We start from the raw sequence: 72,089 nt of genomic DNA, 5'->3' as shown, positions 1-72,089 counted from the left end.
TTTTTTACAGTGTGTATATGGGTTACAGCTTCGTCTAAAACAGAAACAAAAAGGACCAAGTGCATCAAAGTGCCTGAAAGTTAAAATAAAAAAAAGAAAATTCTTATTTTATTGAAATTACGCTTGTGACAAAAACAGAACCTTTTCCCCTGGGGTTATCTGTGCCCCCCTTGGCATCACCGAACGAGGAATTAGCTCTGTTTATTTATTTGTCAAAGTCTATTCATTTGTTTCCACTGCGGTGTTCATTTTGTCTCAGCAAGACAGCAGTTTATTTCAGCTCACCCAAACACATGAAAGCTCATTGGAAAAGCCAGGATGTCCTCAATTGGGAACACTAGGATTTAGTAGGGTAGCTCCACAAGCACATATATATATATATATATATATATATATATATATATATATATATATATATATATATATATATATATATATATATATATATATATATATATATATATGTCCTAATATAGTATTTCTAACGCTTTAGTATGTCAAAAGGCTGACTCCGTCAGAAAACACAATAGGTGGGATTTTGCAAGAGTTGTGCATCTGCAGCTGTCGGGAAAAGCACATTGATAACAATTGCGTCTCTGGCCCAGGTAAACAATCAGAGTCAATACATGAAAAAATGAGCTCATCGCTGTGAAGGTTCTACTTGTCCTCACAACTGCCAATACTTGTCTAAGATTGAATTATTATAGACCCCCAGGCAACAATGGCTGTAATAACAGAAGATAGATCTTTTTTAATTTTATAAATGAATACAGCACTATAAAGTGTTGTCTCGGCAACAGAGTGTTGTGGTATTTGGAGATGTGGCATGGGCATATTTTTCTGCATCATAAGCACAAGCAAAATGACCTTTCCTTTAACAAGAACTGAATGTAGAAAAATCTCAGTGTCGTATATTTTTGTTTTTATCCTTTGTGATGGATCTGCTACTTCTTTGCCCTATTCCCGCCAAAATTGACATTGTGGCTCATTCAGCACCATTGACGGCTTTTGATGTGGTAACTATGTTTTTTTGTTTTTGTTTTTGGTTGTTCTTTTACTATAAAAAAATAAGTCAACTCTTAAGTCAAGTTGACTTATTTTTACACATATTTATACACACTGGACCCCCGGGGTACCACATCAGTGCCTAACGTTTTTATCACTTTACAACGTGAACTGCGACATTTTTTCCTCCCCTCTTTACAATCTTTTTCGCGTTTTACGACCAAAAAAAAAAACTGTCGACCACAGGGATTGGCTGTATTTGCGTTGATTTGACTCCATCTTCAGGCGTTTTTAGGTTATTGCTCTTATTTTCTGTTTCCGTCAAAGTGCCTGCGCTGCAACGCGTCACTCAAATGCTGGTCTGCTATTGGTCTGTGTCACAACTCCCTAAGATACTGGTCTGCTATTGGTCGGCGTCACTGTAAAAATGGCGGCATGCTACAGACTGGATTGCGTCTGAGTGCTTAAAATAACTATTTGTTGTGCAATTTATTGCTTAATTCAAACTTAAATAGGAGCCATGGGTCCCATGATTGCAAGTGATGTTAAAGAGAGAAGTAAGAAGATGATTTACATGGAAACTGTCACGGCCGAGATGCAGACAAGCAGGATGTGAACCCAGCGACACACAGGAGATAGTGAGGTGTAGATAAAAAGGTTTATTAACAAAAAAGCACGCACCGCGTGGAAAATAAACAAAACTTCTTCAAAGTACAACACAAGGGTTAAAATGATCTGCAAAGTACAACTGAAATAGGCTTTGCGAAAAAATCATTGGCTTTTATCATAACTATCAAAAACTATTCTAATATATGACTATAATAAAAGACAATTTCATTTATATATATATATATATATATATATATATATATATATATATATATATATATATATATATATATATATATATATAAAACTCTACACTACTCTGCATTCTACAACTTTGCACTTATAGGAGTGAAACCACATAAACCTATAATGTGACACGAAAAGAACAGAATATGGAGAGGAATTTAATTAAAAAAAAATATTTAAAAAAATAAATAAATATATATATATATATATATATATATATATATGTATATATATATATATATGTATATATATATATATGTATACATCCCAGTACCAGGGATTGAATATGGAACTCTGAATTAAAAAGAAACTGCATCTTAAGATGTTTGTCTTTCGCAGTTGAAGTTTACTTTAAATTGTTAAAGAAACGACACGTTATTTTTCTGACCATGTGACACTTACCTGATATTAATAGATGTTCCCGCATTTGTATAACCAATCTGGTCGCAGGCAAGGCAAAAAAAAAAAAAAAATGGCAGCATTATTAGTGCTAACTAGTGTGATGAAGTGGGCACAGTACGTTAATAGGCACACGTGCGTTCGTACTGTACATTGTGCTACTTTGGCAAAATGAGTCAGAGCTGTGAGTAATACTCATTTTCTAAACGCTTGATCCACAACTTATTCATGCATGTGTGACATATCAATGACTGTGTAAAAAAGTCATACAGTGCCAGATTGACAATGTCAGATAAGTATTAATTACGGGCATACACAGCATAATTACGGGGAACAGGTTTTGTACTCTCGTAGTTTGTATAGTCATATTGAGCATTGTTTTCTTCCATTTCGCTTTAGCACAAAAAAAAAAATTAAAATGTCTCTTCATTGTACAGCACTGCCAAAAAACATGCTGGCTTACATACGAGCTCATGTCCTCAACCAATTTTTGCCTCTCAACATGCTCCTTTGCCACAGGTTTTCATGCAGGGGAAAGCTGCTCCGAGTATTAAGTGCTGCAAAATTCGTGCCGGCACGTCAAGCATAAACCAAGCTAGACTGTTGCTGCAGGCTTGTTTTCGCTATAATGAATTTCAGTGCAAGCAAATAAAAACATTTCATATTATGCAACAGGGGGATCTTTCCTGAGGAAGAAAGAGGGAAAGGCTTCAATGCATGGAGTTGTTTTTTTCTCTTCGGGGTGTATTTTTGCACATGCAGGTTTCATCGTAGAGGAGTTTGACTGTAATTGTAACTGTAATTGCCAAAAGACTAAATTCATTAGAAATTGATGCCATGAGACTCACTCTAGGGCATCTGAGCCTTTAATGCAAAGTTACCCAAAGATGATTCAATCTTGCAACAGCAACGCAATGCTCAGCAGCAGTCCAAGTCCAACATGGTCCTTATCCGATGTCATCAGGCTAATGATGATTTTTCCGCGAAGGTCCAGTGTCAGTCCTTCCGCATTCATGATGAAGTTTCTTTATCATTCATTCACGCTATAACCAATAAGCCTTTGATGAGCCCATGCTTGATGAGGCTCTGAAGATGAATGGCGATGCGGTTGGGTTGACGACACCGTGTTTCATCAGCCTCATTAGGAGAGCTACAGTTCTGATATTTATAGCTTGTAACGTGTCTGTACATGCACTTCGTTTTCACTTTACGCTTCAACATGTGAAGTCAAATATGTACTTTCAAGGGATTTTTAGTGGAAGATGCCAGTTATCTTGATAATATTGCAACGCTTGATACAGTATGAAAACTTCCATCATTCACTTTAGCAATAATTCTTAAAGTTCATTCATTTCCCTGTGGCAATACAAAATAGAATGTATGCCCATGTATAAAACTTCTAATTTATTTCCATCAAATATTTAATAAGTATTTTAAAAATGGCAGATTACTCGAATCATTAGTTCTATAGTAGAGAGAGAGAGAGAGAGAGCGAGAGCGAGAGAGAGAGATGACAAAAGTAATGATTGAATTCATGTGTTCTTAATTGTTGTTTTAATAATTTAATAGTTATTTTTAAAATAATATTTGATGGAAATGTATTAGAAGTTAAACACAACTCAACTATACATTTATACATACAATTCTACAATTACATGCAATTATATAATTACATGTATACAATCATAAAGTATTATTGCTCCACAAACAGGTGGCCCAATGCATCTGTGACACGTTTTCTTATTTGATACCTAATTTGTTGGTTATTTTTTTTCCTACAATCCAATGAGAGTTCATAAAAAAAAAAAATCTTAGAGAAATGCTGTGAAATTTATTATTAGATTCTATTAAATCTATTAAATCTATCTTTACTATTTATTATTTATGGTTCGACATGAAAATGAGGTGATTTACATTTTCAAGTTGCATTTGAGTGATCCATTTGCATATTACCTCATTATTATGCCGTAGGTGGCTGGTGATGCTCCACAGGGCAACTTGTTGTTCCTGATAAGAATGATGCATGTAAAAGCAGTTAAACAGTTTGACGTTTTTTTTTTGTTGTTTGTTTGTTTTTTAACTACCAAAGGATTATCACACTTTGCCAATTTAATGTCAGAGCAAAAGTTTGCACTGAGCACAAAAGTTATTCTCTTGGTCTGAAACCATCAAGAGCTTTGGCAGTCAAACACCTCAGCACGTTCGAGGCGGCCATCTCTTTGTCGAGCTTTAAAAATGTTAATTGGAATTTTTAAAAAGGAAAAGGAAAATATCGCATTACCGTCCCACCTCCTCTACTCACAGGCTGTCAAAACGCAATATTCCAAATTAGATTGTATTTGGATAATCTTTTGAACTGTAATGGGTTTCCAGCCAGGAGGCATATTACTATTGGCACATCATTATTAAACAAAAGTGACAGAGAACCATCACTTTGCAGGCGGCGCCAGATAAACGTTCGACACCGTGCAAATAATATTAGTTCTGCTTCCAGAGTCACCCGCTTATCTCTGTATGCTATATTGGGTTCATATTCCTGTCTGCTGGCGAGGGCCTTCTGACAGAAGTGTCTAAATTTATGAGTAGCCCGTATGGGCTAGTATGAATAGGCTGCCGGGTGTGTGTACCATGTAACTTGTGTGTCACACATTAACGCTTTTATATGTAAATGCCGTGTTTGTGTGCACACGTGGGCGGCATAGAGAAATGGGCATGCGCAGGGATAAAAAAGTCCACATTCATATGTAAATGAGCGTGTGTATCCGAGCCTGTATATGCAGACGCGACCCATATCAAGGCATAATGAGATCCGCCACTGTTGGTTACCCTCAGACAGAGGTAATTATGGTTGCAGTCAAGGCGGCAACGGACACTCTCGCATTCACACAGGCCTCAATCCCACTGACAGGCCTGTCCATTTGGCAACGGGATGGGAATGGGAGGCGGCAAATGGGATGTGATAAATTGGAGCGGCGTCCGCTTTCTAATCAGCGTCGCCAAACCTGTTATATGATTCAACGGCCGGCAATTTTACAGAATGTGCTGAATGTTGTCAATGCAACAAAAAAAGTGATTAATGATGTTGACTAAAAGACAGACCAAAAAGTGGCTTTTTCATTGAAATGGGACAAAACCTGCTTGAGGTGGATTGATTATTTTTTTAGTTCAGTCAATCTATATTACACGATCTCTTCTATTCATTTGGCAATCAAAAATAAGGCACGAGAGGGCCTGAACTGCAAACACAAGAAAGCGATTAATTTTATTTTTACTTTACAATCAATCCTCATTGTTTGTGTTAGATTCAAGCAACCGAGAACATTCAATAAACAACAGAAGAAAGACAAGGGTCTTTTACTCGCGAGGAGAGCGGAGAGGAACCTTCACCTTTTGAGAGCTCCTTCCATTCTGGTTACAGATCCTTTCAGCTCCTCATTTCTTCATTTAGGTTGGACGTAGGTGCCAAAGTCATTGCTGCCCTGAAGGGTTGGGGGAGACATTTGGCAACAATGTAAAAAATTATTCTGTGATCGTTAGGAATGCCGTTTACGAGTCCATGCTGCTATCTTCTTCCTCAGGATCATCAAGAGCGACCCCATTCTGCTTTTGCCCTTTGGTCGGGTCACAAAGCCGCGACCCCGTTTCTTTCTTGCAGCTGCTTGAACTGCGTCAATTCCTATTCTTCAGAGCCAACAGTAGGAAGGAAACATTCATACATACTAATCTACCAATATGGTTATTAGGTTAAAAAAATATGGGATAACTTATATGCAATTGTTTTAACAGTTTGCATGGAACAGGAATGGACTCCTCACCTCCATTATAATCACACAATTGTGTGAAAATTCAATACAGACTGTCCTTCACATACAAACATTCTGAGATACTAGCAGAGTTGCCTGTAAGTCAGATTTTATATTTAGCGCATTTTCTGTTAAACCAATTGCAGTGCTGCCATCGTAAAGACACTTTCCACCCAAGACGTGTTTACTCCTCTGATATTGCTGTGTAGGGGTGCCCTTTTGCACTGATATCACTTAATTAACACAGATGGGCCAGAAGTGCTATGAAATACAGTGCAAGGGGAGAATGCACTGCTTGCTACTCTTCTCCATTATAGTTTAGCAGGAAATGATCCGAGAGGCCAGTCATTGCCTCAAAATAAAAAGTACCATAGCAAGAGGAATATGACGCAAACGGCCTTGATATGCTTTTATTTTGAAGTTCAGCCACCATTTAGCAAGGAAGCGATGGAGATGGCATCAAAAATCCTTCTGTATGCATAAGAATCACCAGACATCAGTGATGAGCAACGGGACAATTCCTTGCAATTAGCAACGCAACTGTATGATACACATGCAAACATTTTCATAAAGCAAAAAATGAAGCCAACCTACCAACTCAAAGTAGACTCATTTTTCTCCCAAGACGAACAAAACTCAACATTAAAAATACAGTAGAGTATATAATATTGTAGTTAAGCGCAGTACAGTATTGTACTGTATTATTGTTATTTTATAAACAGCACAGTATTTGGACCATGTTTTTGCATTTTCTAGTATTATGTTCATATACCGGATATGTTCTGAATACTACAGATTTTGTTTAAAGAACAGGTTTTGGACATTATATTTTTGGAGTATATTGCTTGTGTTGTTACACATGTACTGTATGTTGTTCACATACTCGCACGTTCACACAAGACATGTATCATTTTCCACATAAGGAAATCCTATTATAAGGAAAGATTGGACAACACAAATGTGATTCTCTACTAGAGAATACTTACGTACTGATAACATTCAATGTGATAATCATTTCCTTCCAGAGCAGTTCATGATGTAAACAACTCAGTATTTTTTGTTTGTTTTTTTCCTAACTGACGTTTTTTTTTCCCAGCTGACTTTTTTTCTTTTTTACTAACAACTTATGAATGACGGTCCGAAACGTAATCCGTTCATATGTAGAGTAATGTCTTTATTTTGGTTTCATTGAAACTTCTCAAATTACTTTAACTCTGAGTTCCTTGACACCAAGATGCACAAAAATTAACATGGTAATATCAGCTTTGATTCACGAGTGATCCTGTGTTTCAATTTAGTGTACAAAAAAGTCTAAATTAACCCTAAATTTCATCATACTGTATTCACTATGCATGATCTATCTTGTTATCCAGCAAAATATGTATACATTCTTCCGGTATAACATTCCTTCTCAAATTGTTGGGCACACTATTATGGAGCTCTCGGGGAACAGGTTTTGCTTTTGCCAAGGTATTTGTAATTGCACATCCAAAGCACCAGGTGATGCAGTGGCGCGCTTGTTGTCAAAGTCTCTTCAGTCTCTTTTAAAATGTATGTCAACAATATCATTTTTTTCACATTAACGATTAATGTAACTTAGAAAAAAAAACATTGTTTTATCTATAGCTCTTTAGAAAATCTACAAGTGTTTTTTTTTTTATTTTTGGCATCTGTTGGTCAAAGTGGTGCTAGTTTAAATAAAGATTGACATGTTTTTCTTTTATTTCAGGTACTTTGATGCACTTCAAGTTTTTTTCTGTTTCAAACTAGATTGTAACTTGGCTGAACTGTGTAAAAATAAAAAGTTAACATTTCTTCAAAGCTGATTTATATTGCTTTTTCCTTTTGTTGGCACAAAATGTTTTCACTTTCCTGGGGCAGATGAGATTAAATTAATGGGTTCTGTCTGACCTTTTCCTCTAATGAAAGTATGCGCTGCATTTTCATTGAACAAATATCTGCTCTTAATAAAATACTAGAAATTTTTACAAACTTTATCTGTGATGCTATTACTAGACACCAAAAATTAGACTACACAATCTCTATTTGCCAGTGGTGGTCCGTGCGTTTCACACTTAGGCCTTCAGTGATTCCGCCCTCTCAGAAGCACACGTACGCATTACTGGCCTATCACAGGCTATTTTCCGGAGCATTTAAACATCAATAAACCCGCATCAGCAATTGAAAGTTATGTTACTGATACTGCCAGAACTTAAAATAACTAAAAATAATTTTAAATTATTTGTCCACAAAGTTTTATGTCAATCAAGTGTCATGTCAGTGCGGCATGTTGGCAACGGATATGGGAGTGTGGATTCAAAATGCAGGGAGGCAGGATGAGATGGGCTCAATAAAACTATTTATCACTCGCAGAAGCTGGGCGAAACACAAGAGCTCCACGAGAGCTGGAACACGCTCATGACAGGTGACACAAATTACACTAATGACAGACGCTGGGGAAAAATAACACAAACGCAAAAGCAAAATAAGTCAAACTCCACAAAATAGGCACAACTGGAAAAACCCAGACAGAACGTGACACCAAAAGCAGGCATGCTTTAATTAACAAGATTGTACGCGAAATAACAAAACACACTTTAATATAAGAGCATCATTTTATTTCTTTACCTCTAATTGAATGTGAACAAAATAAACTTACGAAAACCATATTGAAAATGAAAAAAAATCAATCAAATGCTCGACTCACCAAAACGCGTGTCTCCCACTTCTTTCAATACAAAATGCATTCTTCTTTCTTTCCTCAGACAGACTTCAATGACTTGCTTGTAGAGTTTCTGCATTTCATTTCCACTATTAAATCTTTTTGTATCGACATGGACGCCAATGTTGAAAGCCGCATCGGTCCAATTTCAATTTTGTTCTTCTTCAGCCATTGTGGGTTAAAAAAAAAGGAAAAAAAAACGAGTAGAATTTAATTTTCTGCTAAATGTCTGCGGGTCTGGCTTCTATGTACGCTATGCTTCATGGTTGCCGTTAGCTTATGGTTGAGAATCATGTTTTTTTTTGTTTTTTTTTAATAACTTTACTACTTTTAACATTAAATATGGTGGATCAATATCGCACCACCTTCGTGCAGTGAGCAGTCACTTTCACGTCACGTTCAACGTGAGGCCTCTAGATGGCGAACCATCTAGAATCATATTGTCATAATCATGAATCATATTGTCATACTGTCGTATTGTCGTGTCTCTCCTGTCGTCAGTCAGCCCCGTGTTTTCCTGCTAGCCTGCCCATAGTGTTTGTGTTCTGTTTTGCCAGCCTGCCTGCGCCCTTAGTTCGAGTTTTTGCCGTCCTGTTTTTTCCCGCTTTTGTTCCCGTTCTTTGAGTTAATAAATATGGATTACATCAAGCCCCTATCTCGACGCCCTCGTGCTTTTGGGTCCTCCTCCTCCGCAAGCACGCCGGCCTTCACACCCGCCGCGCACCCCCATGACATTACAGCTGTCTATTAAACATTAAGGCAACTGACATCGGCCTGTGCCTGCGCAGAACTCCGGGGCCATGTTGATGCGAATACCCTGGCTTCTGGTGAAGGCAGATTTCACACAGCATAGCGACACAAGTTAGCTGAATTCTAATTGGCTAAAAACTCTAACATAAAACTACAGCACTGCATGGAGCATAACCAAATGGATATAAAATGACACGAAAAGAGCAGACTATAGAGAATAATTTTATACATAAAAATTATATAATTAGCAAAAATAAATGTAAAAGGAAATTTACTTTTTTTCTAGTTATTATAATTATTGTAGTTTCTTATAGTTATTATAATATCTGCTTATTTCAAGCTAGCAGAGAAGGCCTTGCTGGCCCACCACTTTGCATACCACTTAACCACCAACTCCAGAATCCATTTGAGTATTTTTGCTGAAAAACATATCAAAGCCCAACAAATAAAAACATTATCATAATGGTCAATAATAGATTTGATATACCTGATAAGTTATAGGAACCATTTTACCGAGATGTAATTTTTACTTTTTGGAAAAGTTATAGTGTACCAATATTGAACAGCCATTGTGCTAACATAGCCAAATCATTCCATGGAACTATTTTAAATTTTTATTTAAAAACACATCTTTTACCCTCTAGGCGCTATCACTGTAGAATGGCCAATTGCAATTGCATTATGTTTTTTTTGCCTTTATTAAACTTTTACATCCACAATAAGTTCGTTGCCCTAGCTAGCGTAATACTAAGCTAACAAATGAGTGTTTATCGTCATTTTTTCTATTCTGAAGTCTAGCTTTGAATCATTCCCATGCTTGCATATTTTAATTAAGCCTGGATTTTACTTATGCCTTTAGCCAGCCAGCTAAGCATTCCCAGGCATGCCAAAAGACTTCCTTTCTGGAGGAAATAAGCTACAACGCATTTGAGACGAATAAGAAAATTCATTTTCAACAGTCATTTTTTTTTTTACTCAATTCAAGTCAGGACTGGTTTGTGTCATTCTTTAGAATATACTCTTTACAGTAACGTGGGTTCTGTCTTTTAGCCATGTTGTGGATTCAGGTTTTTTTTTTCTTTTAGAAATTGTAGCCTCTGCATGACCTTTGCGTGATTGAACAAGTTACAAATGTCTTTAAAAAAAGAAAAGAGAGAGAGGATGGTGGACAAATGACACCAACATCCAGTATTTGTATCCAAGGTTGTGGTATCTCATCTCCGTATTGTCAATTTTTCATAACCATCTTTTTCCTCACGTTACTCTTTCTGTCCCACAGGAAAGCCATCAGCGAACCGCCTTTCCAAAGATTCCTTTCTCATGACAAGCTCTCCATCGTCTTTGCACACTCATAATCCCTTCATCCAAGTTAAGGTGTGATTTATTTCCTTGCTACTTGCCTTGAACCTTTCCGGCACAATCCTAGCCCGTTTACATCGCCCCATGTGCTAGCTTGTTTCCAAGGGCTAATGGGCTTTGTTCGACCCAACAATGTCACTTTAATGTCGTGAGTTTTTTGATGAAGAGCATGAGCAACATACTCACGCTCAACAAAACAAAACATGAATAATCCTTATTTGACGGTATTCTTAAGGGTTACACCATCAATCATCAGCACACGCCAGTGAGCAGGGAGTCACAAATAAATTTTTGTCAACTACCATATTTCCCAAAATATAAGACACACTTTTTTCCCAAAAATGAAGGTCAACATTATGGGTGCATCTTATTTACGGTAACTTATTATTATTATTATTTTTTTTTTTTGACACCATTTGAGGAAGACTAATCCATGAGCCACATGAGCCAGCTTTAGGCTTACAGATATGTATTTTTATATTGGCCGTATTCCGACTGACAATTATTACTGGAAATACTATGAATGTTTTATTCTTTTCCATGCCGACCATAAATAAGACTATTATCTTTGAAAATTGTACACCTAACATGGTATCATTTTTTTCACATTGACACAAGAAAAAAGCAATATTAAAAAAAAAAAAAAAAAAAAAAAGATCAACAACTGTTAACTACTTTTTTTTCCATTCATACAGGTTAAAGGTTTGGCCAAGTCAGAGGTGTCAAACATATGGCCCGCAGGACAATTCTGACCTGTAAATGGATTTATTCCAACTTGTGAGATGATTTTGTAAAGTATAAAAATGGGCTGAATTTTTTAAATAAATTAATAACTTGAAATGGTTTATGGTTAACGTTTTGTGATTAATTGTGATTTTGAGCTTTTACTATTTAGAATGGTCTAAGCAGAAAAAAACCCAAGCACATCAGAGTGCCTGAAAAAAAAAAAGATGTCAATCCTAATTTTATCACGATTACACTTCACATGGCAAAAACAAATCCTTTTCCCTGGTGTCATCTGCACCACTCCTTGCCATCTCCTTGCGCTCAAGGGTGGGGGCGGGCCTGCCCCACTATTTGAGAAACACTGCTCCAAGGAGTTCGTTTCAATAGTCCATTATCTTGCAGCTTTCTCACTAAGTCTAGCAGCATTTGCTGGATTGTTACTGGTTGCTTGTGGAAACGTATAACATATATACTTGTTTCTTTCCACTGCTGTTTAGTATCATGCCAAAGTTGGTGTTATGGAACAACATATTGAGGGCATAGAGATGGAGAAGGAATGCATGAACTGGTTGCACCATGAAAATATGTAAAGTGACTCAGGATAAGAAGGGGAAAGGCATCACTACTCCCGACACTAACATTGCTTCATTTTTGGAAGCTGGCAGCTTACAAAAGCCTGGAAGGATGGATAGGAATGTTTTCTGTGGTGTGAGGCCAAAAGGCCAAAGAAGAGTGCAAAAGCTCCACATGCGTTGCATAGATTCTACTCGGAACTGGGATGATGGAGTTACTACCAAAACAACATAAAAGTAGAAGTTGACTTTTGACTTTGGCTAAAGGCACGAATACCATGCTGTAGTAAAAGTTATCCTAAAATGCCTCACAGGTTTTATGAAGTCCTACAAAACTTGTAATTGCAATGTGGCTGTTCCATTGGCTCAGCTGTACTTAAAGTCTTTAGGACCTTAAAGGGATAGTGTGTAAGATTTAGACCATTTTTCATTACGGACAGCAGGAGTTGCTGCATTTAGCATTGCCCGTACCTATAACAAACATGGATAAGTGCCACCCCCCATGTAAAATAATTTAATGATAACTAGGCCGACGATTACATTTAAAAGAACACATTCATTTGCAAGTTTTTGAAATTTAATTTATTCCTTTTTAATGAAAAACGGTCTACGGCAAATCTTACACACTGTCCCTATCAGGGATGAGGGTTGTGAGTTTGAAACTGAAATGATGGTGCTTTCAGATATTTTTACTCAGTCGAAATGGGTGAGAAAAACAGTATTCTAAATGACATGATTGAAGTGTACCTATTTTTGCTGCATTTTTTTTTTTTTTTTTTTACAAGTTACAGGACATTAGACTGTTCCTTCTGGTATGGGAATTGGTCACAAGAAGGCAGACTTATGCATACACATGTACGTAGATGATCAAGATAAACTAGAATGCAGTGGAAGCTTTACATACGAATTTAATCTGATCTGGAGTGCAGTTTATATTCTGAATAATTATTATAGTGAATTACATTTTACATGTAAATTGCCTAATTTGTTCCAGGCTTGAAATAAACGTCATATTAAATGTTACCTTACCTTTCAAAAAAGGTGGTCTTTGGTAGATGTCAGAAAAAATGACAGAAAAAAAAAAGTCTGTCAACAATAATTTTACCTCCACTTGAACTTTATTTTATTAAAAAAAACAAACAACTGAGAACATTGAAACTTTAATTTTTATCAGATTAAAAAATGGCTGTAAGCACTAGCTGTATTTCCACTTGAACTTTAATTTAAAAAAAAGAAAACGTTGAAACTTTGATTTTCATCAGATTTATCTTTGAAAAAATTGGGCTGTAAACAGTAGCTTTAATTCCACTTGAACTTTAATTAAAAAACACTGAAAACTTTGAAACGTTAATTTTCATCATATTCTTCTTTCAATTCCACTATAATTAAAACACACAAACACACACACAAAACATTGAAAATCTTTTTTTTTTTTTTATCAGATTTGACTAATGCCACAATGGATGCGAATGGACCAAACGTGAGGTTAACCCGCGCTACACATAAACCGCCTCGTTACCCTTGCTTTTGCATCCACATCACCGGAAAGCTCTCTTTTAGCGCTTTATGGGAAGTGTTGAGCATCACGTTAGCGCATGGCAGCTTTCCCATGTCGTAGCACGGAATGAATGCAAGACCTCCTCTTGAATGTATCCAAGCACCCGGGTGAAGCCTAGAAATCTCGAGTTCGGCCTACTTGCAGCCATTCCCTTCCCCTGCGTTGTCTTCCCGCACTCACAAGATCGCCAATAATGACAACGTTGACCTAAATTGTTCTACAATAGCGAGCTGTACATAACAGCTAATTGAGGGAGCAGGACAATGAATGTGAGGGATTCTGACCAATGGGAGAGCAGGATACTGGTGAAGTGGTATAGTGCGTTTACATAATAGCTAATTGAGGGAGCAGGACAATGAATGTGAGGGATTCTGACCAATGGGAGAGCAGGATACTGGTGCAGGGGTATGGCGCGTTATTTTGTGCGGGAATTTGTGTGCGAGTTTTGGCTTCTATATTGAATTTTTTCTCGTGTTAAAAGGCAGCAATGTGGTTGAATTTTTACTCGTAAAGTGAATATTTCGTTTACAGAAGTGTTCTTATGCCGATGTTTCACTGTACCTCTATTGTATTTTTTCTTAATTTTTAGTCCTTTTAGGTGCAAATTGAATACTACAGGGGTTTTGAAACTATTTGTGGAGTCAGGGAGCTCTTAAACATCCTATAGAAAGGCAAATCTTCCAAGGACCCCATGGCAATTTTTTGCGGAAACAAAACAAAAAAATGGAAGCCATTTTAGTTGTCCATTACCTTTTTCAATAAATCAAAATTTGATGTACACAGTCTGATTTTATTTTCTTTGTTTGGACAGCTTTTCTTTTGTCTTTTCCTCACTCGATGAAGTGGACTGTCCTACAAACGCAGCCACGGCTAAGAAGATTGCAAGACAAGTCAAATTTGAATCATAAAGCACATCTAAAAAGACCAAGGTCAACCAAAGTGGTATACAATGAATTAAACGTGCAAAAAGAAACATAAAAACACATAAAATAAGAGGTTCTACAGGCACTAGGGTCAAGCTCTTTGATGATAATGTGGATTTTGTGGGTCTTTATTACTTTTTTTTTAAAATATATTAAACAGGCTGACTTGATTGCTTTATCGACGAGTCATGAATGCATTCACAATTTTATCTAAAATAAAATAAAATCAACACAAATATATTTTTATTAATAACCCAAATTATTTCATGGACCCCCTGCGGTCAGGCCAAGCACACCCTGGGGATCTGTGGAACCCAATTTGAGAATCACTGGAATATGCAACTCATTTATCAATGTGGCATTTACTTATTTTTTTAAATACCGATACAACTTATTTACATTTCCATCCAAAAATTATACTCTTTGTTACATTTTTTGAAGTGTATTGAGATCTTTCTTTGTGAAATCTTGGTTCAATAAGGTTATAAAACACTTGTTTTTGTGTGACCACTATAACCATTGAGTGTGGTTGCGCACACAACCAAATTTTGGGTTGCAAAACTGACACACTGACCACAGACTCAGCCTTGTTGCCATGGTAGCAGCATCACCCACATAACTGTAATGACAACAGGCCTCCTCACAGCCACTGTATAAACACGCATAATTATCATGTTTCATTTTCTCTTTAAAACCACATGGCATTAATTCATGAAACAATTCTCAAGCGTTGATTGACTGAACAAGTTCATGTGCATAAACTCATTAAAATACAGCAACTGTGTGACCTTTGACCTTGCAATTACCACAAGCTCATCAGGAGGATTGCAATCAGGTTCCTGTTTACCGCTCGGCCAAGTTGCCGGTTGGAGGGCGGCAGCTCCCCCAAATACTGTGAACGCCATCCAGCCTTCCTATGCGTTGGTCTTCAGGCGGCGTCTTTTATTGCGGATTCCTTTGAGGCAGGAGTATCTGAGGGAAGACTCCAGAGAGGCGCTTGCTCACTGAGCAATTTATATGTTCTCATCAAAGCGTCTTCTTTAGACCCTCAAGGCAGGTCTTAATTGTTAGACGTGATATCTGCACCCCACCCGCCACTGCCTTCCCCCCCTCTAGTTTCCCACTCGCTTGCCTTACTTTAGACTGTTTTCGTCTCCCTCCCGCCTATCCCTCCCACCCACCCTCCCTGCAGCTATTAGGAATTGGATTTGGAGCAGAACGATCCATTTAGTTTCTCTCCCCCTATTTCTAGCCCTCTCGCTCGCTCTCACCAGATTCCACACCTCCTCTCTAGGCTTCTCTCATCAAAGCCAAGACTTAATCTGTCTATTTTTACCTGGAGGAATGAACGGAAGGGGATGAGGTAATGCTTTTCCTGTCCGTCAGGTGGGCAGTCGTGCATCCCGTCGTGAGTTGTTATGATTTAGGGAGCTAGCACCACCATGTGGACTCAAATGGAAGACGATTGCGATGCAAAGGACTGAAGTGAATAGACTGTAAATGGTTGTTTCTCAAAAACTCGAAAACAAAGACGCTCAAAAATATCTTCTTTTTTTTTGACTTTTTAATGTTTCTGTGAAATATGAAATGTGGACTTTTAAAAGGGAAGCCCACCCAAAATTTTCAATTCAGTACCACATATCATTCATAGATTTTTTTTTTTTTTTTAATTTTGCTGTTGGGCTTGAGCAGGGTCTAAAATACGCTTGTACTAAATGAGGAATATGCCACAGCAAAAATGTAATAAGAATGCCATGTTTAGATGGTGGTGGCTCTTAATAACAGACATTTAAAAAAAGAAAATCAGTAAGCCAGTTTTTATCATTCTGACTGAACATAACTTCATATATGTTTTTTTTAATACAAAGTTGACATCATGGGAACTCTTCAATATGGTTTACATTGACACTTTTCACATCAGCTGCACATACAGTGTTGATTATTCAAACACTGACTATTTTAAAATCAAGACAAACACCAAAGCCCCCAAATTTATAACCAAGCGCAGTTCTCGGAAGCTCAATGAAAGCTTTAATTTTATACCATATCAACATAGTCAAATATCCAGCAAAACATCAAATAAAATAATCCATAAGAGTAATAAAAACTCATTTTACAAGGAAGTGACTAGGCCTTCTTTTACATTTCCCCACTGAAATATAAAATCCACATTAAAAACTAGCAATGATGAACATTACCACCAACCCTTGTACCCTGAGATAATTTATTATTCTTAAGAAGAAAAGGCGCACAGGAGTAAAAATAAATAAACGGTTGTAGACTTGTAAAACAAATCTCATAGAGAGAGAAAATTATGCACAGTGCTTCCATTAGATTCAGAAAGCCTTCTGGGCCACTTGTTTGTATTTCTATTCAGTGTTTATTATCCCTCCTTCCCTTTCTGTAAAGGCACTTAAGTGGCAGAGGTGTGCCGCACCTCATAACAAGGAAGAGAAGATAAATATTTGTCTCAAACCCTTCTTTTCAGTTGTCTTTGTTGTGGTTGTGACCATTGCAAGAGTAGGGTCGGCGGATACAGAATTTTCGTGGGTGGTCTTTAAAGTCAAGGTAGTCGTGGACAAAGCGTGGATGCTGCTCTATGAAATGATGAAGTTCGTCTAGATAACAAAAGAGGTGAAGAGGAAGTCTTAAACATTGCCCTTGTACAGTAATAAAACCAATAGAAAATGTATTTTTTCATTTTAAGTATGCTAAGAAGCGTACTTACCATATGTGATTTTACCGGTGTCTGGACCATCAAGCTCCATAAAAAGCATTGATAATTCAACTTCTTTCACTCCCAACATTATTTCTAATATGGTGGCCAGCTCGTCTTCGTGGACCTCGGCGCTGTCTTCATTCTCATAAATCTGTGCATTAAAGAGAGCTCTTAGTTTAATGCAGTGTGCATTAAAAAAAATCTATATAACCTCCCGGAAGCCAGTCTATTCATGTCCGTCCATTTTATCTCATGTGTGTCCATTTTATCTCAAGACAGCAAACACATGAGACATAATTGGAAAGGCCAGCATGTCCTCCATACTGGGACTCAGTAGAATAGGTCAAATGAGGCAAAAGATAACAGACCAGAAACAACAATCCACTATAGTGAACACAAATGGATATGCGGAATCCATACAGCCATATATGTAAACCATACATACAGTAAATCAGATATTAAGACAAATGTGCTTTTTACCTTAAAGGCCAACTTGAGGGTCTCCATTGACCTTGATGGTCGGTAAATAGTGGACAGGGCAATAACAAAATGTCTGATGTCTATGTGTCCCGCCTCATCCTGGACAAAATAAAACATCTCACATAAGAAAGTATTGGGAAAACACTCGAGATCCTAACATTAACATATTTGGATGAGTTTTCATTGCTAGGCCATTTGTAGCCAGTGGTGAATTAGTGCAAGGTAAGCAGAGCTGCATCGAGTGTCATTGGCGGCACAGCTTAGTGTTAGCTTCTGATCAAATGCATTCACAGTGTATGGTTGTTGCTTGAGTAGCTGCAGGTGGTAAGATTATTTTTGTTTGGCGCATCTCCATATGCAATATTCACAAAAAAATGTAATTTTCCCATAAATGTGAATGTTTTCATTGTCTGATCTGTAGGAACTGATTTACATCTTCAAAAGAAGTACCGTATGAAATATTGTTTTGTATACACACACACTATATATATATATATATATATATATATATATATATATATATATATATATATATATATATATATATATATATATATATATATATATATATATATATATAAAAACATGGTTCTTAAATCCTCAAATCCATAAACTTGTAGAATTCTTGCAACCTACAGAATCTCCACTAGAGGAAGCTGTAGCTACCTCATTGCATCTCACTGTGTTGGAAGTACAGCATTTAATGTGTAACAGCTCTTTATGTATCTCTTTTTGTTTTTTTTTAAACCAGTTACAGATTGTGTCTTATGTATTCTAAAGAATGTAAGTATGTATCAATAGCAAATCATTTACTGCGACAAAGAGTCCGAAAACTTCTTGGAGTGTATTTGTAACGGGCAGGTGAAGGAAGCATGCCAAGCCTTCTAAACTCAGCTGATGTCTTGGCAACCTTCTGGCTCTGCTGGCCTGCTCCTTCAGCAGGCTGTCTGTGATCTTTATCCTGTTGTGAAAATGGAAGTGAAAGTTACAATATAATAGTATACAAGTACACAATAGTATTACAGACAGGTCTCAAACAAATCCCCCATTTTCACAGTAGACTCAACTAATAAAGCAAAATAAGGCACCTAAAGTTCACGGTTTTATTTTGGTGTTTCCCTTGTGCCACCAGGAGATGTCAGTGTTATCTTGCCTCCAACCTGCCTTATACTCACCCCAAGCGGTGCATCAACAGATTGAACTCCAGCAGGCTGCTGGGGTTGTGGATGCGCAAAGGCCCCTTTGAAAAAGTGATCTCTCGATCCTCATAGGACAAATCCGTGAGCGGCACCTCCAACGCTCTGTCAAGAAAAGTCAATGAAAGGTATTTAAATGGACTCATTTGCCCTTTAAAAATCATGTAAATACGCACTCACTTGGCCATAATTTTTCGGACATTGCTGGCAAACAGAGATGGGTTTTCCTTCTCCTCATCAGATGGAGTGTAAACTGGTAAATACTGAGGTAAGGAGAATGTCAGCTGAGTAACCGTGTCATGATTCAACGTGTTCTCATCAAAAATTCTCACCTCTATCTCAATGGCGTTGTGAGGCTGACACAGAGTGAGCCATAGGATTTTGAACCTGAGTGACAGTGAATGAAACAAACATAAAAACATCAGCAGAAAGCCAGTTGGTCACCATGATACAAATGGCACATTCCTTATGAGCTGGGTACAAAATAACCTCAGGAAGTGTGTGTGTACTGTGGCACTGTTTGTGTTGGTGTGTTCCACTCACGCTCCGGGCCCTCGCCACGTCCATGAAATTGTATCCTGCGGAAGGGAAGCGGAGAAAGGAAATGACAAACATGGACACACTTTTTGATGAAGGCCGGAGCTGAAAACAGTGCTGCTTTTCATGGTGTGAGAGTAGGTTAGGGTGGAGAGCACTTCTCCGATTACAGAGGGGCCCACCTCCAACTCAGGCTGCTTAAAATGAACATGCTTGCTCAGACAGGAAGTAGTTTGAATGCCCTCAAACTAAACTTAAGTAAAATCACATGCTCAAAAGTATCCAAATATAAATATTATAGGCTCCTGCAGACATGGAAAGTAATACCTAGATCACTGGAAATGTACTGTAAACAAAAAAACGACAAATAAATGACCTAATCAAAGTTCTTTGCACGTATCCCCAACACACCGGCGCTATCTCAAGGCAAACAAAGGAAATAATTCATATTATTAACTGCCACAATTAATATTTTTAATTTAAAGCAGGGGTGTCAAACTTGTTTTAGCTTGCAGGGAACATAGTGGACCAGACTAATAAAATCATGGTACAGTATATAATTATATAACTTTGAAAACAACATCACATTTATTTTTCTTTTTTATCCCATCCAAAATAATACAAGCACAATATCACTATTAATACAAGCACAATATCACTATTAATGATAAAACATTGAAATTACTATTTATCATAAAACATTGAAAGTTTTTTATTTATTTAATGAGATAATCATCTTGACCAGAACCGGCCCGCGGGCTGTATGTTTGATAGCCCCGATTTAAAGGGTTGAGGAGCTTTATTGGGAGGCTAGAAATAGATTTGGCTATTTACACGTAAAAAGTAACTACAGTATTTACAAAAAAATCACGTTAAAAAATTACTTCTGGAACTAATTGATTTCTTAAGTTGAGGTCCCACTGTAGTGCATTTTCTTTTACATATAAGGGCAAACTAATTAGAACATGAAGCGTCATATGCTCAACTATTGTATGTCTATATCAGTCCTTTTTGTGGAGTGACTTCAGTTCACGTTCACCATATAGTACTTTTGTTTTTGTTCTCAAAGCATCTAAAAATATATACTCAAGGAAAATATGGTGTATATATATATATATATATATATATATATATATATATACACATATATATATATATATATACACATATATATATATATATATATATATATATATATATATATATATATATATATATACACATATATATATATATATATATATATACATACAAAGTCGACCTCCGGTTTACGAACACCCTCTTTTACGAACATTTCGACTTACGAGCGTGGACCGCGGAATTTTTTGTCCCCCACTTAGCCACAAACCTCCCGTCTTATGAACAATATGACATGTCAGCCATTGTGTCCGAACATTTATTTTCGCTTTGCTACGTCAACTAATTTGGAAGTTGACGCTTATCACGGCAACGTCGGACGCTGTTGCTCTTATAATGTCACAGTCACTATCTCAGTCACGGTGTCAGTCACAGAGTCAGTCACGGAGATGCTATTGGCCGGCGTCACGTCAATCACAGAAATGCTGATATGCTATTGGCCGAACGCCTTTATCTAGCTTGATGGCACAGCTGGTCGGGACGGAAGGAAGGAGAGAAAATCAGTCAAAAATGGAAGGAAGGAATGTTGTGAAGACTTTGCAAACTTTATCTGTTAGACATGGCTTCTAAAATTGCAAGTGGCGGTAAAGGAAGAAGTAAGAGGATGATGATAAGAGAAACCAAGCAGGAGATAATAAAAAAAATACGAAGGAGGCACACGCATAGTTAACCTTGCTCGTGAATATGGACGTAAGCGCTCAGCAATCTTCTAAGGGCAAGACTTTCCTTGCCGGGGGACGGACTTGTTCGACAACAAAATGGAGAGGCTTCTTCTATTATGGATTAAAGAGAAGGAAATCGCCGGTGATATGTTTTAGTTTGAGAAAAGTTCTTGTTTAAGAAAATAAATAAATAAATTCTGCGGGTTGGTCTCTGCTCACCTCCGTCTCCACTCGGCTCAAGTCACGTCGCCCCAGAGGAAAATGTCATTTATCCTTTGTGTATCCATGTAAATTTAATTAACTGCAAAGTAGATTATGGCAATAATTTTATATATGTGTGTATATTCGTGATAGTTATAACTATGATTTCACCACGCTTTGCCAGTCAGTCAATGTGTAAGTACAATTGACTTCCCTTTGCTACATCAACAAAATCATCTGCTCACGCACAACACGTTAACGCTGATATGCTATTGCTCTTACAATGTCACAGTCACTGTTTCAGTCACGGTGTCAGTCACGGAAATGCCGATATGCTATTGGTCGAACGCCTTCATCTAGCTTGATGGCACAGCTGGCCGGGACGGAAGGAAGGAGAGAAAATCAGTCAAAAACGGAAGGAAGGAATGTTGTTAAGACTTTGCAAACTTTATCTGTTAGACATGGCTTCTAAAATTGCTAGTGGCGGTGAAGGAAGAAGTAAAAGGATGATGACAATAGAAACGAAGCAGGAGATAATAAAAAAAAAAAAATACGAAGGAGGCGCACGCATGGTTAACCTTGCTCTTGAGTATGGCCGTAACCGCTCGGCAATCTTCTAAGGGCAAGACTTTCCTTGCCGGGGGACGGACTTGCTCGACAACAAAATCGAGAGGCTTCTTCTATTATGGATTAAAGAGAAGGAAATCGCCGGTGATAAGTTCTAGTTTGAGAAAAGTTCCCGTTTAAGAAAATAAATAAATAAAATTCTGCGGGTTGGTCTCTGCTCCCCTCCGCCTCCACCCAGCTCAAGTCACGTCGCCCCAAAGGTAAATGTCATTTTTCCTTTGTATATGTTATTTTATTTAACTGTACAGTTGATTATGTTACTCATTTTTAATATGTGTATAAAGTCGTGATGTTTTTACCTAAGGTTTTTGCGCGCGTTGCACGCATTCACTAATTAACATAGGTTTGGATTGCCCGTCATACGAGCAGTTCAAGTTACGAGCGTAGCCGCTGAACGGATTAAGTTCGTAACACGAGGGCCCACTGTGTGTGTGTGTGTATATATATATATATATATATATATATATATATATATATATATATATATATATATATATATATATATATATATATATATACACCGTATTTTCCACACTATAAGGCACACCTAAAAGCCTTAATTTTCTTTAAAAGCTGGTGGTGCGCCTTATAATCAAGTGCGCTTTATATATGGATCAATATTGAGATTGGGATTCATAGATGGTGAATGAACTGATAAAATTAGCTTTACCTGTTTCTTTTGTGTGTTTACAGTTTAACAAGGTTGGTCATATTGACATTGAGGTATTATGCTATTGAGAGTTAAAGTTATTATTTGAGTTAATATTGTTATTACTTTTGTGTATTACTATATTGTGATTGAAAAAGTTTAAAAATATGTCATTAATTGCGGGTGCGCCTTTTAGTCTAGTGCCCCTTATATATATATGGAGATTTTTTTTTAAATGTTATGAATTGAGGGTGCGCCTTATAATCCGGTGAGCTGTATAGTGCGGAAAATGTGAATATATATATATATATATATATATATATATATATATATATATATATATATATATATATATATATATATATATACATACACACACACATACATGTTTAGCACCCAGCAATAGTCAGTGAGATGAGAAAAATCAAGAAACTTCCATGGATTATTTTGGCCAGTAAGTAATATATATTTAACGAGAAAGAGGTGCATTTAGTGACATGACACCTTTGTGTGTGTGTGTATCTCTGTGTGCGTGTGTGTGCGTGGTTGTTTGCATAGTGGGGGACCAATTCCTAGGTTTTTCAGTCATTGTGTGGACCTCTTGCACTTGTGGGGACCATGATGAGGGACACCACAAGTTCAGACCTCTTTTTGAGGGTCAAGAATTGCTTTTAAAGTTTGCATTAGGATTGGATTTTAGTTGAATGGTTGGTTGTTGAAGTAAGGGGTTAGGCAGTCTTGTGTAGTGTTTAGAGTTAGCGTAAGGAAAAGCATTATGTCAATGGGATCTTCCCACAATGATAGAAAACCCCCCATGCATGTGTGTGTGTGTCAGTGAGATAGTTAAAGAAAGGCCAGGATGAAATATCATCCGACCAGAACATGAAGTCATTCAACAAAAGAGGACCATGTAACGTGAGGAAAACCATTACATTACATGTGTGCGCAAGTTTGTGTTTACCAGTTTGTTTTGGTATCTCAAAACCATGGGTTGCACTGGGAGTCCTGGAATGAAAGCACCTGGGGAAAGACACAGGATAAGAGCGAATGAGTTAGGTTTGCTGTGATCTGTCACCATTCTACCATGTGAGCAGTACACACTGCCAACACTATACACAATAGAATAGACCAATGGAATTACAGACTGGAATAAATGGGGATTAGACCGAGCAGGAGGGGACAGTGGCTAACAACAAAACACAGATGGACACAGGAAGTACGGGGATTACAATATGATTGTAAATAAACTGTGAGCCGCGTTGTTTTTGTTGAGATGACCTTAACTCATTCAATGCTGAGGACATACAGTACTTAATTACGGTATTTTAGGGCACAACCGATTTGTTTCCTCCCAACACATCAGGATACAATTTTATGCAGATTTTCACTGTAGGCTAGCACAGTACCTATTGCCTGCAAATAGCAGTGGTCAATAGTAAGATACATTATGATATATTAAAAATAAAGAAATGCTTTTCGGTTCTCAGAATGCATTGCATGGTGCAATAAATTAATCCAATCCAAAGAAATGTTTTAATGTTTTTTGAGTCAAAACATTCAATCCCTTGTATTTTTGTCTTTTTTTTAAGTGTTTCTCTGAAGGAGAGTTTAAGATGGTTGGTAGTTCATGAATGACTCAATAAAATAATAATTTGCTTAATGTAATTAAGTACTATCTTAATTACCTTTGGGAATTATTTTGGGTAGTTAAGAACAAAAGTAAAAAAAAAAAAAAGATATTTTTCGGATGATAAATATATCTTTGAGACTGTGATCATTAATTACTTAATAATTAAATACCTGAAGTAAATGAATAATTGAGTACTGAATTGTCTAAAGTAATCGATTATTTACTACCTAAAGTAATTGGGTCCTTTTGTACTTAGTTCATTAGTACCAGCCACTTGTATACCCTCTTTCAGCCAAACACTTAAAAAACTATTGAAGAAAAATATGTATAAGTGAAATTGATGGAGCTCAACGACTTCAGGCCGGTCGCCCTGACATCACACGTGATGAAGACCATGGAGCGGTTGCTGCTACACCACCTGAGGCCACAGGTCCGCCATGCCACTGACCCCCTGCAGTTTGCCTACCAGGAGAAGGTAGGAGTGGAGGACGCTATAATCTATATGCTACACCGATCCCTCTCTCACCTGGACAGTGGCAGTGGTGCAGTGAGGATTACTTTTTTGGACTTCTCCAGCGCCTTCAACACCATACAGCCTCTGCTGCTCAGTGGTAAACTGACAGAGATGGGAGTAGGCTCACACCTTGTGGCATGGATTACGGACTACCTGACAGGCAGACCCCAGTACGTGAGACTGGGGGGCTGTACGTCCGACACTGTTGTCAGCAGCACAGGAGCGCCACAGGGGACCGTGCTGTCTCCTGTCCTGTTCACCCTGTATACGTCAGACTTCCAGTACAACTCTGAGTCCTGCCACGTGCAGAAGTTTGCAGACGACACTGCTATCGTGGGATGTATCAGGAGTGGGCAGGAGGGGGAGTACAGGAAACTGATCCAGGACTTTGTCTCATGGAGCGACGCTAACCATCTGCACCTGAACACCACCAAGACCAGGGAGATGGTGGTGGACTTCAGGAGGCCTAAACCCCATCCGGAACCAGTAACCATCAAAGGAGAATGTGTAGAGTTTGTCCAGACCTACAAATACCTGGGTGTGCAGCTGGACAATAAACTGGATTGGACTACCAACACAGAAGCTCTGTGCAGGAAAGGACAGAGCCGACTGTACTTCCTCAGAAGGCTGGCGTCCTTCAACATCTGCAAAAAGCTCCTGCAGATGTTCTACCAGACTGTTGTGGCGAGCGCCCTCCTCTACGCAGTAGTGTGCTGGGGAGGCAGCACCAAGAAGAAGGACGCCTCGCGTCTGGATAAACTGGTGAGGAAGGCGGGCTCGGTTGTGGGCACAGAGCTGGACAGTCTGACAACTGTGGCTGAGCGACGAGCGCTAAACAAGCTGCTATCAATCATGGACAATCCAACGCATCCACTACACAGCATCATCCACAGACAGAGGAGCTGCTTCAGTGACAGATTGCTGTCACTGTCCTGCTCCACGGACAGGCTGAGGAGATCATTCCTCCCCCATGCCATGAGGCTCTTCAACTCCACCCGGGGCAGTAAAAGCTCACATTAAACTCTAAACCTCATACTCTGCACTGCACTATTCACTTTATACAAGCACCTTAATTATACTTGCACTAGACTCCAACGATTCACACTATTCTGTTTACACTGTTAACAAGCACCTTAAGTATACTTCTGTACTGGACTTATGTGTATCTTGTGTACTTTATTTCTCATATTTTATATCTCGACTTGAGGATACTGCTGGTAATGTGAATTTCCCTACGGGGATGAATAAAGTATCTATCTATCTATCTATCTATCTATCTTTAAAAGCACATAATCGTCAGACCCACTTTATTTTTCTTCCAAAGAGGCTAAGAAAGGGTCAGAAAATAGCTGGCACTGAATGGTTTATAGTAAACACATGGGTACCAGGTAAAGTTTAAACAAAAGTGGTACATACCCGCCTTGAATAAAATGAGGCTGGACCTGTTAGTGCATGTCCCCTCCGGAAATATCATGATCTAGATAGAATTAAAAAAAAAATAATAATAATAATAAAAATCTTATTATTTTATTTATATATATATATATATATATATATATATATATATATATATATATATATATATATATATATATATATATATATATATATATATATATATATACAGTGGGCCCCCGTGTGACGAACTTAATCCATTCAGCGGCTAGGCTCGTAACTCGAATTGCTCATATGACCGGCATTCCAAACCTATGTTAATTAGTGAATGCGTGCAACACGTGCAAAAACCTTAGGTAAAAACATCACGACTTTATACACATATTAATAATATATAATAATATATAATTAGTAACTGTACAGTTAAATTAAATAACATAAATATACAAAGGAAAAATGACATTTACCTTTGGGGCGACGTAACTTGAGCTGGTGGTGGGTGGAGGCGGAGGGGAGCAGAGACGAACCCGCAGATTTTATTTTATTTTTTTCTTAAATGAGACTTTTCTTAAACGAGAACATATCACCGGCGATTTCCTTCTCTTTAATCCATAATAGAAGAAGCCTCTCCATTTTGTTGTTGACTGAGGTCCGTCCCCTGACAAGGAAAGTCTTGCCCTTAGAAGATTGCCGAGCGGTTATGGCCATACTCACTAGCAAGGTTAACTATGCGTGCGCTTCCTTCGTATTTTTTTATTATCTCCTGCTTCATTTCTATTGTCATCATCCTCTTACTTCTTCTTTTACCGCCACTTGCAATTTTAGAACCCATGTCTAACAGATAAAGTCTTCACAACACACCAACCAGCTTGTGCCATAAAGCTAGATAAGGGCGTTCGGCCAATAGCATATTGGCATTTCTGTGATTGACGTGACCCAGGCCAATAGCATATCGGCATCTCCGTGACTGAGACCGTGACTGAGACCTTAATCGACCAGTAGCATATCAGCATCTCCGTGACTGAGACCGTGACTGTGACCTTATAAGACCAATAGCATATCAGCGTTTCCGTGACATGCGAGAAAAGTTATTTTTGTTGATGCAGAAAAGCGAAAAAAATAGTAGGGACATATTGACCGGCATGTTGGATTGTTCGTAAGACAAAAGGTTTGTGCGTAAGAGGGGGACAAAAAACCGCCGCGGTCCATGTCATAAGATGAAAAATACGTAAAACGGGGAGTTCGTAAACCGGGGGCCCACTGTATTTTTTTTTTTTTTTCACAAATAGTAAAATTTGATTGTCACCTCTTGGGGGTCAATCGATTGCATTACCTGAGGCCACTCCCCTCCTGAGCGCACTCTTCTCTTGATTTCCTCAACAGTTTGCCTTCTGGAGCCTTGGTCCGAACGGAATACAAACACCGGTCTGATGTACTTGATCAGGGCTAGGTAGACGGAATTAAAACATAATGTCAAGGAAGGGCTTCAGAGTACTGGAAAGCTGTTGCTACTCACTGCCCCAAACGGGAATACTGCCACTCTCCAGTTTGGCGACTATGGAGCACATGGTTTGGGTGACTGGGATGGCGTCAAAGTAGCTGGAGTGCGGTGCCACAGTGATGATGGGAGCCTCGGTGGGCGTCACACGTTGACCTTTGACTTTAATCCAATGGAAACCCCCGCAGAACCACATGGCCCGCATGATGACGCGCAGGGAAAGGTCTGTAAATCTGGAAAGACCACAAAAACATTTTGGATCCAGTCAGCTAGCAAAACCATTTCAAAGTTTTCATCAAAGTCCATAATTAGCTCGTATTATTTATTTTTTTTGTTAAGCATTTTTGTTGCTAATATTTCACGACACATTTACATGCTCTTTTATGACATATATGTTATGGTCATAGCTAAGCCAACACACGCTTGCTAACTATGGTCATTACTCTATGTACTAATGGTCATGGCTAAGCTTATGCTTGCTAACATTGGTCATTAGCCAATGCGCTAATGGTCACGGCTAAGCTAATGCATGCTTGCTAACTTTAGTCATTAGCCAATGTGCTTATTTCATGGTGAAGCTAATGCACACTCACTAACGTTGGTCATTACCAATGCGCTAATTTTTAGATATATCACGGGTGTAATGACTAAAAAATAAAATTAAAATAAATTAAAGCATACTCAAAACTAATCACCTGCTTTTTATCAACTCATTCACTGCCATTGACGTCTAGAGAGGTTACATTTTTACTGGTGAGTAAGTTAATTATTTTACCTGTCAAAATATGTCACTGGCATACGTCAAAGAATAAAAATGCATTATTTGCAGTAAATAAAGAATACTGATATGACTTAATTATTTTGGGTAATTAAGAACAAAAGTAAAAAAATAGATCACTTTAGGATAATAAATACAACTTTTGGACTGTAAGAGTTAATTACTTTAGTAATTAAATACCTAAAGTAAATTGATATTTTTTTAGTACCTAATTGTCTAAAGTTATCCATTACCTTAGTACCTAAAGTAATTGGGTCCTTTTGTACTTAGTTCATTAATACCTGCCATTTTAGATCCTCTTTCAGCCAAACACTTGAAAAACTACTGAAAAAAAAATATATATAAGTGAAATTGTCTGTTGTTTAAAAGCACATAATTTTAATATGCCATTTTGCAGACTATCTTTAAATTCATTTGCAACAACAATAGACATTTTAATACTGTATTAGTTTTTAACTGGCAGTGAATGTTAAATACTCTTACATCCAAATGCCCAATAGTAATTTTAATCAGTATAACGGTAATAATAATTTGAGGAGTAAATTATTTTTCATGTACAATTTCAACCTTTAAAACACTTTGAGACATTCACAAGCTGAGCTGTGATTGATTGTTACCTGACCCCAATTAGTGTCATTTTTAGTCAACAGAAAGTTCCAGGATGTGTTTCTAACCGTACATGAAAAATCCTATAATTACCACACTATAAATAGAACTTTTTAATAGAGCATCGCCTTGAGTATTTATCGTAATTAGATTTAATGATAGAAACTTTAAGACTTACTCAAAATCAACCAAATGTGCCCCAGACAATATGGAATTAAAATAGAATAAAAAGAGTAGTCAAAGATCAATGTACACACCTTCTCCACCGTGACTGTGGCTCGACAACGTATTGCGAGCGTCCCATCGAGGCGGCGAAGGCGAAGGGCCACGCCAGCAGCATGAGGAAGGATACCATGAGTAGTCGAACTGGAAACACCGTCACAGACATAAATCCAATCTACAGAATGGAAAACAGTTTATGTCAGTACAAGTCAAATTACGCTCAGGCGGTCACACAGGACATCCCTTTGTAACACATAGACACACTTTGACATTCTGTAGTCCAAGAAGAATACACACATCCCATTAGTTAATTTAAAAGGGAAACAGGCAACTCCCAATTGAATCTGCACTGACAGTCACGCTTTGTTCCAGGGCCAGTGTATTAATGGGTTAACGCTGACACTTATTAATGCTGGAAACACAGCAACATTACACAAGGGAAATGGGAATTGGATTGGGTTAGATGTACAAATTCATTTAACATGACGCATTAATATGGTTTAGTAGTAATCTATGATGAAACAGTCATTTTAATGCCAATTCGATGTACTGTTTGCTTGACTTGAACTTGAAATGGAAAATGAATCTCAGTTCAAGCTCTCTTGTGTGTTCTTTGCATTTTTGTCTCCTTTCATGCTTGCATGTAATCCAAGCAAAATAATAGAAGCACATACAATGCTATTTTCAAACATTTTCTTCTATAGCTTAATTTCAATTTGCCGTAATTCTTATGTCCAGAGTGGGCAATTATAGATGCAGAAAGCACCAAGTAACAGGTATAAACATTAGAACATAGAATGAAATCAGTTGGTAAAATGTACATATGAACAAGACTGATGGTTAAACGGTAGGGAATTTTAATGCCATTTTTTTCTCAGAACGATACCAGTACTCTTAAATAATCACTGATACTGAGACCACATCCCAATAGTAGGGCTGGGCGATAAACAAGGTATTTCGGTTAATATGTCATTTATAAAATGGAAGATTTGAAAATTAGTTACATTGTGAAATTGACATTTTGAAAAAACGTCAGGATGCTGGACAAGTGATTCCCAAGACATTTTTACAATAGCTTCTAACTAGGTATCTGTCTTATCAGTGGAAACCGGGTCAAAATGGCTCTTTGAATGTTTAAAGGCTGCCGACCCCTGGCCTGGACCAGTGCTTCTCAATTATTTTTGCATCCTCCCCCCATAGATTACAAAACATTTTGAGCCCCTTCCATTTGTCAGTGTCACTGTAAATAAGATTTGTCCAAAAAATAAGTACAGTATAACTAAAATTATTCTTTTAACAATGCAATACGAATAAACTCTCAACAAATGTTAATTGGGGTTATCCTCACCTATCCTAGGGGGGCCCATCCTTCCATTTGAGAAGGACTGGCCTAGATTCATAAAAGATACATAAAAATACATCTTTGGGATCGAATGAATACATTATGAAATGTAAGGAAATTATGCTCAAGCTATGAATGTTGAATTTAAATTGAAACTGATTTAAATCAGTATAGCTTATTATTGTCTGAATGTTTTCCACAGGATTGATTTTTTTCATACAAAAACGAAATGGGGGGGGATAATCAATGTTAAAATTATTTGAGAGCGAGTCCTATCTGAAAATATTAAAAAAACCCTCCAAAGCATGCCTCACTAATCTGGTCACTTTTGAAAATGTCTTATATAAATCTTATATAATGTCAAATGAAAGGGAAATGCATAATATTGTGCAATGATAATAATTTATAATCCAGGAGTCCCATCTGATCACTTGATACAAATCCTTCTGATATACAGAATGAATAATTGAGGTGAATGTGGTGAAATGGAGCCAAACGCCTTGAGCAAAAAAACCACCAAGTGGTCATCAAGTACAAGTAACGTCAGCCAAGGCAGGAATGAGAATGACGAGTCATCTGACCGGACTGCCTTTTCTCTTGCTTGCTCTAATACGAGACGCTTTGTGTGCACTGACATGGTCACGGGACCGAAGGCCCTGTAAATTCACACTTTGACATTTCAAATGCTTTTTTGCCTTGCCCCGACCTCGCTACAATGTCTCCTTATAATCTCCCATATCTCTGTGGAGTTTCCCTCCAATTGGTCCATCAGTCATGGTGTCTATTTGCTCCCTAGCCGCCACCTTAGTTTATTATGCTTCTCTGGCTTCAGCTGCCTTGCTGCTACTTTGCATTGATGTGCATTTTGTCACCTCTCTGGGGATTCCTATCTTACCCAGGCCGATCCCTCCCCTTCCCTTCCCTTTCCTCCCTCCGCGACTCTCTGGAGGAGCCCAGGTGCACGCTGCAGGGCTGTATTAATAAATAAACAGTTATGAAGCTGATTTATGACGCTCTAACTCTTCTTCCTGCCTCCCTGCCCCCCACTTGGGCCTGACGCATCAGAGCTTCACAAATCCATCGGGGAGGATCCTGACATTTTCTCAGGAGGCGGTACGACAATGAGAGCAGAGGGGAGTAGTTGCGAGTGTTTTATGAAGGTGCCACTTCATCCGACAACAATTTCAATGACACTCGGCAAAGCCACCTTAACAAAGTAACCAGTCATCTAAGCCAAAGCTTGGCAGTGAATCCTATTATTTTGATTACCATAAATCCCCAAATATAAAACACACCTGTGTAGATGCAACCTAAATTCTGGTGTCAAATTCTGTTATTTTCTATGTTACCAAGTTTATGATTGTGTGTATATGTCAAAAGGAATACCTTTCTGTGTTCTCTGACCAGCACACTCAATTGAATCAGCTGGAGACATCATACATTTTACATGATCCTCTCGGCTTTAGTAATATTCCTGTGAGTGAACTTGGATGGACTCGGGTGGTGGTTCAGTCTGCTCACTTCTTTTATTGATTTTTTTTTTTTTTTTTTTTAAGTTGCCATTTATAGGATGCACCGCTACTTTTGGGCTTCATTTTTGGGGAAAAAAGTGTGTCTTATATTTGGGGAATTACGCTATATTTTTATTTTAAAAATTTAAGATTTGAAAACAATCTAAATTGTGAATTCAAAATTTTGCAAAAGAATGCTCATTGGGTGGTTAACAAGACATGTTTCTAATGGGTACTGAACGTTTATAAAGGGTTTTACCATACTTTTTAAAAGATAAGTCGATCTCGAGTATAAGTCAACCCCTTCTTTTACTGCAATTTCGGTGAATTTTACAAAAACTCAAGTACCTGTTGAACCATTACTTTTGTGGTTACGGATATTAAAAAAAAAAAAACAAAAACAAAAAAATCAATCCAAACATCAATCAAAAAAAAAAAAAGTTATTCACATTGAGAGATGAGATTTAGTAGACCATTGTCACAACCATGCTTACGGTATGATTTAAAAAATAAATTAATTCTGATGTATATTAAACTTAAATGAAATTTAAAACTTATGAGCTGGAGTCCTAAAAATATAAAATTTTGTCTTTGGGATTGAATGCGAAAGTTTGATAAACAAATTGTATTTCACATAAAGGTAACAACTATCTTGTAAATATTACCTGATCAACAGGTGAGCCATGACTGGAGAGAAAGTAGAAAATTATGTTTTTTAAAGGTAATAATAGTACATGAAAAATTATTTAGTTAAAATCAATTATAGATGAATATGTTTTACTGTTGAATTCCAAAAAAATGGACTATCATTTTAAGCAAGTTATGCATACATTACCTGTGTTAAATTTACATTAAAACTAATTTCAAATCAGTAATCAATGTTTTTTCAAAAATGTTCCCAATTTTTTTTTTTTTTTTTTTTTTTACAATCAAACCTTAAAATAAATGTTTGCTGTAGTTCTTCAATTACATTGATTCAAATCTGATACAACTGATTAAAAAAAAAAACAGTTGGCAAATATGTCATTGAATATCAAATTAATATTTATGGTCCAACGCATGACTTCTAGTCATATTTTTAATGTAATAATGGATTGCAAAAAGAAAATGATTAGCACTTTAACTATGTTTGTATAATATGGTACAGTGGGTCAAAATGTAAATGCAAAATGCACTATTATAATAAGAGGAAGTACTGTATGTAAATGAAAAATGTTCATGGAGGAACTTTTTAGATTTGCTAATGTATCAGCGAAAGTGACACGTAAACAAATGTGTTTGCAGTACAGCTGAAAGTGTGTGCCAAATAATCACAGACTAAGTTAGTAAAATATGAAAATGCAACCAAATAAGTAGCAAGACGCATGTAAAAGCATGTCACAACAATTTAACTGTTATGGCAATTTCCAGCCAGCTTGACATTCCTGAGCTCTTGGACATATAAAAACATGTCAACCAGCTGCTTAAGAGGCAAATACCAGTGCAAACATCTGACTCATACCTTTACCTATGTAAACACAGTAGCGAGGCATGAGGAAAATTAGATCGGCTCTCTCTCTGACTTTGAGGGAAATCACTCAGATCATTTCAGAGAATGTTAAAACAAAATTAATAAGAAAAAATACACCAAAGCAAAGACTGAGTGGGGAAAAATGCATTCAAACTATCTGGCGCAACCAGTTTTCAAGGAGTGCTTGTACATAGTTATTGTGTACATTGTCACTGTCACAAGTGTTACATTCGTACAATAGTTAGATTGAGCATGAATCGATTAGTCATGCCTGAAGAGTTAGGCACAACCATGATATTGTAGTGTAGCAACAGAACTAACTAAAAATCACGTTAAAATAATGATTAAAACGGGAGTGGATTGTGAATGTACGATAGCTGTCTTTACTGTAAATTGCATGGCTTCAAATAAAGGTGTTCAAAGTATGGCCCGGGGGCCGCTTGCAGCCCCCATCCACATATTTGTAGCCTGCAACATCTACTAAAAATACAATGCTTAAATATCTACTTTATATAGACAATGTGTCGTTTATTGTTGACCATGTTTAATAAGTTAAAATTTAACAAATTAATAAAAGTGGTGCTTAGGTCTTTCTATTTAGGTGAATGATCTCAGAGGAAATCATTTGGACACCATTGGGTTAACGTTTCAATATTGAATCTAGAACTGTGAGGTTAACTCAATTTTGGGAAAAGGACGTTGAAGCGTCTTACACAATAGGTCTTGGTCCAGCTGAGCTTTTTAGTATCTGATATCAGATATTCATCTCGGGACACCTATGAACGCTTAGCAAGGAATGGTGTTGCTTCTGATGTTTGATAAAAGGCTAATCACTCTGGGATATGATAGCGCCAGCTAAAGTCTCGTGTTTTGTTTGTGAGCTGGAGCTGGCAGCCATATCGCAGGATGTTCACCAGTAAGAAATGTGTGACTCAGCTGGAATGATGTCTACTGTCTGTCTACTGTCTGCTCCATGACCTGCTTACAACAAAGTATGAGTGGAAAAAACTGTGCATGTGTGTCATACCATAGGACAGTGGTTCTCAAATGGGGGTACGTGAGGATTTTGACAGAGTTTTAGCAGGTATAATCAAATATCATTTAATGCATTTTAATGAAGAAAAAAAACAATCAAATTAAGAACAAATCATTTGGAAAATGAAGCAACTTTTTGCTGAATTGTGTTATTGGTATTTTTTTCCAAACTTTATTTTCCTTTGTTTTTGCTGGGTTATTTACGGATGCACGTTGTCAGTCGTGACAACGATTGTCTGTCTCAGACGACTCAAAGTCATTATGTACAGTAATATTTTACAATCTATTTTAATCAAAGTAATAAACATTAAAAACATCTATTTCAAAGAAGTTAGATTTATTAAAAAATATTCTGTGGAAAATGTTCAAACAAAAACAAACTTCACATTCATAGACTGTGCAAGATTTTCAGGCATAATTTGTTTGAATGTGAAATTCAGGAGTTCATAAATATCATAAACACATCTTGTAACCCATTCCCTCTAGTCACTTGTGCACTGGTTTCACAATGTAGCTAATTTTCAAAGTCGATCTTTAAAATGACTAATTGAATTAATTTGATTCAATGCTCAGCCCTATTTTCGACTCATTCATGTTTTGTTTTTGTTTTTTTAATAATGCTTAGGTCACATCAATCAAAGGGCACTTCCAAACAAAAAAAAAAAAACAAGGCACCCAAACAAACAAAAAAAAAAAAAACAGAACAAGATCCCTCTTCTAGAAGTATACTTTCAGTACTTACAGTTGTATTTAGCTTAATTCTTTTAATGAGGATTAAAAGAGAACCTGTCAGGCAATTTTTACAATTTGGACTGACCGTAGTTACTTTTTTCTCTAATTTTTCCACCTTAAAGATCAAACCAGAGCTGCCTACAACTTCTCATTCCAAAAAAAACCAAAAAAAACATGATTGATGTCAATTGACATTAACGGTGCTCCTTGGTAAGTTACTCTTTGACATCCTTTCCCGTTAATGACACTCAAAGTGTTAAATACATTAGGCTGACACTTGGTGGAAAAAGGCTGTGCCACGTTTGATTCAGTTTTGCTTTGGAAGTTCCACTGTATCTTTAAAGCCCAAGGCGAGTATAAAGTCAAATGTGTTTATGTAAAACACTCACTTGTTTGAAATGGAAAAACACAACTCAGTGCCACATTCGACATCAACAGTGGGAAGAGGTATGAAACAGACCTACTTTATCTTATATTTACGAGTACCCTGCTGTTATTTGGTAGAATCAAAACTGTTTAGTCGCTCTTGCTAACGCCAGTGAATAATGGCTATAATGAATGCCATTACCAAGAATCAGATGCATGTTTATTACCATGAAAGCATGGCAAACGCAACTGGCTGTAGAGCCTCGATGTTGGAAAATTACTTTTTATTTATTTGTAAAAGCAGGCAGGCATATTCAGCCTGAAGCTGTGCAAAAAAAAAAAAAAATTCCAAAAACTCTGCTGTCAAATTTGGATGCCACAAAGGAATGTATGTGTTTAAAAATAAGATAAAAATCAAGACAAATTGTCAAGAAGAAAATGAAAGTATTGATCAATTGACTTTTTTTTCTGGTTCGTGTGATTAAAACAGTAGCACAACCCATCCATCATTGAGAGAGCGTCCATCGATCCGCAGAGTGATTGATGAGGCGTTGAGTGATTGAAGTCCGCTCACCCAAAGCTACGCTAGATTTAGGATGTAAGCACAGCTGTTCATCAATGGAATCCTGAAATATTTCAGGTTCACAAAAAATGTCTTCCTCAGTTATAACCAATAATGCAATCGTTCAGCTTTGAATTTAACTGATTCACTGCCAACCCAGTAAAAAAAGGATTGTTTACATCTATAGCCGCCAATGGTAGTAAATGAGTTAAGTCTTCTTCTGAAAAATGGCAGACGACTGACAGTAATCATTTTTATTGTAGTGTATGTAGTGCCAGCGACTTATAGTGAGAGGAAGAAAAATGAATTAATAACCAACCTGTTAAAAATTGATCTGATGAACTGAAGAACTTTATCCAACTCAGTAAAAAAATAAAATTAAATTAAAAAAAAATCAGGGGTAAAAAGAAAAATTCTGGAGTCATGTTTTCAAGCAGAAGCCACAGAAAACGTATTACACATTGCAGGGATCATTGTTTCAAAGTTTATTAATCATAAGTGTACAAATACTTTTCCAAGGCAATAAAAGCCCTGAGATGAAAAATGAAACTCCATAACTAGTTCACAACCCCAATAAGGTTTCTACATTCCAGCAAAATGCAAAATGGAGATGCCACAAAACAGAGGCAGAGCTAAACTTTTATCAAAATGAAGCTCCTCAACTCAGTTCATTAAAGCACTACTTTTATCTAAATGGAGCTCTTTCAACATAGTTCTCAGTATCGGGGTGGCATGTGATGACCCATGACTTTTGACTAAATAAAGCTCCTCATATCACTGCAACATAGTTTCTTGCCACAGGTTGCTGGCGGAGCATTGCGTTTATCTAAATGAATCAAATGAATTTCCTTGGAAAGGTGTGTCTCTGAAATCGCTTTCAAATATGATATTAAAGTCCTATTTATATGTGATGCAATTTTGTCAACAATGTACTTAATGATATGAATGTCAGCTGTGTATGTACAAACACATTGGAACTAAATGTCTAGTCAAATCCACGTGTATTGATGCAAAAAAAAAAAAAAAAGCAGACGATCAATAAACAAAGCGAACCTTACCGTTATTTTATCTGCCAAGCTGAATCTTAATGTATGAACGAATGGGTTCCTGCCCCATCTGGAGGGGCGAATGCCCGATGAGTTCATTGCTGCACGCACAAGCCAAAAAGTAATCAAATAACGTTAAAAATGGAACGTATTCTACTCCAAAGTCTTTCTTTGATGTTGTGTGTGAGGCGTGTCAAAGTCGCATGTCCAGTCGGATTCGAAGAGACTGCGAGTGAACGCACAATTGAGCTTGTGCAGCCGTGCAACGTTTCGGGCAGGAAACGGTAGGACTTTTCGCTATATTGTATACGTGCACTTCCGGTTTAAAAATAAAAGCATACGTTGATTACGTCAAGTTTGATCGTTTTTCCTCCAATACGTTGCTTTCTTGACGCGTTCGTGATACGTTGCCAAGTATTTAAAAGCAACGGCTATGTAATCCTTACTATGACATTCTGTTGATTTTTTTTCAATCAGTCATTAAATTCGTAAATTTGCAATTTCAATTTAGAAAACAAAAATTAGCAGCCTATTAAATAATAGTGATTTTCTTGATAAGTGTTCTACAATTTGCGTACTGTACCGTATCAAAACATTCATTATTACTTTACTTGATTTTACTATTTTGTTGTGTTTTTATTGTATTAACTATTTATTGTGTTTTATTTTTCCTGTACAGCACTTTGGAATACTTGCGTTTGTTTAAAATTGTGCAATATAAATAAAGTGGTTTGGATTGGATTCTTGGAAAACCATCCGAGAAGGTTTGTTCTGTTTGTTGTTAAATACAACTTACCAGTTTTGCTGTGGACCTCCATTAGTGTGCGCGTTCTAGTGTTTATTTTTTCAAGGTGGTAAGGAGAAAAAAAAAAAAAACAATGGAAGTACACATTGGAAAGCGTCGTTGCTTGCCAGAAGTCGCATGCATGTACGTATCGTTCTATTGTTTTATTTGTATATATTTTTGTGGTTACGCAATTTGCGTTATTAATTTACTGTTTTCACCGTTATTGTATGACTTATTCTCACCTCACGCACATCACTGCACGCACTTATTGTGCTACATTAGAAAGAAATTGTTGATTGTATGAGTCAGACTTTGCTTCCCTCTTGTGGAGCCAAAATGAATAACAACTTAAGGGCTCCCCACTGTTTCTTTTTAAATACTGTAGCTCCTCTTAAAATAAAGGCAATATTTGTTTTCCAAACTTATTTCAAAATCCAAACAGTTCATCTCCAATATGTGCTATTGGTATAAACGCAACTACAACAAAAAAAGTCAAGGGAGGGGATGTCTCAAAACCATTTTATTGTGCTAGCAATCTCCACAACTCTTCACAGTTTAGCCTTGTCTCTGCTTGTGTCTCGGATGCGTCTTACAAAACACAAACAAACGGCCCCGCCGTCGCACGAAGAAACAATCTTTGCAGCGTCTCTTCAAGGCAGACTTTGTTTTCATTCCATTCGAGGGCTGGATAGTGGGAAGATGTTGACATTGACTCAGTAAGGATGGTCCACACCCAGCAGGCTGGATACGGCTGACTTTGGTTGATGAGAGAGCATGAGGTACTGTGCTGCGGCTGTAGAAAGATCTGTAGGAGGCAACTGCAGGTAAATAGTTCCAGGTTAACCAATTTAGCTGGGTCACTTGGCGAGACAAGGTCGCTGTTAGGTGCTTCAAGAGGTGGGATGCCATTTGGTCCAGCCCTAAAATAATAATTACCAATAGGAAAATATCATTACATGTTTACATTACTAAATGTAGAGTATAGAGACATTTTAGCATTTTTTTTTTGTTCTTTCCCGTATTCCTGCCATTTATGCGGCAAGTCATAATCACATATGAATAGTGAAAATGAAACGGAATAATTGATGCCCCAACTTAAAACTGCTTATAAAGGCCAACAAAAGTTGATGCATGCACGGAGTTATTGGTGCTTTTGCTGCATGACAAGGTATACTTGCGATGCTGCGTAGTCTAGTTAAATAAAGTCGGTTCGTAACCATGAAGCGCTACTGTCTTGAGAGGGAGGCAGTTTTTAATGCAAATCCTAGTGTTTTGTGTGATTGGGTGGCTAATAAAATGGCCGGAAAGTGGCCGACCTTGCTCAAGACGTTCATCAGCAAAACAAACACGATTGACTCTGGACTTGGTACAAGCAAATAAAACCATATGAAAATACCTTAAAGACGCTCCTCCAGGAATTAACCAAGGACAGTGATCTTATGATTTGGATGTTTATCTCCACAACAAACGCGTTGCAGGGTCAGCACGGAAGTATCGAACTATTTCCGTTTCCGCTTTTCGGGAAGGCAAAAATAATTTTTTTCCTCAATTTTTGTCTTAACCCGTTTTCTTAAAAAACCGCCATACAATAGGATTTTATTTTTGAATTATAAAATATTAACCTTTAAATTTGTGGTAAATTAATCACATGTGTTTGAAACACATGGCTTTATGTGTTAATTGTTACCTGTAAGACAAAATTTAGGGTTTACATAACGCGATTGATACTTGGGAAAGGTAGCTCACTGGCTGCAAACATGGCGGCCGCTGTGGTTAGAGTGTTGTCCTTCAGTAAAAATGTAAAGACGTTCATTACACCCGTGAGACTGTCTGCTTTTCCTGTCTACCGTTACAGCGTGGAGGTTTCCACCACCGGCGAGGCCATCACACACACTGGACAGGTACGTGTACTGGCTATGTTTATTAGGTTTATCGTGCACGATTTGTTGTTATCTTGGTCAGTTAGCGATGTGTATTGACTATGCCACCGAACGTTTCCCTCTAAAATCGTACACATACAAAACTTCTCTCGTGCTAAAGGTCGTGGTGAAGGTCAAATGTCATAGTTTACATTTTAAGTGGTTTGTGTGCAGGTGTTTGATGCACATGATCCAAGGAGGGCCAGATTCGTGGGCAAACAGAAGGAGGTAAACGGAATACTCAGCGAGTTTCGATGACTTTATCTAATGTTGTTATCCTATGCAATATTTTGGCCAATGACGACACACTCTTGGTATTTTGATAACTAAGTGGTCTTGCCATGTTTATCTTGTCACCATCTGGGTGAAATTTCAGCTCTCTAGTGTCTTCTTTCAATGCTTTCCCATTGATGTTAGATACCTTTATTTAAAGATCTAAGGATTGGACAAACTAACACACATGGTTTAATAATGTCATACAGCGTGTTTGAAAAAAAAAAAGATTCAAAATGATTGTTTGATTTTAATGTTTAAAAAAATGTCTCTTAGGTCAATCAGAACTGGGCCATCAAGTTGGTGGCTGAGGAGAGTGTAACTGACGTGGAGGCTCGTGTGGTGTCCTGTGATGGTGGCGGAGGAGCACTCGGTCACCCCAAAGTCTATATTAATTTGGTAAGTATTTGTAAAGTAATACTGAACAAATAAAGAGATTCATCAATGCTGGCCAGCTGCCATTTTACAGTTAGTTTATAAACAAGTAACATGTTGTTGCTCATTTCATCAGCAAAATGTCCAAACAAATGCCCAAAATGTCAGGATAAAGATACTAATTCCCATTTTGTGGTCTCTTTTTAGGATAAAGATACCAAAGTGGGCACATGTGGCTACTGTGGATTACAGTTCAAACAGAAGCATCATCATTAAATTAGCTCCTCTCCCACTGCTTCGCTGTGTAACTTACAATATTGGTTAATAAATTATCTACCCGTTGGGTGTGCTTGTTCTCTCCACGTTTGCCAGCATGAAAAGCCATTTGAGTATCTATTTATATGCCCTTCCTATTAAGATAGTTCACTGCATATGTAGAATTGAGCACTTCACTTAGTGAAGTATTATCTAAGGAACTTTATGTCAAACAACACATGCAATATTTACCTTTCTAAACAATTGCTTATGCACCTCTGAAGAGTCTTACATGTGTACAATGCTGCGATACTGTATATGGAGCCAGCCGGAAGCACCTGTGTTGTTATTTATGGATATTTATTGCAATTTAATATGTGGTTCTCAAATGGGGGTGTACAAAGGCACTTCAGGGGGTATTTGAGAGTTTTACATGGTTTTTGTAGGTAACAGGAAACCTAATTATTTTCTTAGTGCTTTGAGATGGACAGTACTTTTTTCTTTTAAAATTAACGCAACTTATTGCTAAACTGTGTCCTTTTGCAAAACATTGTATGCGTTGATATTTCGTGTGGACATTCATGAATGTGTCATGAATGACACAATTTTCTGGGTACATCAACTTTGAAAAAAGCACTAGTTTGACGTGTCTGAATAATGCAGTTATAACACTTGAACACCAGGTGTCAGTATTGTCAGATACATATTAGTGTGGAGCGCCGTACACTACCCGTGTGGTTTCACAGCCGTTATTGAATCAGAACATCAGTTTAATTAACGGAAAACAAATATCGAGACTACAACTACCTGTAAATTGCATGATAAGTAGTAATACCTGTCATTCTCCTCTGGCATTGTACCTGAAGCTTTTAAGACGGCCGTCATTCAACCATTACTTAAGAAACCTCCCCTAGATCCTGAAGATCTCTCTATAGGCCAGTGTCACACCTTCCGTTTATCGCCAAAATTCTTGAGAAAGTTGTAACACAACAGCTTAGCGATTTTATGATAGACAACAATAGATTTGAACTCCTTCAGTCAGGTTTTAGGGCCAACCACTCAACTGAGACAGCCCTAGTAAAAGTGACGAATGATCTTCTCTTAGCCTTGGATTCCAACATCTCATCAATATTATTACTGCTTGATCTCAGTGCCGCATTTGACACTATTGATCATCATATTCTTATAGAACGTCTTAGATCATGTGTTGGTATCTCGGGATCAGCACTTTCTTGGTTCAGATCTTACATCCTGGGAAGGACGCATAGTGTCTCTTATGGCGATGCGATCTCTGAGTCTTTCTCCGTCTCATGTGGTGTCCCGCAGGGGTCAGTACTTGGTCCCTTACTGTTCAACATCTACATGATTCCTCTCGGCGATATTATACGTAAACATGCTATTAGTTTTCATTGCTATGCTGATGATACCCAACTCTATATGCCCTTAGAAATAACAGATCCGTGCAAGTGCAGTAAACTGGAGGCTTGCCTTGCCGAGATTAAACAATGGATGGCTTCCAATTTTCTGCTTCTCAACCCTAATAAAACTGAGATGTTATTTATTGGCCCTGCTCACCATCAGCACTTGCTTAAGAATACCACGCTGAACCTAGAAAACTGTATTATTTCCCAAAGTAGTTCTGCAAAAAATCTCGGCGTGATATTTGACTCAACTCTCTCCTTTCGAACACATATTAATAACATGACAAGAACGGCGTTTTTTCACCTCCGCAATATAGCTAAAATTCGCCTTATTCTTTCTCTTAGCGATGCAGAAACATTAATTCATGCATTTGTTACGTCGCGCCTAGACTATTGCAACATTTTGTTTTCTGGACTTCCCATGTCCTACATTAAAAGCCTGCAGTGTGTACAGAATGCAGCAGCGAGACTATTGACAAGGACGAGAAAGTTTGATCATATTACTCCGATTCTAGCTGACCTGCATTGGCTTCCAATACACGTGAGATGTGATTTTAAGGTGCTGTTAATTACTTATAAAATTTTACACGGTTTAGCTCCTTCCTATCTCGTCGACTTAGTATCACCTTATGTTCCGTCCCGACAACTTCGATCACAAAATGCCGGTTTGCTATCGACCCCACGGGCTAAAAAGAAGTCTGCGGGATCAAGGGCATTTTCCATTCGCGCGCCAGTACTATGGAATGCCCTACCTATGGAAGTTCGCCCAGCCACCTCAGTAGAAATCTTTAAATCCCGACTAAAAACACATTTATACTCAAAAGCATTTAGTTAATTTAGCCTGTCTGCAGCCTTCTTTTTTTTTTTCTTTTTTCCTGCCCCCCTCTTCCGGCATGGAGAGGGGGCTAGCTAGATGGTGAGGGTTGACTTGACCGCCTCCATTGGGTCCCGCGCTGGTCGACCATCACGGGTTAGGAGTTCGGCCGTCTGCGGTCCACCTGGCTGGAATGTGGGATGGTTCCTGCCCAATGGCTTTGCCTGCTGTCAAGACATCACTGCACTATATAGCACAATATGTTTTCTGTAATTTATATTGTTTCTGTGTCTGGTACATGCAGCATCCACTTCAACCTGTGGGCCTGGAAGGGGGCTCCTCCCACCTGTGGTCCCTTCTGGAGGTTTCTGATTTTCCCCAAATTGGGGTTTTTGAGTTTTTCCTTCCCCTTTTAGGAGCTTTGACAGGGGATGCTGTTGTGTACCTTATACTGAAAAGATGTCTCTGTACGACCTCTTTTCATTCAGTGAAGCCCTTTGAGACTTCGGTGATTTAGGGCTATATAAATAAAATTTGATTGATTGATTGACTGAAGTATTGAAAATCTTTCCTTAAAGGGACAGTGTGGAAGATATAGACCGTTTTTCATTACGGGCAACAGGAAGTGATGCATTTACAATTGTCCGTAGCTAACAAACATGGCAGCCTGCGGAGAAGTGACACCCCCCCATGGAATATAATTTAATGATAACTACACTTACGATTGAATCATACTGTTGATCATTAAGAACACATTTGTTTGCAAGTTTTTGAATTTTACAATCATTTATTTTTATCCCTTTTCAATGAAAAACGGCCTAAAATTTTTCACAGTGTCCCTTTAATTTCATAATTTTAGTCTTTGCGCTTTAAGTGGGCTGGCATGCACTGGTATGAGCACTTCAGAATTTTTATTTTTCTATTATACTTTGTGATATTTATACAATCGCGTCAGTAATTACCCAAAATAAAAACAAAGTCAAATCTAATTTGAGGTACAATCGCCGTCATTTTGGAACAAGGCATACCTCCTGGCCACTAACGGGAATTATGAAGTCTTGCGATGCGCACGAGACTTGAGGTGCACTCACACTCACGTACTTTGGGAGATTTCGACCTCAAACGGAGTCTATTGGTACGTATTTATTTGTTAACCTATTATACTTTTTTTTTTTATTGAAAACTTCTTCGAATAAGTGGAGCACCGGCATTTATTTTTTCCGCACTTAAAGCACCACTCTTTGCGAAGACTGGGCCGGTTTGTGTCGCACACACACACACACACACACAAGGTTTCTGAAACGTTTTATTGATTACACATGACCATGGGTCAAATTGACCCAGGATGTTATTACTATTGCAGATATATTAATGTGAGACACAAGTAATAATTAATTATTGCCTTTTAACTTTGCAAATGAATTTCCAAACAAAATACAAGAGTCATTGACGTGATATAAACACGTCTTTGGGTCATATTGACCCATAAACATTATTGCTGTTTCCAAAAAAGGAACAGAACAATTGTGAAAATGAAATAATAGTTTGTATTACGCACATTTCAAAATATTCTAAATATTCCCCAGGTCAAATTGACCCAAGGGTATTTTAGGGTTTGCCCAGAAACATAACAGAAGGGTTAAATGAAAACTAATCTGGTGTTTATCCAGATAATATAATTATAATTATGTTGAAGTTTCCCTTCAATTCCTAACTTGATGCGGCAGAACAGTTATTCTCTCTCTTTTTTTTTTTGTGCTGAATAGGGACCCCTGAAAAGCCCTTTTGGGTTCTTAACTTGCCCCGCCAACAATCTGCAGCTTTCCATTCAAACTGCAGGACATCAGGGGCAAGAGATGAGACACGGCAGTGCGGAACAATGCATGTTTGAAGAAGATCATATATATATTTCATCAGGCTTATTCTCCACAGACCTCTGCATTCCAAATTGGCCCGCACTTGCACTCCAGACAGGCGCTAGTCTGCTGTGTCCCCAGTGATGCAGCCGGTGGAACTGCATTTTCCACACCATAGAGCTCAGGTTGGGAAAGAAGGGAAGTCAGGCTGACATAATTGGCCCCGGTGACTTGTGAAAGTGAGGCTTCTGCTTGTAGTTAACCTCATCTATAGTCAGCCTGCTGTGGATGAGTGAAAGCGTGGGGAGAGGTGCGTTGTTAAAAACGAGGTAGGGAAACCGGGTCCGTGTCAGAGTTGACTGGTTGGAGTAGTCAGAGGTGGCGCTTGGTTGAGTTGTAGGCGATGCCAGGGGCAAAATTCCCAGATGAAACTGAGCATATGAATGGAATAGCACTTACTTTCTAGCGAGATTTTAACTTTTTAATTATTAAATTCTCCTAGACGAAGCCCGCAGCATAGCTCGCATCTGTCAAGTATCCGAAAGGTGAAGCGGTCCTCGGTCACCTCCTCCACCTTGCTGCATGGGGGAATGTAATTTCGATTCAATGCGTGTCATGAGACCCTGCCATTTTCACTCAGTTGAGGCTGTTATATTAAAAACTCCTGGATAGATTATGAACTAAAATGCCAGGGAGTTCTTTAACAAAAACAATCCCTCACTCTATGCAAAACATCCTCCTCATCGCTGTAATTGCCCCATTAAAATATTTCCCTTTGAAGATGTGTCATTTTACAAACCCCTTGGCTCATTATGGAGCCGCCTGCAGCCAATTATCTGAACCTCTCTGTCTGCTGACCAAAAAAAAAAAAAAAGAGGTCTTTAGGCAGATCTAGGAGCAGCCCGTCGTCCTCATCTCAGCGCTCATCGTACAAGGCGACAAAACAAAAAACTGACCTTTGGTCATTGTCTCGGGGCGACCGGGCTGAGCTCGGCTTTGGAGTCAGGTGACAGAGCATCTGACCTTTTAGCGTGGAAATAATGACTTGTTCTAGTGCCAGGAGCTCGCAGGGTTACAGCGGGGTGCAAGACACTTCTGGCGACATGTGACAGTTTTTGGGAGGAGGGTGTTTGCGCTCAGCCCTTTGATAGGCCTGCAAAAGCAAAGCGTGCATCTGACAAGACACAAGAGACTTGAAGCAGTGGATATGAATGCCACCCTATGCATATGTGCAATGGAAATAGACGTCTGACACAAGGTGTGGATAAGAGTCATTTCAACTCGCCGATATTTTACAAAGCTCAAATGATGCGGTTAAAAAAATGGGTCAAAGCTCATAGACAACACTAATTACAGTGAACTAGGACTATTACGTGGGGTCCGATTATGTTTAGTCTATTGTTTTCAAGATGTGAGCCGTTGCTCTGACATCTTCTATACCGAGTTGAACCAACCAAAACCTGAACAGAAACTCTTGTTTTGTCATGTTTAGGCCGCACCGGATTATAAGACGCAGGTTGGAACATCAGACATTTACGCAAAAAGATGGTACATGGAAGTTTTTCAAAATCTTGTTTTTCTTTAAAACTTTTTGTTTTCGAACTACCTGATTACAGCCAAACATCATGCCTTAACACAGATTGAAAATGCCTGCTTGTTTAGAAGTAGGGTTAGGGTTTGATTTGTTAGAATACTGCACCAACACAACAGTAACACGCCTGTTGGTGTTTACATCTGGAGAGTGCCTCCTAGTGGTTGGCAAAATGACAGCTCAAACTCAAAATCAATACAGTGGGCCCCCGGTTTACAAACTCCCTCTTTTACGTATTTTTCATCTTACGACGTGGACCCCGGCGTTTGTTTGTCCCCCTCTTACGCACAAACCTTTCGTCTTACGAACCATCCAACATGCCGGTCAGTGTGTCCGCACTATTTTTTTCGATTTGCTGCATAAACAAAAACAACTTTTCTCGTATGTCACGGAAATGCCAATATGCTATTGGTCAATTAAGGCAGTCATAGTCACAGTCTTAGTCACGGTCTCAATCACGGAGATGCAGATATGCTATTGGTCGATTAAGGTCACTGTCACGGTCTCAGTCATGGAGATGCCGATATGCTATTGGCCGGCGTCACGTCAATCACAGAAATGCCGATATGCTATTGGCCGAACGCCTTCATCTAGCTTGATGGCACAGCTGGTCGGTGTGTTGTGAAGACTTTGCAAACTTTATCTGTTAGACATGGCTTCTAAAATTGCTAGTGGCGGTAAAGGAAGACGTAAGAGGATGATGAAAATAGAAACGAAGCAGGAGATAATAAAAAAAATGCGAAGGAGGCGCACGCATAGTTAACCTTGCTAGTGAGTATGGCCGTAACCGCTCGGCAGTCTTCTAAGGGCAAGACTTTCCTTGTCAGGGGACGGACCTTGGTCGACAACAAAATGGAGAGGCTTCTTCTATTATGGATTAAAGAGAAGGAACTCGCCGGTGATATGTTCTCGTTTAAGAAAAGTTCTCGTTTGAGAAAAAAAATGAATAAATTCTGCGGGTTCGTCTCTGCTCCCTTCCACCTCCACCCACCACCAGCTCAAGTCACGTCGCCCCAAAGGTAAATGTCATTTTTCCTTTGTATATTTATGTTATTTAATTTAACTTTACAGTTAATAATTTTTAATATGTGTATAAAGTCGTGATGTTTTTACATAAGGTTTTTGCATGCATTGCACGCATTCACTAATTAACATAGATTTGGATTGCCCGTCATACGGACAATTCGAGTTCCAAGCCTCGCCGCTGAACGGATTAAGTTACACGTAACATGGGGGCCCACTGTACTTCAATAGCATCTTCTTCTGTCTGCCTCTGTTTAGGAGTAGATTGTCCCCTAATGACTAATAAAATACTGCAGTAGAAAGTAGCCATTTATAGAACGAATTTTTATGTAATTTTATTTTATTTTTTGCATTGACCTGGGATTTCAAACCTAAGTTTAAAAACAATTCAGAAATTTGACCCAAGTTGTTGGTTGGTCGAATGTTTTGGGCCAAAATTGGATTAGTTTCGAACCAGAAGTTTAAAAAGTATATAAGTAGCCTAATTTTATTTATTTAAAATTTTAGATATAATTATTGTTTTTGAGATGTGACCCATTGTTCTGATTTGAGTTGTTTTGTTTGGTTTCATTTACTTTAGTTTTTATGTTTTGTTTTGATCTGCTTCACTGCTTTGCACTCTAAAATAATTGTAAAAAAAAAATTTGGACCCACCTACAGACCCCAAATTTTTTTGTTCAAAGCAACCATTTCTTCAATATGAATGGCCTTTTTATTACCACTATTTATTTTATTTTATTTTTTTTAAAGGTCAAATTAGAAGGACTTTTATTTTAGTTTTTTTTATCCAAGTTGTTTTATTTTGTTGTTTTTTTTGGGGGGGCGGAGAATCCAACTGTTAGAGACTTAGACTGCAATTATAGTCTAATTGACTGGGAAAAATAAAAAAATTGGATTTTCCAATCCAAATTGGTTATTTTTTTTCACAACTCTTTTGACCCTAAAAAGTATGTCAGTCATTTTCTTTTTTTTTTTATTTTGACCAAATTATTTTTATTTCTCAAGTGAGATGAAGTGAGTGATCAAGTTGTCAAGGTGAAAACTCATCGTAGACCCGAAGTTTAACAAACAAGATTTTTAGAAAAATATTGATCGACTTCACAAACTATGCCTTATAATTTCTTTTATGCTCTGCTGTATGAACTATTCTCATATTCGTTCAGTCCCAAAGTGTAAACACACATCACATATTTTAAGTATTTTTTTTCCTTACCTGCAATATGGCTCTGATTTAAACACACACACACACACACACACGCACACACACGCACACACACACATACCACACGCACACACAGAAGAGGATGTTTTTTTTGGTTTTGTTTTCTTTTTTTTTTTTTTTAATTGGCATTTCCATTCATTTCAGTGGGAAAAGTGAATTAAGGCACCAGTACATTTCCAACCAGGCCTTTGTAGGATTGTGCCTGGAAAAAAAGTAATTTTCATTTTCCTGTATGTCATTTCTGACCTAATACACAGAGGAGAGATGGTGTGAGACACTACAAGTAAACAGAAGCTCAAACGTTCCCCGTCCTGAACAGCAACTCACAGTGGCTTAATCACATTTTATGGCCCAGGGAGCGAGTCTTCGTGTCATGCTGACTGCTAAGTGTCTCACTTGTGTTCCCACAGCAGACGCAGGCGAGGTTACCGATGCCAGGAGGATGGAGGGGTTAGAGAAGATAAAGAGCAAAAGATGCTTGAAGCATTCCTGAAGGAAATGTGAAAGATCAGTGCAGACAATCACATTGTGAGGGAAAACTGTGAAAAGTTTACATATGAAATTTGAGACTGCCCAATACAGTGGACCCCCGCCATACCAAATGAATCCGTTCTGGGGTTGGGATTGTAAGGCGAAATCATCGTATGGCGAGCAATAGAAACATATGGTAATTAGATAATGCATATAAAACCCCAGGTAAAAACATCAACATTTTATCCACATTTAAAAATTAGTTACAAAATAGTATAGTGACTGGTACTTATATATAATACACATGTATTCCGCATAATTAAATAACAGCATAAAAAAAACGTATAAACGAAAACTGAAATTTTATTTACCCATGGAGTGATATGACTTGAGCTTGTTAGGGCTATATTTCCTAGCGAGGGTAGCCCAGCCTAGCCTAGCCTAGCCTTCTTTGTATTTCTTGATTATCTCCAGCTTCGTTTCCATAACTAATCATCTTCTTATGTGTTCCTTTACCTTCACTAGCAATCTTGGGACCCATGGCTAACCAATTAAAGTTTGAATTAAGCACTAAAATGCACAATAAATCCTATCTTGTAAGCACTCACACGAGATCAAGTCTTTAGCATGTCGGCATCTTAGTGACATCATAGGGACGCCATGACGGCGGTCAATAGCAGACCAGCATCTTAGTGACACCGTCGCACCAATCAATAACAGACTGGCATTTTAGCAACATATGCAATGAGATATGCAGTGACGCATATGATGATGTATGAGCGTGGTGCTACTTGCAGTGTCATAAGCATGCCCACTGACCGCCAAGTTTGAATTTTGTAACTGTTGTTGATGTCATAAAGCGGGAAAAATGCTGTAAAGAGGGGACGTAAAAACTTAGTCTTCCACTTCGTAACGTGAAAATAACGTAAGCCAGGGATGCCATAACCCAGGGGTCCACTTTTTTCTGTTCACTTGTTCGCTGCCATTGATAGTTACGGACATTAAAGTGGATCTTTGAATTCAATAGTTGTCAATGACAATGAATGAGTTAACGAATGCCCTTAAGTAAATGGTGAAAGCCATTTTTATTCTCAAGAGGAAAGTTTCCGCCTCCAAGAGTAGTGAGTGAAGGCAAGTGTGCACTCAGAGCTCTTAACCCCTCTCACAAGAGGGTCAGCCTCTTATCTGGCTGCCATGTGATATCCTTCATGACTCCACTTCTTCTCTGAAAGTCTTCTTTTCAGTTGTATCGTTGCGACGGTTATGCAGGCCAGAGGCAAAGCACAAAATGCAGCCACTTAAGCAGACTTTCTGTCAGCGAGTTGAGGAAAGAAAACTTTACAAAAATAAGAAGTCAGATGTCATTATTTATCATCTTGAGTCTTATTTATTTATGAAGCAGAAAGAGAATGAAATTCTCGGATGAATTCATCCTGAATTATTTAATGTAAAATGGTTAATTCCATACAAAGCCCGGGAAGATCCCTCCTCTGTTCTGATAAATACTTTATCACTGCTCCTAAATCGAAAACAGGAGAACAATGGTGGGGGGGAAACATTGTTTCTTGTTGTGCTGTTTAAAAAAAAAAAAAAAAAACGCTACTTTAAGTGCTTGGAGTGCTAAACTTGACAGTTTTTTTTTTTTTCCGTAATATTATAAGCAGATGGAACTACGTTCCAAGCCGCCGTTTTAATGCCAATGATGCCCACCCGTATTACATTGTTTATTTCTATTATGTCAAAATGTTTGTAGGGTGAAGTCGCTGAGGCGGATACGCATACTTACTACCGACAAGCGCACCTCGTGGCACCGCCTTAAAATTACTTAAGTTTTATGAGGCATTTTACTGGCTGAACGTAGTCTGGAATTCCCAGGATGCCAAAGTCAAAAGACACCTAATGAAAGGGGACGCATGGCTGATTGTGGCTATATCTGGAGCTCGGCTGGAAGTGGCATCGATTTAACAATTTAGCAGCACCCTCCTCTGTGTGTTTCCATTAGTCACGGCTGAATACAATCCACTTCCCCCATTTCACTCTTTTGAACAACACACACACACACACACACGCACGCACACGCACACACACACACACATCCCAGGCTGCCAAGGTATGGACTACATTGTGTTAGAGAATTAAGACAATTTAAGAACAATACTGTGAAACTAATGTAGGAGTACACAATACTATCAACCTTTTATTCTTAAGTCTCAGTTTGTGTGAGGAAAGGGGAAAGTGCAAGACTACAATACTGTGTATTTTGTATATGGGACAGCCGTAGCTTAAGTTACTGTGTTCATAAAGATCATTTAAAAAGGGTCAATATGCATCTCAAATTTGAATAATAAAAATTCTTTAAGACTGATCATGTGATATATATATATATATATATATATATATATATGTGTGTGTGTGTGTGTGTGTGTGTGCCAGAAGTGTGAATCCAGACCACTAACTGTTTCTGTAATATAGTGTTCCCTCACTCTATAATGTGGTTAATCTCTCACGGTCTAGACTTTATGCCAATCTGTGGAGTTTGCTCTCCCTGTGCCCACGTGGGTTATCTCCAGGTACTTGGATATACTCCCACATTCCAAAAACCATGCATGGAATATTGGTCACTCCAAATTGCCTTTAGGTGTGTTTGTGAGTGTGAAAGTTTGTTTGTCTCAATGTGCCCTGCAATTGACTGGCAACCAGTTCAGTCTACCCTTTCTACAGCCGGAAAGCATTCAAAAACTGGGCAGATATGTTACTACGGCCCATTACTGATTTTGCATAGAATGGCAAATAACGGCTGAGTCAAGCCAATCACAGGGAGTCCAGAGCTGGAGTGGATCTCATAACCCCCGCATGTGAGGCAGAGGCGCTAAGCAGTCTGCCACCCTTCTATATATATTATATACAAAATGTTGTTGATACTATATAAATAGTATACAAGTATATGTAAAACAGTGAGATATTGGCCTTCTTCCTGTGATCAGATTGGTTGATGGTTATTTTTAAACTCGATTAGCTCCAAAAATCCTCATCATGTAAAGTCTGGAGAAAACAATTAATAAACAAACCAAAATAATAATTAAAGGACTTACAGTATAATAGATTTTAAAAAAGCACAGTGAATGAAAGGCATAATAAATAATAAAAATCAACATCGACTTCACTGGTTTGACTTATGGTATTTTTTGGAATGTAACCCCAGCACTATACGAGAGAACATTCTATGCTAGTGCTTCTCAATTATATTTTGCCAACTCCCCGTTTTCACTGCCCCCCCCCCCCCCCCCCCCCTCGACGTGCTGACTATAAATAAGATTTTTAGCCATAAAAATGGTATAAGTATACCTAAATCTGTATCATTTTTAATATCACAAAAAAAGCAATATAAATCAACTTTCAACAACTGTTCGTTATTTTTTTACAGCGTTTATACGAGTTACAGCCTAGTCTAAAACTGAAAAAAAAAAACAAGTGCATCAAAGTGCTGTAAAGATTAAAAAAAAAATAAATGAATGAATTCTTATTTTATTGCAATCACATTTCACCTGACAAAACCAAAGCCTTTTCCCGGGGGTCATCTGCGCTCTTCCTGACATCACCTGGTACCCACCCAGGGGGGCCCGCCCCACTATTTGAGAGCACTGCAATCTACTGTCTGTCTCTTCCTCATTAATATCCAGATAATTTACGACATTACAAATGATATTTTGAATTTAGTCTTATGAGGGTTTTTTTTTTCTTTTTTTTAACAGACCATTAAACCAACGCGATTTTAGAGAGCTTTCCACTAATTTTGCTTCAGAAGGCAAGAGACAGTAGTGCTATTGTCATCAAACAGTGATTGAACAGTGATGTCATTTTTTTTTAGAAATTTGCTGTTAATTACAGTTCAAGAAACAATCTTCTAGATGATCCTTTAACAGCGTCACTGCCATAGACGATTATAGACGTCAAATATCCGTTTTTACTTGGCTCCCGTTGATGGCTATTTATATCTCTAAGTCATTTTAACTTGGCTGCCAATGAATGAGTTATTTGTAGATGAAGAACTTTTCAGTATTTATATTTTACAGTAAATGACTGGGAAATATTCAGTTGTAGTGTTTTAATAATCTCAGCTATGTTGTTGTGATAGGAACATGTGACATTGTTTAAATTATGAACATTCCTCATACAGTTCAAGGATCCCTTGGCGCACTGAGGTGACTCATAAGACTAAGGGATATTTGTGCATGTTCACGGTGATACACAACAACAATGTGGATTTTGTGAGGATTCAATTGGCCACAACACCAAAATATAAACTTTACACCATAAATCCAGCAGCCTTTGAAAACGTCAGCGTCGAGTCGACTCCTACAAAGACAATGTCGAACCTCCGAGTTCGAAAGCCTGTCTTTGCGTTCTGCCGCTGACGGTGCTATCGCTCAAACCTTTCCATGCCGCCGTTGCTTTTGACTGTTGGAATGGCGGGCCGTGAAAAACTCCGTCCACCCACTCCCTGAGTGTGTCCACTGGTGATTCCTGCTTTCTGTCCGCTTTGGGTAGCGCCATGTTTGCCGGAAAGCCAGGAGACGATGAGTTGGTGGACAGCATACAGGCGGGATATTCTGGCTCTGAGTTGGGATTCAGAGACGCTGCAGTGTGAGCAATGGACCAGATTTTAGGTTTGTTGTCTGTGCCGTGCACATCTGCCATTGAGAAGAAGGTGTTCTGATCTTGAACCGTCGTAACCTTCGTGAAGTCTGGAGACAATCTGTCAGAGCTGTGCAGCGGCTCGGGGTTATACGTGAGTTGACCGTGTTCAACGTTAGAACTGACTTCAGTGTCCTCGGGTATGAACTGCGCCTTTGGTTCACAGTCGGACCCGTCTGACTCCAGGAGGTCGAAGTCTTCCAGATCACTCTGCAGGTCAGCTGACTGTTGATCTAAGAAGCGCAAAATATTTTAGTTTTACCAAGGGAGCCTATATAATAGGGTTAGGGTAAAAAAATTGATGAACGTAAGAATCAATATTCTCCTTTACCGTATTTTCCACACCATTCGGTGCATCATTTTATGAGGCGCAGTCCCAATTATTGGGTCTATTTCTGTACTTACCCCATACATAGGGCGCACCGTATTAAAGAAGCATGCTCAAACATACGGTTGGCATAAAAAAGGAACGTGTGTAATGTTCTCAAATCGGTTTATCGTCATACTGTACATATTACGTAATGTTCTCTGATTGGCTTATCGCCACTAGTGTATGAACAAAGTCATTATGTAATGTTCTGATTGGTTTGTCACGGCTAGCATACATACTGTGTGTGTTTCTTCCCTTACGTCACTATGTCAGCGGGAAATGGTCTGACACTCGGTCAAATGGAGTGCATACCAAAGCCACATGATAATATTTTTACTGATTTTTGGACTAAGTGCACACACAAGGCAAACCGGATTGTCGGGCTTATTGTTGACCTACGAGAAAATTAAAGGGTTTTATTCGCATCTTATGGTACAGAAAATACAGAAATATGATTCAGAATTGACGCAAAATGCCCTAAAACAATTTTATATATTAAAAGTATACAGCAAAGTAGATTCCTGTCGGCTTCCATGTAACTACGCCAAAGAAGTGGCAAAAACATCATGTCATGTGCCAAAAGTGTGCTGCAAAGGCTAACTTCAAAATAAACATACCAAATGAAGCATGGAGAACTATGCAATAGTCGAAGTATACTTTTTATTTTAAAGTTAGCTTTTACAATTTGTAAGATGATGTTACTGTTGTAAGATGATGTTTGTTAGCCCCAGTTGTACATTTCACGTACATCTACAAAAGTCAGTAAGCTAGTATAGTATGCTCCGACATACAAAAAAGTCAATTGCAGTCATGAACTAAGATGCGCAGAAAGTGAGGTATGATTTTTTTGAATGTCCAAATTTTGGCCCAGTTTTGCATATTTACAAGGGTCATAGTTTTGTCCTTAACTGCTCATCTGATTGACTTCAAATTTGTGCTGTACTACCCCAGCATTTGATATAACAACTGGGAGGAAAAACAAATTTTCTTTTCAAAATACTATATGACACTTGATGGCATAACACCAAGTTTCGCGTTTCATAATTCCTTCATCACAAAACCCAAAATACTCTATCTCAGCTGCACAAGCTCCAAAAATGACCCAACTTTACATGTTTTGATTAAGGGCGCGAAGAAGCCGCCACTCAATTACGCTATCATTGTACCATACGGCACAAGTCTCCAGCGTTAGTGCTAGCCGCAAACTACGTGGTGCATTCATATGCAGTCGGACATTTTTAACTGAAAGAGAAAAATGTCCATCTGTGCATTAAACGTAAAAAACTGCAAATATCTCGATAATTTGTGCTTTCTATCATTCCATAAATGCTGACTTACTTTGATATTTGTCTTAATTACAATAAATCAAGTCATTTAATTTTATCATACTGCATTAGCTTTCATTTTCCATTAACACTGTTTTTTGTGAAAAATAAACTTTCCTCATAATTCAAAACTTAATAAATGTAAAAAAACAAACGAACACTTTGTCCCAATTCTTTACTCATCTATAGATTGAAACACAATATTAATTCAGAATGGAATCATAGACCTGAAAATCTGAATCAAATTGAATCACGAGACTGTCAAAGATTCCCACCCCTATTATTTAGGATCTATAGGAGCCCTTACCCGGATGCTCTTTGTCTCCTCTAAGTGACTTGTCGGCTTCGTCGCTGTCTTCATCACGGCTTCGGTCATCTGAGCTTTTACAAGCTCGCGGCGACCACGTCACCTTGTTTTCCTTCTTCAACCTCCTGCGGGCATTGGCAAACCATGTCGAAACCTGAAGGAGTCAAGAAATGGAAATCACACACTAACAACTGGTTTTGGAGTATGCACGGGAAATGAATGTTGAATGTGTCCTAAGTCTTAGAAAGGCAGCTGGAATGGAGTTTTTTCTACTCACTTGTGTGAGAGTCATCCTGGTGATGATAGCCAGCATGATCTTCTCTCCTTTTGTTGGGTAAGGGTTCTTCTGGTGCTCCTGCAGCCAGGCTTTCAGAGTGCCCGTTGTTTCCCGGGTAGCATTTTTACGCCGCGAAGCTCCTTCTGAGGGGGAGTAACTGAACAAGTGAAGAAACATTATGGCGTGACAAAACTAAAAAAAAAAAAAGCACTTAAAAAGATTTGGGGAAAGTGAAATTCCTCGTTTTGTATTTTAAATGATTAATAAATTGCTGTACAATATTTGTCGTCTTAACCAGACAGGAGTTAGATACAAGTGCTTCGTCAAGCATTGTGACATTTGTAGTATTAATTCTTAATTTTGGGCAGAGGTACAGATTCACACGGAAATATATTGGGAATTTTTTCTTTTCAAATATTGCTGGCATTGGACGGAATCCTTGCATCTGCGAAAGCATCACTCTTCACGAGAACCAAAAAACGGCAAATATGTTCAATCATAAGAATTGCATTGTGAACGTTAGCTAACAATTGTTCACCCTTGAGATTAGTCAATATTTTGTGATAAATAAATAAGATAAAAATAAAACACCCTCATGTGGGTTGACATAAGTAATGATAATATGAAATGTTATAAAATCAATGTAAGTATTAGTCAACAACTAAAAATAACACCCAACATGTGGACAGACTAGTAGTATTGTTTTTTGAAAACGTATGAAAATCATCAAAATTGGATTATGAGATCTCGGGCCAACGATTATTTTAGAAACCTGATTATCTATGAAAGGAGTAAAAACAAAATATACAAGATTCATTGTTATGGACTTTTTACACACACAAATTAATCGACTTTTTCCTCAATTTAAAGTTGCTCTAGTAGTTAAACTGAAATATATACTACATATAGCCTATTTAGATATTACAGTTTTTGACTTAAACGCAATAACAATAAACAACATTTTCAAATCAAATCCATACTTACCCATATCTGTCATAAGAATAATGTCCAAACGTATAATCATAAGGATAACAGGCAGCCGTCTGAGAGGTCCCCATGTGCACAGATGCTGTAACACCTTTAGGCTGTAATGATCCCTGCAATGAATACATAACCAGCATCAGTGCAGAATCAAAGTCCCAAAGCCATCATTACGTGAACACCACTTTTCTTCAGCCACTTTGAGCTCTTTCTTTCCTTGCATTTAATAACTGGATGGTATCTTTAAATGAAAAGCGGAGGTGTGACTCACTCTGGAATACAGAGGTGTGGCGTCACCAGCGCAGGTGTTATAGTAAGCTTGCCGCTTGGGGTAAGGGCTGCAAACACCGATGCTGCCGCCAGATGTGAGCTGGTGACCCGGGGAGCGCAGAGCCGGGTGGGACGGAGGGGATCCCGGCTCCAGACAGCCAGTGAGTGGACTCGTGGTCATCAGAAACTTCAGAGACAATTTGAAAAGCATGCATATGGTAAAATGGCAATCTAATTACATTAGCTAATCCTCTAGATAAGCACTTACCTGCGGTGGAGTGGTGTAAGAGTATCCCAACTGAGAGTAAGCCATGGCTAAATTGTGATCGAAGATTTTTTTGACCACCCCCCCCCCCAAAAAAAAATCGACTTCTTACACTTGTCCAAACCTATATAGACATTCTTCCGAATGTTTTCTAGCTCCTAATCCAAGTTTGGCTTTTGCGCAGGTATTTAAGCATGACTCATTTTCAGAGCGGCCGTTTATTCAAGTTGAAAAAAAAAGTAATCCCCCTCCCCTCGGTGCCCTGCTGTCGCTCGGCGCTCCGTAAAATGCCCCGGAGTGCGCCCCCGCTATCGCAAGATCCAAGCATGAGTGCGCGATCAAACCAAGAAGCCCTCCGCGCGACTCGCTTCCAATTTAAGGCGCGCCTCTGTGACGTCACTCCGGACTCTTCACGCGCGTCGTCCGCTGCTCACGTGAAAATGAAGACACTCGCGTAATTAACTCGCTTTTATTTCAGCTTTTATTCGAGAATAAGAAAGCACCCTGGCTATATCCCCGGGCGTAATTAGAATGTCATCAATTCTTTTTCCGGAATAAACACACACTTTGCTTTGACTAGAGAGAGGGAACGTGACACCACATTGACACAATATGATTGATGACTACAACCTGGTATTAGCATAATCGTTTTGCCCCTGTAGTTGAGATAACTTGTCACCATGGAGAAATCTACTTGTCATCAACACATTCACTACTTGGAAGGGGGGGTGTTCAAGTCCCCTATGTAAGCAAATTAATCAAAAGAATAAACAGCCAGCATTCCCTTGAGTAAGCACATTTACCAAGTGAATGACTTGTCATGTTTTTCATAATAAAGCCTTAAACGTTTTGATTCGTTTTAGATCATATTCACACTTGACCGCTTTTTGCTCAATGCTGTTATACAGAGGTGCCCAAACGGTGGCCCGGGGGCCATTTGCAGTCCACTGTTCACATTTTCGTGGCCCACTGTGTATACTAAAATTATGTTTCGACATGACCCTCAATGCTAATCAAAACAAAATCATGAAATTATTTCAAAAGACTTGGCAAGGAACACAAATATAAGGTCATAACACATTTTATGTTCAGTTGGTTATTGAATGTAATTATTTTAAAAACCCAACCCTCCACCATACTGGAAGGATTTGACCCAACTTTTCTTGTGCTATTTCTCGTTACATGTCAAGTTAGTTATTTATTTTTGTGAACAGATCTTTACTATGACCCAAAAAGAAGACACTATACATTGAAGATTTTTCTGAGAACAAGTCTGACACTTGATATGTTGATTATTTTTTTTGTGGACAAATTTTTATTATTATTTAAGTTAATTATTTATTTTTTGAAGAGATCTTTACTGTAATTGCAAAATAGGACGCTTTAATGTTTAATATTTTTCTTAGGACAAATATTTATTGTAATTATTTTTTATGGAGGTGTGGCACATTATATTGATTGTTTTTTGTGGACACATATTTATTAATAATTAAGTTATGTCTTTTTGTTATTAGATCTCTTCTGTGATCCAAAATCGGACACTTAATGTAGCTTTTGTTTTTGTGGACCAATAGTAATGAAGTTTGAAAGGTTCTATATTATAACAAATCAGACACAGATGACGTGTCTTGAGTTTGTTTTTGTTTTTTTTGTTTTTTTTACCCAAAAATGCTTTGCACTGGTTAAGGGGTACTACGTATTTCGCCGGGGGTACATCACTGTAAATAGGTTTAGAACCACTGATGTGGACAATGCATAAGAGCCTGCTTGCCTGACAACAAAAACATTTTCCTATAAAACTATTAATATCATTTTGTTACTTCTGATTCAGCATCTTATTTAAAGCAAACTTCAAAAGTATTGAGTATTGTGAAAAGGATGCATGAAAAAAATGCTTAAAAGTAGAATGTAGTGAAAGGGTAAAAGGCAAAAATATTCCCAGTGCAACCAGAGTAACGCAGGAACAACAGAGCTGCATCACCAGAAAGCATCTTCGGCCCCACTGGAGGAAAGTGGTGGAGGGGGGTGCAGGGCGGGGGCAAGTCTACATCTGTGTACCTTCCCTTGATTGACATTCCATTTGTCCCGTGAAAGGTGCTCATATAGTGAACACGGACTAACTGTCTCCACGCTCATCTGTGCTCAAAGCTGGGAAATGAAGTGATCTCCATGCGCCAGCGTCGCTCGTCTTAGCACAAAAACAGATGCCACTCAAAGACAATGGCAATTTGTTTGCCTGCTGACAATGAACACGAGTGGCTCCTTGCTTCTATTTATTGGGAAAAGTTGCGAGTCCCACCCTGTCGTCCTCACACACTAAAAATATTCAAAGCATACATTTTGTTTCTCTCGCTTTGAATATTCAATGAGCTACTTATATATTAATATACAGTGTCTTTATAAATTTATGGATTTCTTCAGTAAGTATATATATATATTTCTTAAGCCCTTGCGTTCGTTAGACCGTGATTATATTTTTCTGATTGTGCTCCCCTCACATCAATCATTCATTCCAAAATGCTTCATGAGAGAGAAGCACGGGGAAAAACGGCATTCTTATTTTACCCTCCGTGCATGCCGCTCCAGCTATTCTGCAGGGGGTGGGACAATGGGGTTAATGATAGAAGCATGTTAATGTGAGCGCGGGGCGGCGGCGAGGCACTGTGAACGTTGTTTGCCGGAAAGGCCCAAACAAGTCCAATCACAAGTTCCTTCAATCACAATGCATTGCATTTGAATATTTTCTACCTGAAAGTTGGGGATTTATGCAATTTTAATGGCTTTTTAACATGTAGATGCTTTTTGAGCCTTTGTTTTGTTTTTAGCATTGGAAAAAAAAAGTGCAGTGCTTGGGCCAGGAGGCCAAGAAAGAATAAGCTAAAATTTGGGTCGCTTTTGTGTAATTTAACACACCAAAATTATGACCAAGCAAGACACTGTTTGATTGGAAGTCTATGTAACTGGTCATTATAATAATGATTAACAAAAGCTGTGTAAGCATTACCAACAACGGGAGTGGAGCATGGTGCTCAAGTTATTAACCAAAAACTACACTCAACTAACTGTTGGGTCAAAAATAACCCAAATGGGTCAAAAAGGGACCAACCCAATTTTTGAAATTATTCATTTTACCCCAAATGTTGGGTCACCCCAAATTCTTTAATCAATTTTTTTTGCACATTAAAGAAAACATGCACTAACCCAAATTTTTAAGTTGTTCTTTTTACCCAAAACGTTGGATCGGTCCGTTTTTGTTTTGACTCATTTGTTTTGTGTATTTTTAACCAACATTTAAAAAAAAAAAATTACACTCAAACTGTTATGTCAAAAATATCGCAAATTGGGTCAATGGGTCAGTCTAGTTTAATTTTACCCTGACAGATAAGATAAGTGGACCACCTCAACTTCTCATTATTCAAGTCACACAAAAGTTGGATTAGTCTATTAGTGTAAAAAATGTTATTAAAAAAACACATTCATGGTTGAGTATAAATAAAAATTCTCAGTTGGTAAGAGTTAGGGTGTACTTTTTTTAACCAACATTTTTTGATACCCTAACATCAGTTGAGTTTAAAATAACCCATATTTGGGTCCAGAAAGGACTAGGGCCAACTTTTGTGTCAAAATTAACCATAATCAGGGAAAAGTACCCAACACACCTTTTTTAAGTTTTTTATTCTTTTAACCCAAACAGTTGTGTTAACATTTTTAGATTATGGAACCTTTGTATATCCATATAGTCATGTCCATGTTTTGTTTTTGTTAATTTATTTTCGTTATTTATTTTTTCATGTTTTTCAATCTCCTTTCACCTCATCCAGCCAACCCCCCATGGGAGACTTAGTGTCGCTGTGACAAAGTCACACGTTTCTCTTTTTGCTTGTTTAGATAAGAGTTGTAATAGGGTCTCCTTGGGGGCTTTGTCACTTGACAGAGCACATGATCATGTTTCTGTGTTGGGGGGGGGAACATTTCACTCACAAGTTTTCGTGTCGTGTAAACTTGTCCGAGTCACAGACGTTTCACAAATGAGCAAGCTTTACAGGTCTTACTTACAAAGTGGAGGTTCTTTATTTAAATGGCAAAGCTATGCTCAAATCCAACTGCTTGTGACTGGCATCTTATGCTAAATCGTCTAATTGTAAACATCTAATTGTTTTGGGAATACACTAGAGATCTCTTCACAAAAATAAATCACTAACTTAATTATTAATAAATATTTGTCCACAAAAATAATCAAGGTACAGTGTCAGACCTTCCATCCATCCAGGGGAAAAATGCAAACTCTACACAGGAAGGTTAGAGCCAAGTGGATTTGAACCAGGTCCTTTTGAATTGTGAGACAGAGGTGGTATTCACTGCGCCAACGAGCTGTCAAGTGTCAGATCTGTTCTCAAAAAATAAATAAATAAATAAATTAATTAATTAATTTTAAAAAAAAGGGACGACTTAGAACATGTCATCAGTGTCTGACTTATTAAACTTTAGACCCTTTCAAACTTCATTTGTATTGATCCACATAAAATAATCAACCTAATGTGTCCTTTTTTGGATCATAGATGAAATCCATTGTCAAAAAGAAATATGTTATATATTAATAAATATTTTTCAACACAAAAATAACCAATATAATAAATATTAGTCCCCCACAAAATAATCAACATAAATTGTCAGGCCTGTTCTTAAAAAGAAATCATTATAAATAAATATTTGCCCACAGAAAACAGAAAAATATTCAACTCAAAGTATCCTCTTTTGCGATCATAGTAAAGATGTGTTCACAAAAATAAATCTTCAATTTGACAGGTAATGAGATGTGGCATGTGACATGTTGGGTCGAACCATTCTAGTATAAGGGAGAATCTTGCTTATTACAAAAACGAAATTGAATAACCTACTGAACATAAAATTGCTTTATAAACATATTTTCCTGAAACAAAATAATTAATTCAATGAATATTTTTAAAGGATTTTTGGATGTTTGTTTGTTTTTTTTAAAATCTCGAGTACCCCCCGAAGTTCTTTTCAGTACCCCTAGGCCATGAATGAATAGGTGAGTCGCAGCAGGATATACAGACCAGAAGGCGGAGGTCAAGCCCAGGTCAGAGTGTGATGCAGTGGCCCAGCAGGAATTTGCCTGTATGTCCAAATTACTCACTCTGGGCCTGCCCATTAGAATGCTACCCAAAATTTTGGTGTACCTTTCAAATTTGGACAAGCAATTTTACCAATTAATACTTGCTCTGAATGCCATTATAATTGGCATCACTTGGGATGTTGACAAGTCAGAACAGGTTTTGAGTTAAAAAGAGTGAGGTAAAAGAAATTGACAAACCATTGGTCTCTGACTAAAACTTCATGGTGTTAAACAGCAAAGCGGACTTGATGTGGTCCACAAAAACTAGGCTGCCTACACACTGCGGCCACTGATATCTCCTGCTTCCCGCATTTCTTGTCTGATGGGATCCTCATAGAAGCGACACAGCTGCTGAACCCTTGAGCGGGATACTATAAATGCTCCGGCTTTTCTCATCAATGATGTAGCATATGGGAACAGAGACAAGCTAACCCTCTTAGCCGCTGCATGGTGCGTTAGTGTGCATACGTGTGAGAAAGAAGAGAAGTGAGATGGACAGAGGCAGAGAGAGAGAGGTTTAAGCTACAGGCAGCTCTTAAGAGCGCGTACAGTTTGCGTTGAGCCCTGGGAGGACGGTCGTATTCCTCCCCATCACTTCCACTTCATTACTTCGGCAGCGAACATACATTATTCAAGCCTTTAAGCCTCGGTCCACAGGGACCAATACAGCCATTAACAAACACTTAAATCCACCTTGAATCATCTTGTGATACACCGATGATTGACTTTAACTAACTCTTTGGGTTCATTTTGATATTTGCTTGGAACTTTTCTCCTTTTTTTTTAATAGTGTTACCTTCCTAGAGCACGGTTTTAACTCTATTTTGGATTTTCATTTATGACCATAACTTTTTCTATTGCTTGTTTGACTCTATTTTTCTTTCTAGATTTCCTCTTCCAAAGTCGGACCACAGAAAAAAAATATATTGATTTTTACATATTTTTTTAAAGTAAAGAAACCAACTAAAACAAACTTTTTTGTGGCTTTTTTTTGAATAGATGTAACTTGATTGCATGTTTACGTCACTATTTTTCTTCCATTGTTGCCCCCTCAAAAAGGTTGATTTAATGGGTGTTTATTCACAAGAGAAACACACAAAAAAAGGTAACAAAAGCAAACAAACCAAATTCAAGCTCTTTTGTGGATTTTCATTTTTTACCACAACTTTATTGCAGGTTTATCTCATTCATTTTCTTGCTGTTCTTCCCCACTCTAAGTCATTTCAGAAAAAAAAAATATATATGGATTTTTCTTAACAGAAGTACCAACAAAAGAAAAAACAAAGGACCAAAAGAAAAAACAAAGTAACAAATTCAAGCTCTTTTTCGTGAGTTTTAATTTACATGCATAACTTTATTGTAGGTTGACCTTTTATTATTTTCTAGGTATTTTTTCTCCTAAGTCAAACCAGAAAAATCTTGATTTTATGTATGGTGTTTTTTTACAGAATAAACAAACTAAAAAATGAACAAAAGCAATAAAAAAAGTTACATTTACTACTATGACTCTACTTTGAGTTTTATACACACACACACACACACACACGTATATATATATATATATATATATATATATATATATATATATATATATATATATATATATATATATATATATATATATATATATATATATATTTCGATAAACAAACGCTGTATAGAAAAATACACTTTTTTCCATCTTGAGGCGGCCATTTTGCCACCTTACCTTGTTACCTCAGCGCAAACTGTGATGTCATTTTCAGTTGACAGGAAAAGTCCAAACGGATAAAAACAGGATTGAGCAGCTTATTTCATATTATAGCAAATGCTGTGTTTAGGCCATTGTGACAGCATTAAATATTATATAAAGGACATGTTTGGGTTAGTGTTTCCCTTTTAGATTTCTTTTCTCACATTTTCTGTTTTTTTAGAATCACATGTTTGAAAATGAATGTCGCACAATGTATTCCTCACTTGCAGAGGTTAAGAGTAGTGTTTCTCATTTTCACCGTTTCAATATTCCTGATTGTTTTTGTTAATAGTACTTATTTTTGTTTTTCTTTACTTGGGGGGCAAAGGCGTGGCTAAAACAGGGTCCAGTGACGTAAGCACAGTCATTCAGATCAGCATTAAAGGGACAATGTGTAACATTTAGACCGTTTTCCATTACGGACAGCAGGAGGTGCTGCAGGTGCATTTACTATTCTCCGTAGCTATAACAGACATGGCAGCCTCCGGAGAAGTTCCACCATATAATATATTTTAATGATAAGTAGACCAACGATTATATTTAAAAGACACTTTTGGTCGTGAAGAACACATTTTGATTGTTGAAACAATAGTTGAAAATTGAGAAGAGCTTGCATTCAGTGAGCACATGCAAAGACTTGTTTTTTCAATATTTTGAAGCCTCTTTTTTCAGATTTGCTTATTTGTTTTCTTTTTTTAATCATTAAAGATTGTCAGGGTCGTTATCAACACTCTTCTTTGTGGTTTGGTTTTTACAACTTCCTGACATACAGTATTTCTTTTCACTTTGCAGGGACTTCATTGCGCTCATGAGAACTACACACGCAGACTCCTCCGTGCAAGCGTCCAAGGGGAGCTCGGGTGCGCAAATTGATAGCAGAGCTGGACTGTTTCATTTAAAAAAAATGTACGGAAAAAATGAGAGCGGTAGATGATCAGCAGTTACTAATTTTCTACAGAGCGAGTGCGGCATGATTGTATCTGATTCAGATGAGTAGTCGTACTTAGAGCTCAAGTGCCACCTTGTGGTAGCTTGAGATAATGCAACATTGAGTCATTCATCTGTGTGTGTGCGTGTGTGTATTTGTCCATTGGCCGCAGGCAGCAGTGAGCTCATCTTGCGCTCCTTATTGACCGGGGGTGAAGAGGTCACGCCTAATTTTGCGACCACGCAAGCGCTTAACACAAGGTCCACTTGTCTCCATGCGTGGATTTCGTGTCACACGTTTGAAAGGGTCTGAGGGCCCCGAGGCCACCAGAGGTGTTGACTTTTAAAAGGGACAAAACCACGTGACTTTTCCCGTGATCATCTTTTTGCCTCATCTCCCACGAGCCCGGTGCCGCGCGCCATGCCTAATCATGCGCCATCAAACGCGAATCCACCAGGTATTAATCCACTGCAAACGCTCTGAAAGCCAGGCGACTGACAGGCTTGAATGTGATCGCAGTCGATTAAGATGCTCTTTCTGCAGAGCTGGCACTCTCCCGCGAGAGCGACGGGGCAATCATTGGTTCAGATTGGCCCGGTGGGAACAAGACCGCTAGTTTTCTGTGTCCACTCCAATCACATCAGTAATGTGGAGGCGGGTAAGCATCTGTGACAGTGGGAAACCAGATCGCTGCCCCCCCCCCCCCCCCTTCCCATGCGAGTGTGTGCCTCGCAGATAAACAGTTGGCAGGTTGTCTCGTGCCCCTGTGCGTGTGCATGAAAACACGCACACACACATCCAGAGTCCTGTGAGTCGACATTCATCTGCCCAAGTCATTTAGGCTAATAGAGCTTAATGGAGTATATTAACCCCTGTCTGTCTTAGACACACACATACACACACACACACTGATGTGCATGCCTGCAACTGAGAGAGTGAAGGAGATTGACGGTGTGTGCTTTTCATGTGTAATTACACCGTGGATTTGTGTGCCCTTTAGTTATCGATAGTGAAGACTGTAGCATTTCATGTTGCCCTCAGGACAAACCACAGGAAAAAAAAAAGCCATATTCATATGTCATTGACACGCTGCAGTCAGATGTCCAACGTAAGGCACAGGGGCCATATTTTGAGCATTGCATCATTTTAAGTGGTCCACTAAAGCAGATAGTGTTTCTAAAACAATTTGTTCTTTTGGCTTTTACTTGGAAACTGCACTAAAAAAATAATTATTACTAAAAATTATTATGTTTGAGGTGTCGCACAATATTCTTCGTTAGGGTTAGGGTTTTCACTGTCAAATAAAAGGATGTTGACTGAAAAAATTGTATGTTTTATAGGAGGGAAAGATCACTCACTTTTTGGGATCACCTTTGTATTTTCAGCAATTTTGCAGATATTTATATTTTATTTTTGAACACTAGAATAACAATTCACACAGGTGCACATAGAATACGTAAGTACAGTATGTTTGCCTGGCTCACTTCCTCCAAAATACAAAATACATTCAGATACATTTGCAAGTATGTTCTAATGTGTGTCATTTAAGACACTGAGTGGCACCCACATAATGACGTAATTGACAGAAGAAGTTGTATGAAGGTTCACGATGCCTTGTCAAGTACGGAGGTGCTGTGTGCTGAGTGGAAATAAAGCAAATCTGTAAAGAAGTATAAGACTGATTGTTTACAGGATATTACCTGCGCTGAGCAGTAGCATGACAAAGCTAGATGTTAATGCTAATATGAACGCAAGTCTAGTGGACTAATGGGTTGGGTCATATGAAATGTTTTAATGCCTCACAAAACGATCTTGCAACCTGGATTAAATATCTTTACCCAGTCCATGGGCCATACATTTCATACCCCTGTTCTAATGTATTTGCAATCACGTTAGAATGTTTTTTTTTTTCCAGTTGAAAATGCCTGTGCTGATGTAAGTATTTCTCAAGTATGCTCATAAAAATTCTGCAAGTGTCCCCTGAACTCCCCCAGAAGTATGCAAGGCTATGTTGCTTCATAAATGCTGTAGATGATCATTGTTCCCAACCGGCTGAAAGGAGCCAACGGTCCGAAAACTAATGCCTCCTCCACCCCCCAACAATGTGGTTCTTCCCTCAGATTATGGCCTTGAATGGCTCGACGTCCACAGAAAAGACTTATCACTCTCTCCCTTTCCTAGTATTTGCTGCGTGTATTTTCCCCTGTATATTAGGCGCTGACTACTTGTCTGCAAAAAACTCGCAGCTGCAAGCTAACAAAAAGCTTAGCCTAAGAAGCATCAGCCTGTAAACTCGGGGCATTGTGGAGCTTGTTGAATTACCCATGAGTTGTGATACTTTGCCTTTGTGCTAAACGCTTAATTCCACTAATCCCTACGAAGGAACAGTGAATGGCGCAAATACCCTATGATATCTCATCGGGGCTAAACATTTGCTCACTTATGTATACACATGAATACACCGGGTTCAGAAACGATTCTTTAGACGACATTTCAACAGATTTAGCCCGATGCCCTGCTTATCCTGCAACGGCATGTTGGGATTCAATTTACATTTGAAATTACTGCTTGATTAATCATAAATCTTTTTCAGTGAGCACTTTGGGAAAATTGTATTTACTTCTATACAAATGTCAATAAAATACCCACTATATTAACTGCTATGTTTATTATCTCCTCTCCAGAACCTTTTGACATTCTTAGCCCTTTCTTCTCCTGGCCCCTGGAGGTCAATCTCTGTAAAACCTATTTGGCAATCAAACACATGAGTCCCTCCCCACCCCCGTTTTCCCTCCTTCGCCTTCTTTGTGGCTCCTTATCCTGCAGTCATTCCCCAAGCCTGCCCGTGCCTTTTTGTGGGGCTGGCCCTCTCAGCGGGGCTATACAGCCCTAACTTGTCTACATTTACCCCCCGGGTTGGCCGACCAATGAGGCCATTGCGCCCAGAGTCCCTCCTTTTAGCCCCACGCCATTCTCCCAGAGTCATCTCATGCTCTGTGTTTTCACGACCTTCGACCCCAGGCCATGGCAACAGTGGCAGGAATGTCATGAGTGATTGGCAGGATAAAGAAGGCGGCCCCTCTCTGCCGCACAAGCGGATTTGAGACACTTTGAGGGGCCAACAATGGCGGATTTGGTCTTGATTGGATCACAGATGAGCTGATGACTGTCAAAAGAGCACGTCATCTTTACATAAGCCTGATTATCTCCTCAGCGGAGGAGAGAGGAAAGGTGCGGGCGCTTAACGGGTGGGGGAGCCCACTCCCATGCCGAGTGCCTCCAAAGAGGATAGAGCATCACACCGGGGCCGGTCTACAGGGCCCAGAGCGCTCTCATCCACTGAGCTCCTTTAACAAATCCATTCAGGCGACTTTGGGGACCCTCATACATGAGCTGGCTGAGGGTGGGAGAGTGTGGCCATCATTGTTCAGTCCATGACCATCCCATCAGCACCGAGAGAAAGGAAACGAGGGAAAGATACAGGCCGAGAGGGAGATGCTGATAGAAAAGAGCAGTGGGACAGGAGAATCAAAGACAAATCCCTTCGATAATCTGCCTCTTTAATAGGGATTAGAATTCACCAAAGAGCCTATATAGGAATACTAAAGCACCAATGAAGACTTTATTCATACTGAGAGTTTGAGGGGCTCACACAAGCCCCGAAAACTCCACAGAGATTCTTTGCATCCCTTGCGAGATGGCGGTGTTTTTTTTTCTCACTTCCAGTCCTTCTCAGCATGCACCAGTTCTAAAAAGTTTCAGCACAGGTTGGATGACAGGCAACTGCCATGTAGTGTGAACTTGAGGAAGTTTCTAGCAGCTCCAGCCAGGAAACGCTAATCAAATATTGGATCTGCTCACTTTTTTTTTTTTAATTGTACCTCCTTTCATAGCACAACTTGTTTTTGGACTCACGGCATAAGCGATGAAAGGCTCATTTGATGTCATTTTCAGCGCCATCATGCAACCGCTCACTGATATCCAAGTTTGAAAGAATAACATATTGTTTGGGTTCTTGGAAGGACAGGCGCTCGATCTGGCTAGTATGAAGAATTAAAAAAAAAAAAAGGAGGCGCGTATGAGAGGGAAAGGGAGCGGCTAATATTCTCCTCAGCGGTGCCGATGGCAGTCTGTCAAATTTGGCAGAGGAAGTGAAAATGGCCTCAAGTGTCTGGCTTCCTTCCATGTTGTTCTCACATCAATGACGGCTCTCGCCGCCAATCTCTGTTGCTCTGTGCAGCTAGGGTGTGCTGTTTATTATCGCTCGTGTTCTGATCCAATCTCTCATTGTGCATGGACTGATCGATTCTATAAAAACCACATAAATGTCAACCGCTTTACGCACGACTTAAGAATTGCTCTATGATTGCTTGTAGAGAAGCATTGTAAATGTTCATCAAAAACATTGAACTAGGCAATGTTTTCTTGACTATATAGGTCAGTCACTATCCATCTATACACCAAAAATACACGTTTTTACAATTATTTAAGAACCAGACATTCAATCCAAGGTACCTATTTACATTTCTTTAAAATATTTCAAATTATTTAGCTAAAGTGGGCTCTTAAAAAAGCTGTTATGAATTAAGTAGAAAAGTAGTTAATTATATCAGTTAAGTAAGTACCCAAGTAATCAATAACTGTAGTTAATTATGTGCGAAAGTAATCAATTATTTTAGCAAATTAGGTATTAAAGTAAAAGATTATTTATTATCATTATTATTATTTTATTATGATAACGTAATATCATAATCATACTTATGGTATTAAAACACACAAGTAATTGATTACTTTATTACTTGTCATCAAATAATTTAGATCTTGAGGTGCTAAATTATAATCCAGTTCTTTAACAAAAAGTACAGTTCAGTACCATACAGTTGTGTTTAGTCATTAAAATTTTTTCATTTCTACAATCTATTTAAGTGCATTTTTCAGCTAACATTTATGTGAAGTACATTTTAATGGAATCATTATTTAAGTAAATGTTTTCCCTCATGATATATTGCATAAGCATCAAATTAATTTTCTGACTGTCCATATTGGTGCTGTAGCTCTAAATGAATGCAGATACACTTTTTAGGAATTAAACCATTTAGTTTTTAAGATGTCGGTTATTTTCGTGCCTTTTCTTTGATTCAAATTTATACCCTCTGCAATTTTTTTTTCAAATGGTACCCCTGGGGTTATTTGAAGAGACTTTGGGGTTATGTGGGCTTTTAACTGAGTTTCTGCAGTTATCGGACAATCCAACACTTTTTGTTGTTGCAACAGGAACATTATGTGTCTCTTTTCAAGTTAAGAGCCAATTAATTAGAAGATGAAGCAACTTATTGCTAAATTGTGTTTCGTGATAGCTTTGCAAAAACATTACCTTATGCCTATTGTAACGAGTGCCAATTTTTTGCAGCAGATGAGCCCAAAATAAAACAGACAGTTGCGGTCCGTGCAGTTCACACTTTGGCCTTCAGTGATTTGACCCTTTTTTTTTAATAACTTGAAATAGTTCCACCGTTAAAGATGGTGGATCAATATAGCACCTCCTTCCTGCAGTGAGCATCTTCTTACGTCACGGTGTTTTTATGGGTCGATTGGCTATTGCAGCTGTCAAACAAATATATGGGCCCGCACACAATATGGCATTGCCATTTGCACAGAAGCCTTCTACTTTTCAAGCGAATGCCCAGCGCCTCAAGGCTCAGGCAGACATGAAGTCTGTCAAAAAGTCTGCCTGGTGACACACATTAGCTGAAATCTAATTGACTAAAAACTCTACACTAAAACTGCAGCACTTAGGAGGAGTGTAACCATATGGCTATAGTATGACACATAAAGAACAGAATATGGAGAATAATTTACATATATATATTTAGTGAAAAATAAATTAAATAAATAAATTTAGTGAAAAATGAAATGAAATTGACTTTTATTATAATTATTATAGTTTATAGTTTATTATTATAGTTTTGATAATGTCAGGTTATATTAGAGCAGCAGAGAAGGCCTTGCTGTTCTGACGGCCCTGACAGCTCCCCAATGAAAACAGATAATTATATCTTCTGAAGCTGCTGAATAAAACAAGCCTGGGAGATACCGCTACAATTGTAGCTCTAAAACTTCGTAAACCAGACTTGAATGGCACAGCTCTTTGTCTGTTTTTATTTTATT

At 38.2% G+C, this 72,089-nt stretch overlaps 4 protein-coding genes across 5 annotated transcripts; 1 reads left to right on the top strand and 3 right to left on the bottom strand.

Moving 5' to 3' along the window:
* Positions 1 to 16,680: 16,680 nt before the first annotated feature.
* lpcat1 (lysophosphatidylcholine acyltransferase 1) lies at positions 16,681 to 37,914 on the bottom strand. Of its 2 annotated transcripts, none has more exons than XM_088405671.1 (14): positions 37,640 to 37,914; positions 29,559 to 29,698; positions 27,936 to 28,150; positions 27,753 to 27,865; positions 26,441 to 26,501; positions 23,842 to 23,900; positions 19,611 to 19,645; positions 19,400 to 19,454; positions 19,248 to 19,330; positions 19,047 to 19,172; positions 18,685 to 18,832; positions 17,872 to 17,970; positions 17,401 to 17,542; positions 16,681 to 17,290 (listed from the first exon to the last, which is right to left on the bottom strand). In XM_088405671.1, the coding sequence occupies exons 1-14, from the start codon at positions 37,724 to 37,726 to the stop codon at positions 17,157 to 17,159; spliced, it is 1,497 nt and encodes a 498-aa protein (XP_088261797.1). In that variant the 5' UTR covers positions 37,727 to 37,914; the 3' UTR covers positions 16,681 to 17,156. The 2 variants fall into 2 exon arrangements, with proteins under 2 accessions (XP_088261797.1, XP_088261798.1); XM_088405672.1 differs by having other exon boundaries at positions 29,559 to 29,667.
* A 1,002-nt stretch (positions 37,915 to 38,916) lies between these two features.
* Positions 38,917 to 39,914, bottom strand: mrpl36 (mitochondrial ribosomal protein L36). The gene is made up of 2 exons (XM_088405554.1): positions 39,811 to 39,914; positions 38,917 to 39,334 (listed from the first exon to the last, which is right to left on the bottom strand). Exon 2 carries the CDS (start codon positions 39,321 to 39,323, stop codon positions 38,970 to 38,972), a length of 354 nt encoding a protein of 117 aa, XP_088261680.1. The 5' UTR covers positions 39,324 to 39,334; positions 39,811 to 39,914; the 3' UTR covers positions 38,917 to 38,969.
* Positions 39,915 to 40,134: 220 nt separating this feature from the next.
* On the top strand, positions 40,135 to 41,323 carry ndufs6 (NADH:ubiquinone oxidoreductase subunit S6). The gene is made up of 4 exons (XM_088405553.1): positions 40,135 to 40,315; positions 40,508 to 40,561; positions 40,883 to 41,005; positions 41,189 to 41,323. The coding sequence occupies exons 1-4, from the start codon at positions 40,172 to 40,174 to the stop codon at positions 41,255 to 41,257; spliced, it is 390 nt and encodes a 129-aa protein (XP_088261679.1). The 5' UTR covers positions 40,135 to 40,171; the 3' UTR covers positions 41,258 to 41,323.
* A 12,401-nt stretch (positions 41,324 to 53,724) lies between these two features.
* On the bottom strand, positions 53,725 to 58,454 carry irx4b (iroquois homeobox 4b). Its single transcript, XM_088405041.1, has 6 exons — positions 58,128 to 58,454; positions 57,861 to 58,046; positions 57,593 to 57,705; positions 56,609 to 56,765; positions 56,332 to 56,485; positions 53,725 to 54,562 (listed from the first exon to the last, which is right to left on the bottom strand). The coding sequence occupies exons 1-6, from the start codon at positions 58,170 to 58,172 to the stop codon at positions 53,991 to 53,993; spliced, it is 1,227 nt and encodes a 408-aa protein (XP_088261167.1). The 5' UTR covers positions 58,173 to 58,454; the 3' UTR covers positions 53,725 to 53,990.
* Between the last annotated feature and the right edge of the window lie 13,635 nt (positions 58,455 to 72,089).

The sequence above is a fragment of the Hippichthys cyanospilos genome, chromosome 21 (assembly GCF_059441005.1).
Source record: "Hippichthys cyanospilos isolate Australia breed blue-spotted pipefish chromosome 21, RoL_Hcya_1.0, whole genome shotgun sequence".
Lineage (NCBI taxonomy): Eukaryota > Metazoa > Chordata > Actinopteri > Syngnathiformes > Syngnathidae > Hippichthys > Hippichthys cyanospilos.
The sequence above is the reverse complement of the archived record's forward strand: the minus strand, read 5'-3'. Positions and strand labels throughout refer to the sequence as shown.

Excerpts from the sequence above, each read along its gene's own strand:
- lpcat1 (XM_088405671.1), bottom strand. The coding sequence starts at position 37,726 with ATGAACTCATCGGGCATTCGCCCCTCCAGATGGGGCAGGAACCCATTC. Across the intron at positions 23,901-26,440 it reads CCTCATTTTATTCAAGGCGG|GTGCTTTCATTCCAGGACTC; the intron begins GTATGTACCACT and ends GTCTTTCCCCAG. Across the intron at positions 19,646-23,841 it reads TGAGATACCAAAACAAACTG|GATACAATTTCATGGACGTG; the intron begins GTAAACACAAAC and ends TCCCTTCCGCAG.
- mrpl36 (XM_088405554.1), bottom strand. The coding sequence starts at position 39,323 with ATGGCATCCCACCTCTTGAAGCACCTAACAGCGACCTTGTCTCGCCAA.
- ndufs6 (XM_088405553.1), top strand. The coding sequence starts at position 40,172 with ATGGCGGCCGCTGTGGTTAGAGTGTTGTCCTTCAGTAAAAATGTAAAG. Across the intron at positions 40,562-40,882 it reads TCGTGGGCAAACAGAAGGAG|GTCAATCAGAACTGGGCCAT; the intron begins GTAAACGGAATA and ends AATGTCTCTTAG. Across the intron at positions 41,006-41,188 it reads CCAAAGTCTATATTAATTTG|GATAAAGATACCAAAGTGGG; the intron begins GTAAGTATTTGT and ends GTCTCTTTTTAG.
- irx4b (XM_088405041.1), bottom strand. The coding sequence starts at position 58,172 with ATGGCTTACTCTCAGTTGGGATACTCTTACACCACTCCACCGCAG. Across the intron at positions 58,047-58,127 it reads CTTACACCACTCCACCGCAG|TTTCTGATGACCACGAGTCC; the intron begins GTAAGTGCTTAT and ends TTGTCTCTGAAG. Across the intron at positions 56,486-56,608 it reads CCAGGATGACTCTCACACAA|GTTTCGACATGGTTTGCCAA; the intron begins GTGAGTAGAAAA and ends TGACTCCTTCAG.